Below are 50,644 nucleotides of genomic sequence, written 5' to 3' on the forward strand. Positions count from 1 at the left end.
GTACATTTGTATTGTACAAAGAGGATATCAGCCACCCATCATAACAACATCCTCCCCTTTACTTCCTTGTAGTACTAAACTGAATTTTTCACAACGTGTCAAAAATCTGACGTGTTCGGCTGATTCACAAAAACATTATTATATGCCGATGGTCCACACTATTTTACACGGAATAAATTAGGGAAAATATGGGAGCCATGTAAACAAGGAAAACTGCATGCATCAATCTCAGGCACATTTAAAGCCCAGACATTGGGACGACTTTACACAGTACATCCAAAACAATGTGAATGCCCCCCCCCCCCCCCCCCCCCCCATTTTTTTTGCATTTGTTGTTGATGAATATTCCTGGACCAACATCTTTCGAATTTTTGCGAACAGTTAATGGTCGAGTGTTCAATACATATCAAGATGCATGTCATGAGTCACAATTACTGGAAGAAGACAATCATTGGGACTCGACACTTGTTGATGCAGCGCTGACATCCACACAGAATAGTATTTGTCATCTGTTTGCAATTATTTTGATGACATGTTATCCAACACAATCATAGACTTTATGGGAAAAATATAAAAACTATATGACTAAAGACGTATTGCATCGAGTTAAACAAAAAAAACCAATGTCCAAATCTAGATTACGCACCAGAAATGTATAATGAAGCATCAGAGTTGATCAAAGATTATGTATTTTAATTTCAAATTTGCCACTTAGTCATTATGGTATGCCATAACCTGAACGCCCAACGACCGATTTAGATTTAGTTAACAGTGATTTGCAATGATAAAAACAGTATAATGATGTTGACTTAACTACAATTATTGTGAATAATGAGCCATTACTGACAGCTGAAGAAAAAAATATTTATAACGGATTATGCTGACCATTGATGCTGAACAAGGTAGTTTTTTTTTTTTAATTTTTTTTATGTATACCACGTGGAAATGGTGGGCCATTTTTAATATCATTAATCCTTGCGAAGATATGGTCGCAACAGAAAACTGCATTGGCAATTGCATCATCAGGCACTACTGCCACTTTGTTAGATGGTGGACAAACGGCACATTCAGCATTTATGTTGCCATTAGACATGGCCATATTTAAAAAAAAAAAAAAAAGAGCGGAATTGTTGCAGTGTTGCAAAAGAGTTCAATTATAATTTGGGATAAGTGTACTATGAATCATAAACATCCACTCGAAGCATTTCATAAAGGCAACAATAAATTTTTAGGTAGTACTGTCTTACTACTATCTGGTGGCTTCTGGCACACATTACCAGTCATTCCTCGCTCTACTTTTGCCAATGAGATCACCGCATGTTTAAAACAATTGTTTTTATGCCAAAGTGTTGAAGACACTTCGACTAATCATGAACATGTAAGTACGATTGCAAAATGATCCATCGGCACAAGTATTTCCTAACCAATTACTGGATATTGGAAACGGCGAAATTGAAATGCAGCAAAATACAAAATACACAAGAGTGCAAGACAATTTCTGTACTGTTGTTGAGACAAAAAGTGAACTAACTGAGTTTGTCTTCCCAGGTATATGGAATAATTACTTAGATCATAACTGGCTCAGTAATCGTGTTATTTTGGTAGCAAGAAATGTTGATGTTGACGAAATTAATTTCCAGATACAACAGTTGATGCCCAGTGATTTGATATCTTTTAAATCAATCGACACAATAGTTGATGAGAACGAAGCCATAAATTATCCAACTGAATTTTTAAATTCTCTGGATATACCAGGAATGCCACCACACAATCTTCAGTTGAAGACTGTTTCACCAATTACTGTTCTCCGCAATTGAAACCCACCTACAATATGCAACGGTACACATTTGGTCATTAAAAGGATTACCAGAAATGTTCTCAAAGCAACCATTTTGACAGGAAAGTTTAAAGCAGAAATCGTCCTGTTGACCGTATTCCAATAATACTGTCAGAATCTCCAATACCATTTAGAGGGCTTCAATTTCTGATCCGTTTGGCTTTTGCAGTGACCACCAATAAGTCTCAAGGCCAAACAATGTTTACTTGTTGTTTAGACTTGGAAAGTACGTTTACCTCCATGGGCAATTTTGTCACCAGCTCACGTGTGTTAGCGAAAGAAAGGTTAACCAAAGATACTGTGCACCAATTAGTACTTAAATAATTGAAAATTTTAAATTGTGATAACTTAAAATAATGGAAATAATAGTTAAAATCAATGTTATCTACCTCATTTATAAAATACAATTTTTATATGTTATTACTTTATTAAGTATTTTGTAAATACATCATTGATTACAAACTGTGGTTGAATATGAGATGAATAAAATGTAAAATTAAAAGCTGTATGTTGGTTTGTGGTTAATTTCAACATTCCAATACTTTACCAATCACTTTTAGATTTTGGCATACCATTTCATTCTAAATCCCGTACATTTTAAAAACTATTTTCAGTTTTATTAGTGAATATTAGCTTCATTGTATTATAAAGATGAGTGGAAAATCAGTTTGACCTACTGTTAACTACTGAGCCACAGCAACACATGGCCAGGTCAGCTAATGTGTGTGTGATATGTCTCCCCCCTTCTTTTCTGCTTTCCTCTTAATTCCTCATTGCACTTATCATACTCTCAACCCGTCTTTAGTTATCGCTCTGTCCTCCAATTATCTCTGGAAAGCACCTGGCATGGTGCTTACTAAAATATGTCCTTTGATCTCCTCTCTCATTCTTCTTGGCCGCACACCAGAAGGGGCCTCTCATCCTGCAGTCTGGAGTGTCCTACCTCCCTTCCGGAAGCTATGAATACATACGCACAGAGTGAATGAGTGAGTGAGAGAGAGAGAGAGAGAGAGAGAGAGAGAGAGAGAGAGAGAGAGAGAGGGGGGGGGGGGGTGTTCTGGTTCTGTCAGAAGTATAGAAGTAGGGATGGGGTGGGGGAAGTTTCCGTCAGAAGGATTCAACGTAGTGTCTGCAAACAACATTTTTTTAATGCACATTTGTGCTTTAGAATGGTTAGAAGTATAAATATGTTTTGTTTATTTCTATATTTTAAAGTCATTTTAATAGAACCTCCAAATACATAATACTGAAATTTACAAAATACATTGTGTAAGACACTGACACGACCACAAATGTGTGGTAATGTTTACTGTCCAATTACAAATGAAATAATAATATCAGATAAAGCACTTGTGCAAGAAGAATTTACAAATTGCTGTATACATCAACATACCTGCTCTTCTGTATGACACAAAGTATACCTGCACAATATGAGTCATCAAATGACCACTCATTCATTTACTATTTGTCTTTTATGGCAACATTGTAAATAAACTGACTCAGAAACTCCAATTTGTTACCTGCATTTGCTGATGAGCTATCTGCAATGAAATGACAGCCTCCTCCAGCCCTAATCAGCTTTGATTGGCACTTCCTACAATATAACATTGGGTAGATCTGGAGGGAATGCATTAGTATAAACTATGATTTATTCAACATTTAACCAGCTTTGTTGATCAAACATAATTACAGTTGAATGCTAGGCCTCTTTCTAACTCAGTATTACAGAAAAAGTAAGCAACTCCTTTTTTATTATTTTTATTATAAAATGAAAACAATACTTTTCCCATACAAAAGTTTGGAATGTCAACACCAAAATTACTACGTTACTAAAGTTTGTCCTTTATTTAATAAATATTCATTCACCCATGCTAAAAAATACTCAACTTTCTTTTTTAAAAGAAAGAGTTGTTCCTTTGTTATGTCATGGCCATCATACAGAGATTCCTTAAAGCATTTGCTAAATTCACCAGTTTTTCTCTTTGAACCTGAAATCAAATAAATAAAGTAAAGCATGTACAACAATTAGCTAAATGGAATTACAAGAATGGCCATACCAACCTGATTCTTTTATTTTATAAGCAAGAGTAAACAGATGATGGATATCACTCAAGCCAGCCTGTACATAGAAATAAGGTCTGCTTTCCTCAGGTCCACGAAGCACTTTCATTACATCATCATAAATAGTTTCTTCAGTATGTCCAAAGCACTGTAATGCACACATGAAATAATACAGTAACAGCATAATCCACTGTAGAAAATATGAATTAATGACAACTATTAAGGTTCTCCTTGAAGATCCTATAACATCAATGACATCGGAGATAGAGTGCTGGCTAATTTGAACACGCTTGTGGAAAGAAATCAGCTGTGACTATGCTGAATGATCTGTCATGCAAACTGAATCCCATTCCTCACAAATACAAAGCCTATGTCTTAAATTGTTGCACTGCATCACCTGGAGGATACCATATACTTGTCATTTCTGCTGCCCCTTTACTATGATATACAAGGTTTTTCACTCAGCAGGCCTGGAGTGACACAGCTAACTCCAAACACCTGAAACTTACCTGATGAACTCAAATTCTGCAGCTTCCAATACGTCTAAATTTTTAAGAATATATAGTTCAAAATGTAAACCACACAAGGCACAGGCAAGATATGGTCAAAGAACAGAAGTGGAAGCTATGAAAGTGGCATGTGGAACACAGTAAGGTAGGAGGGCAGATTAGAGGGAGAGCACTGGGAAAATAATGTGAGGAGGTAAGGATAGGAAGATGAGGAGGAAAAGGAGGGGAGGAGGTTGGGAGAAGAGTCTGCAATAGCTACAATGCTTATTATATACAAATTTTTAAGAGCTTTTTGAATATGTACATAATTTCAAGTGAAAATACCATAAAACAAAGAAACAGAACTGCGATGAAGTAGTCAGTTCCATAATTAACCATGGCAGTGGTTGTGCTTGGTATGCTAGACATGGCAACAGCAAGAGTGATAGTACTTTTTTTAATTATAATAAAAAGATGTTATCTTTTACTTAGCTTAAATGTGACACACAAAAGGGAACACAGCAATAATAAAAAATAGTCTGCTTTGAAACCATGATAAGAATCCTTCAGAATTGTAAATAAACTAAGAAACATCTACTGCTGTTTTATGTCATCCACTGTACCCTCTTTGGATTCAGCAAATCATGAGCCGAAACAGATCAATTTGTCTTTTGACCGGTATCATAAAAGCTTTACTCCATAACTGAGTTACTTGCTCCAATATTTTAAAATGCAAAAGTAATCTACCCGGAACTCAAACCTAACTGTTACATTCAGTACAACATTCATCGACTTTTAAGCACTTTGATACTCTCACTTGACACAGAGTTTTCAATGATTCCTTTCTCTTTCCACAGTTTTTCCCTCTTTTTGTTTAGCTCTTCACCATCTGCCTAATTCCCCACAGTTTCTCTCTCTTTCTGTTTAACTCTTCACCATTTTTTCTTATCTTTCATTTGTAATGAAGAACTGGTTCTCTCAAACACTTACATAACTTTTCTCCTCCTTTCTGACTGCGCCTTCTTTGAGCATCACAAATGGATTAAGCACATAGAGGTCACCCACACCATTATTCCTTCCTCATCTGCATTGACTTAAAAACTAATTTCACATTTTGTCTTATGTTGTTTACAGGAATCTGATTATTTTTAAATTGTCAGTACACACCCTCTTCCGTAATACCATAACTGAACAGTAAAAAAGAAACCACCAGACAAAATACAAACAAATCTCAATTAAATGTAGCATAAGACTGAAGAGTGTGTTCTGGAATGAATATGTTAACAAAGAACAGTACCATATAACACTATGTGGTACAAACAACTGGACATGGTTTTAGTTATGGAAGCCTGTCCACTATACTCTACAATTGAAGGCACACGAACTGGCACTTATTTACATATCCGTACACTTCTTTAAAGACCACAGCACTTATATGGATCTCTTTACTTACAGAAAGAATATCCTGAACTACAGAGTCAACTGCTATTTCTGTCGACTTGTAACTAAAGTTTGCACGTAGAACACCAGAGAGCCCTTCCAGTAGACAAGCAGCTTGGAGAGGTTGTTCTTTATGATCTCCATTGAAATACCTTGCTACATAACAATATGCTGCCAGAACATTTATAATGTTCCATTTCACATCAGGAGCTGGAGGATGTTTCTGGAAAAAAAAATGTAAATATAAAACACCTGGAGCTATAGGCAAATCGAAGAGTTTTTATCTATTAGTGTTATAAAATAAAACAAACTTATGAAACAATAACCTAAGTCCTACAATTAGCTTGCTGCCAATGTGAGGCCCAGTGTTTAATAGCCAGAGAGGATGACTATCAAATAACCATCAGTGTGAGGTCGTAGTCATGCAGTTTTGATAGTCAGATGCACTCATGGCAGTGTGTAGGAAATGAGTCTGTTACTCAAAGTAAACTTGCACATGTCAATCCAACACAAGGCGCTGATGATTGTATTATCCATTAGATGCAGTAAACAACAGATTGTATCTAAGCTTTTAATATGTTAGCATAGGAAGATTGCTGAACTGTAAGAAGACTAATTTGGGGATGTCACAGAATGAAGAAGCATTGACTCTGGCATCACTTACTTACCTGGAAAACATCACACAAATGTTGTACCCCACCAACACTATTGTCACAACATAAAATTCTTCTTATTCTTGATATTTAAAAGTAAACTGAAAGAATGTCATTTTCAAAGCATTGATGAGATCCAAAAAATTGCATGTGATAATTTAATGCCTTTAATGGAATGCACTTCAGTATGCATCCTCTGAAAGAAAACATCTTTCAGACCAATTTGTCAAAATAGTAAGGGACTACTTTGAAGGGCACAGTACTAAAATACTGTACAATAAACAATAAAAGGAAGGTTAGGGTCTAATGTCCCACTGATGAAAACATCATTTGTAATGGAGTAAAAGTATGGCAAAGGAAATTGGCTGTGCCCGTTTCAAAGTAAGTGGTTTTGGAAAACTATATAAAATATAAAATTGGGTGGCCAGATGGGGATTCAAACTGCTGTCTTCCTGAAATAAGTCCAGTGTTCAGACAATAAAATGTTTATGGCATAATTTCAGTCCTTTTAAACATCCCTTTACCTACAGCTTATTGGCAGACTAAAACTAAATGCCAGACCAGAATCTGAACCCAGAACAACAACAAGGCTCTGGCTAAGGTGCTTCTCTGTAGTATTCTTTCTTCCCTGAGTAAGGTATGAAGGAGTGCTTTTGTAAGGTTTGGAGAGCAGGAGAGAGATTTCCTGCAAAAGGCAAGGTTCTGTATTCAAGTTCCTGACCAAAATACAGTTTTACCTGGCAGGAAGTTTCAAAAAAAGCACACAATCCTCTGCAGAGTAAAAGGTTCATTGCAGGTTCCTTCTATTTATCTGTTCATAAATACGTTTCTTTATATATTTATTTTCCAAGGTAGGAAATGAGGTACTGGCGGAATTAAAGCTGCGAGGACGGGGCGCGAGTCATGCTTGGGTAGCTCAGTTGGTACAGCACTTGCCCGCGAAAGGCAAAGGTCCCAAGTTCGAGTCTCGGTCTGACACACAGTTTTAATCTGCCAGGAAGTATCATATCAGCGCACACTCCGCTGTAGAGTGAAAATTTCATTCTAGAAACATCCCCCAGGCTGTGGCTAAGCCACGTTTCCGCAATATCCTTTCTTCCAGGAGTGCTAGTTCTGCAAAGTTCGCAGGAGAGCTTCTGTGAAGTTTGGAAGGTAGGAGACAAGTACTGGCGGAATTAAAGCTGTGAGGACGGGGTGTGAGTCGTGCTTGGGTAGCTCAGTTGGTAGAGCACTTGCCCGCAAAAGGCAAAGGTCCAGAGTTCGAGCCTCGGTCTGGCACACAGTTTTAATCTGCCAGGAAGTTTCATATCAGCGCGCACTCCGCTGTAGAGTGAAAATTTCATTCTATTTCATTTTTATTCTGTCAAAGAAAGAAAGGAAAGGCATATAATGTATTCTATACATTCTGCAAGAGGAAAGACACAATCACTATATATTGTTGATCACCAAAATTAAATGAGGTATTACCTAAACTTTCAACAGGTGTGGCAGCATATTATTCCCATCAACTAAAGCTGAACCATTTCACAAGTGTTACAGGCAGTTGAAAGAGTACTAGGCCCAGGTGAAAAGTATAAGTGCATATCTGAGCAGAGAAGCAAAGACTAAAAATAACATTAAATGATATCTGCTACGTATTATGACCCAGTAACACTAAGTCTACATGGGTAAATTTAATAAAAATCTTTCTTAATTAATACTCTGGCCAATATAAAAATTTTGCCCTGCAGACAAAATGACTCTGTAGCGCTCCTTCTCACAAATATCAAGTTTTGCTGTCCTGTGACTTGCCACTCATTTGGCACACTGACAAAAGTTTTGATGATCAGAAGGAGCTGAAAAGAATGGATACTGTTGTTCAACCGGCTGACATTTACAATGTGTTCTCCAGTTGTGGAAATGTGAAGAACTGGATCACACATAATAGTAAAGCAGAAAGGAACAGTGGGCCTATTCTGAAACCAACATATTCACATATCTTTGGGATTTGAAATTGTAAAAGGCTGCTCTTCAGTAAGATAAGCAAATACAGTATTTTCGTTAGGAGAGAACTATTCCACAGTAATGATGTGGGAATAAAGGACACAACTGTGAAGAAAGCAAAGAAATATTCTGTGTAAGCAATTGCTGACTGCTGTAAGGTAGCCTAAGAATTTCATTACATGTATAACAGCTGCACATGCTCTCCCCCCCCCCTCCCCCCCCTGCCACACACACACACACACACACACACACACACACACACACACACACACACAACTCATCACTGAGTGGCATTTTCAAGTGTATAGTTCAGTACTAAGCTATCATTGGCATATAGGTATTTTGGCTTCACTACTGTGTTGCAGTGCTTTATTTTAAGATTTTTAGATAAGCACTCTTTGTTGTAGGATTTCTTAGATATAATGTAAGCTTTGTCCACCTCGTGTGCTCTTTCCTCCATAAACAATATTTCTAAACCATTTTCCTGGACTGTTTCCACGAAATATTGTAACTTTCCCCCCATGAACCATGGACCTTGCCGTTGGTGGGGAGGCTTGTGTGTCTCAATGATACAGATAGCCGTACCATAGGTGCAACCACAACGGAGGGGTATCTGTTGAGAGGCCAGACAAACATGTGGTTCCTGAAGAGGGGCAGCTGCCGTTTCAGTAGTTGCAGGGGCAACAGTCTGGATGATTGACTGATCTGGCCTTGTAACATTAACCAAAACAGCCTTGCTGTTGTGGTACTGCGAACGGCTGAAAGCAAGGGGAAACTACAGCCGTAATTTTTCCCGAGGGCATGCAGCTCTACTGTACGGTTAAATGATGATGGCATCCTCTTGGGAAAATATTCCAGAGGTAAAATAGTCCCCCATTCAGATCTCCAGGCGGGCACTACTCAAGAGGACATCATTATCAGAAGAAAGAAAACTGGCATTCTACGGATCGGAGCGTGGAATGTCAGATCCCTTAATCGGGCAGGTAGGTTAGAAAATTTAAAAAGGGAAATACATAGGTTAAAGTTAGATATAGTGGGAATTAGTGAAGTTCGGTGGCAGCAGGAACAAGACTTCTGGTCAGGTGAATACAGGATTATAAATACAAAATTAAATAGGGGTAATGCAGGAGTAGGTTTAATAATGAATAAAAAAAATAGGAGTATGGGTAAGCTACTACAAACAGCATAGTGGACGTATTATTGTGGCCAAGATAGACATGAAGCCCATGCCTACTACAGTAGTACAAGTTTATATGCCAACTAGCTCTGCAGATGACGAAGAAATTGATGAAATGTATGATGAGATAAAAGAAATTCTTCAGGTAGTGAAGGGAGACGAAAATTTAATAGTCATGGGTGACTGGAATTTGACAGCAGGAAAAGGGAGAGAAGGAAACATAGTAGGTGAATATGGACTGGGGCTAAGAAATTAAAGAGGAAGCCGTCTGTTAGAATTTTGCACAGAGCATAACTTAATCATAGCTAACACTTGGTTCAAGAATCATAAAAGAAGGTTGTATACATGGAAGAATCCTGGAGATACTAAAAGGTATCAGATAGATTATATAATGGTAAGACAGAGATTTAGGAACCAGGTTTTAAATTGTAGGACATTTCCAGGGGCAGATGTGGTCTCTGACCACAATCTATTGGTTATGAACTGTACATTAAAACTGAAGAAATTGCAAAAAGGTGGGAATTTAAGGAGATGGGACCTGGATAAACTGACTAAACCAGAGGTTGTACAGAGTTTCAGGGACAGCATAAGGGAACAATTGACAGGAATGGGGGAAAGAAATACAGTAGAAGACGAATGGGTAGCTCTGAGGGATGAAGTAGTGAAGGCAGCAGAGGATCAAGTAGGTAAAAAGACGAGGGCTAGTAGAAATCCTTGCGTAACAGAAGATATATTGAATTTAATTCATGAAAGGAGAAAATATAAAAATGCAGTAAATGAAGCAGGCAAAAATGAATATAAACATCTCAAAAATGAGATTGACAGGAAGTGCAAAATGGCTAAGCAGGCATGGCTAGAGGACAAATGTAAGGATGTAGAGACTTATCTCACGAGGGGTAAGATAGATATTGCCTACAGGAAAATTAAAGATACCTTTGGAGAAAAGAGAGCCACTTGTATGAATATCAAGAGCTCAGATGGAAACCCAGTTCTAAGCAAAGAGGGGAAAGCAGAAAGGTGGAAGGAGTATATAGAGGGTCTATACAAGGCCGATGTACTTGAGGACAATATTCTGGAAATGGAAGAGGATGTAGATGAAGACGAAATGGGAGATAGGATACTGCGTGAAGAGTTTGACAGAGCACTGAAAGACCTGAGTCAAAACAAGGCCCTGGGAATAGACAACATTCCATTGTAACTACTGACAGCCTTGGGAGAGCCAGTCCTGACAAAACTCTACCATTATAACTACTGACAGCCTTGGGAGAGCCAGTCCTGACAAAACTCTACCATCTGGTGAGCAAGATGTACGAGACAGGCGAAATACCCTCAGACTTCAAGAAGAATATAATAATTCCAATCCCAAAGAAAGCAGGTGTTGACAGATGTGAAAATTACCGAACTATCAGTTTAATAAGTCACAGCTGCAAAATACTAACGCGAATTATTTACAGACGAATGGAAAAACTGGTAGAAGCCAACCTCGGGGAAGATCAGTTTGGATTCCGTAGAAATGTTGGAACATGTGAGGCCATACTGACCTTAAGACTTATCTTAGAGGAAAGATTAAGGAAAGGCAAACCTACGTTTCTAGCATTTGTAGACTTAGAGAAAGCTTTTGACAATGTTGACTGGAATACTCGCTTTCAAATTCTAAAGGTGGCAAGGGTAAAATACAGGGAGCGAAAGGATATTTACAATTTGTACAGAAACCAGATGGCAGTTATAAGAGTCGAGTGGCATGAAAGGGAAGCAGTAGTTGGGAAGGGAGTGAGACAGGGTTGTAGCCTCTCCCCGATGTTACTCAATCTGTATATTGAGCAAGCAGTAAAGGAAACAAAAGAAAAGTTTGGAGTAGGTATTAAAATCCAGGGAGAAGAAATAAAAACTTTAGAGGTTTGCCGATGACATTGTAATTCTGTCAGAGACAGCAAAGGACCTGGAAGAGCAGCTGAGCGGAATGGACAGTGTCTTGAAAGGAGGATATAAGATGAACATCAACAAAAGCAAAACGAGGATAATGGAATGTAGTCGAATTAAGTCGGGTGATGCTGAGGGAATTAGATTAGGAAATGAGACACTTAAAGTAGTAACGGAGTTTTGCTATTTGGGGAGCAAAATAACTGACGATGGTCGAAGTAGAGAGGATATAAAATGTAGACTGGCAATGCCAAGGAAATCGTTTCTGAAGAAGAGAAATTTGTTAACATCGAGGATAGATGTAAGTGTCAGGAAGTCGTTTCTGAAAGTATTTGTATGGAGTGTAGCCGTGTATGGAAGTGAAACATGGACAATAAATAGTTTGGACAAGAAGAGAATAGAAGCTTTTGAAATGTGGTGCTACAGAAGAATGTTGAAGATTAGGTGGATAGATCACATAACTAATGAGGAGGTATTGAATAGGATTGGGGAGAAGAGAAGTTTGTGGCACAACCTGACTAGAAGAAGGGATCGGTTGGTAGGGCATGTCCTGAGGCATCAAGGGATCACAAATTTAGCATTGGAGGGCAGTGTGGAGGGTAAAAATCGTAGAGGGAGACCAAGAGATGAATACACTAAGCAGATTCAGAAGGATGTAGGTTGCAGTAGGTACTGGGAGATGAAGGAGCTTGCACAGGATAGATTAGCATGGAAAGCTGCATCAAACCAGTCTCAGGACTGAAGACCACAACAACAACAACAACAACAACAACATTGAAACTTTTTCACATGTTTTATTGGATGAACATCAGTTCTAAAAAACTTTGGATGTTAGATAAAGGCTAGTGGAAGTTAGGGAAGTTACCGAATAGTGGTAGAAAGCAAAACACAATTTGTGACCAGGTAAGTGCAGAAATATCAATATAAATTAAATAGGGTAATGAAGGAGTATGTTTAATAATGAACCAGACAATGTTATGGCAGATGAACTACAATGAATAGCACAGTAAATAAAATAGCGCTGAGATAGAGGCAAAGCAACAACTTACTATGGTAATAAAAGTATATGCCCACTAGCTGTGTAATGACAAAGAGAGTGAAAAAGTGTATAATGAGATAAAATGAGTTATTCAGTACATTAAGGGAGAGAGAGGGGGGGAGAGGTGGGGTGAGAGAGGGGGGGGGGGGAGAGAGGAAGGGGTGAGAGGGAGGGGAGAGAGGGGGAGGGAGGAGAGGGAGGGGGAGAGAGAGAGAGAGAGAGAGAGAGAGAGAGAGAGAGAGAGAGACTGAATTTTGATAGTGAGAAAAAAAAGAGAAGAAGAAAAGCAGTAAGAAAATGTGAACTAGGTGAAAAGAAATGTAACAATCATGAAAAAAGTTTGTATTTTGGAAAAGACATGGGGGAATCAGAAGATTTCAAATGGGTTATATAGTGGTAAGACAGATTTAGAAAGAAGGTTTTAAACTGCAAAACATTTCCATGAGCAGATGTGGACTCTACTGTAATTTACTGGTTATGAGGTGCAGACTAAAGTTGAATAAATTTCATAAAGGTAAGAAATTAATGAGATGGCACCTGGGCATGTTGAGACAACCAGAAATTGCTGAGAGTTTCAAAGAGAGCATAAGGCAACAACTAGGCAATAACTAACTGAAAGGGTGGAAAGGAATTAAATAGGTGGTGAAGCCAGCAGACAGAAAAAACAAAGCCCAGTAAAAAACCTTGAATAACATAGGAAATATAAAATTTTATTGATATTACCAGAAAGTATAAAAATGCAGCAAGTGGAAGAGGCAAAAGAGACAGTTAATGAAGGAACTGACAGGAAGCGCAAATTGGCAAAGTAAGAATGGCTAGTGGATAAATGCAAAGCTGTAGATGCATGCATGATTATAGCAAAGGCAAATGTCTCTTATTTAAAAAAAAAAAAAAAAAAAAAAAAAAAAACTTTTGGAAAAAGAATTCCAGCTTTGTAAACATAAGAAGCCTGTACTAAGCAAAAGAGAAATGACTGAAAGGACTACATAAAGAGGTAGAAAAAGCTTGGTAAAACATTGTGGAAAGAGAAGAGGAAATGTATAAAGATAGTTGAGTGATGCAACACTGAATTCGACGAAACACTTATAGACTTAAAACAAACATGGCACCTGGAATAGACACCATTTCCTCAGTATTATTAAGATCCTTGGAAGAACTGGCACAACCAAACAGTTCCACCTGGTAAGCTGGTTATCTGAGACAGTTGAAATACCTTCAGGTTTCAAGAAAAATGTAATAATCCCACTACCAAAGAGGGTGAGTGCTGACACGTGCGAGTATTTCTGAACTATCAGTTTAATTAGTCACACTCATAAAAAACCCTAATAATAATTATCTATAAAAGGATGAAATGACTGACAGAATACAACCTGGGGGAAAGAGCTTTTTGACAGAACTTGACTAAGACTGTCGGTTGATAGAACACTCCTGAGGCATCAAAGAATAGTTCATTTGAAAATAGAGAGAGATGTGGAGGTTAAAACTGTTGAGAGAGATCAAGATTTGAATAATGTGAACAGATTCAAAAGGACATAGGATGCAATAGTTATGTGGATATAAAAAAAGTTACGCAATGTAGACTAGCACACACAGCAATATCAAATTGTTTTTGGACTGACGACAGCGAAAATAATTAGTGTTCAGACTTTTATTTTATAAATTATTCTTGCTGCTCATATAACTAAATTATTGTGTAGCTTAGCTATATTTTAAGTAACATAGTAATTAATGGATTCAGCCTTTGTATTAAGCAAATATGCACTTCAGAACCTACAGCACCAGAACTGATTTATAATGGGCAAAAGAGATTGCATTTGCAAAATATATTGTTGCAATAAAATCATGGTGTAATGGTACTCAAAACCTTTGTTACAAATTGAAGTTAAAAAGAAATGACCAGTAAAAAGTATAAACTGAATTACCACAAAATATTCAGAAAGAGAAGTATCTATAATTCACCGATAAATGTGAAAAATGAGGGATGCCAGTCTTTAGCGGAGGGCAAGTTTTTATGTACGACTCCTCTTCAGTACAACATGCTTCATCTAGTTCCTGCACAAGAGCTTTCTCTTTTCTGTAACAAACAAACAGATTACCTGGAGTTTCCATTGTTTGATTTCGACAGACAAATAGATTAGGTATATAAACATGTATATCACATTTGAAAATCAGGAAACATTCAAAAGTTAAAAAAAGGTAATGTTAGAGTCATAAGAAGTTTTGTAAAAATATGAAGAGTAAATAGAATAACAATCATGCCATCTATATTTTAATTATGTTTATCATGATACATGACACAAATAATTGAAGTAGCAATTGAGGAAAAATGGCTACTAAAGTTAACAATGGACATATTTTATTTAAAAAGAACATGACAGGGAGGAAATTCAGATGTAGGCTTTATTGTAAACAAGAAAATTAAAAACAACATTACAGTACAGAATATAGGACTCGTTTGAGGAAAAAAATCATTCAAACCTGCTCATCAATGTGATCACATTCTGATACGGAGGCAGAAACTCCTACAGAGACTGAAAAAAACTGATAAATGACAAAGAAACTCACTTCAAGATGAAAACAGAATATTTTAATTCAAGAATTCAGTAAAAACAAGAATGGTTCTTCAGAGGGAAACTGTGTATGACTACACAGAACCTAACAATTATGTAAGCATTATAGGAACAAATTCAATGCTTAGTGTAGTTAAAGAGAACAATCACATACACACTGTTAATAATGAAAATAAAATTTCAAAAGTCTACATTCCTAGTGGAGTCACCCAAGAGTCAGTCTTCCTACATATAGCTCACAAGAAAGCCCATGAAAGTAAAATTAGAGAGATTTAAACTCATAAAGACACTTACAAACAATTGTGCTTCCTGTGTATGATTCGTGACTGGAAAAGGAAAATGGGAGGGGTGGGTGGGGGAGAGTGACAATGGTACACAAAGTTACTCTCTGCCCTGCACCATAAGGTGACTTGGGCATCACAGATGTAGATGTAGCTGTAGAAATTAAATTCCAGAAGTAGTGCCACATGAAATGTTTACAGCCATTCAAGGTTTGAGCAACGGAAAGGCACCAGGAGGTCACAGTGTTTCAACAGAAAAGATTAATGCTAGATGCAAAGCAATACAAAAGTAACTGACAAAACTAACATACAGAACTTCTGTAGAGGAAGAGAACAATATGCAAAACATTGGTTTTTAATCAATGAAAGGAACAAGCTGGTTTTGGAACTGGGTACAGACAAAAGTCATGGACAAAATTGGAAAACAGAGCAATATGTGTGAATTAATATTTTTTTACATCAGTTCAAATATTTTGAGAAAGCTTTTGAATCAATTTCTATAATAACTGAAGTAAAAGCCCTTCAAAAACTATGCATTCACTCAACCTATATTATTATTGAATGCTGAAACATGTTTTGATCACCAAAATAATTTTATTTATCAACACATAATGCATTTTGGGAGAATCCTTCAGATCTGAGGCATGAAACATCATGCAATGCATGACAATACATTTGCAAGAACACAGAGAAGCTGGGAAACTGCCTTTTAAAATAAATATTTCCGTAACACTAACAGAACCCAAGTGACATCTGGACAGTTCAAAATGGTACAAGATAAGAATTTTAACAGGAGGAGGAATTAGTGACAGTGATGCCTCTGATAACAGGCATAATTGTTATACAAAATACACTTATTAAAAACACACACACACACACACACACACACACACACACACACACACACACGAAACTAGCTCAATAATAGCTGAAGTATTGACCGGTGTTATGTCTCCTGTCTAAATTCTGAAGACAAACTAATCATCACTGTATTAATGGAGTCAAAAAATGTGGAAAGATCACATCTTCTATGTGTTGGGTTCATTATTTGAAATTTGTCACTAAATCAAGTTGTAGCAGGAAGCCATACAACAAAGAGAAGCAGCAATACTACTGAGGTAAAATCTAGGTCAGTACCTTGCAATTGGTGCCTGTCAGTTGAGAATGGGTTTCCACCTTGGCACCACAAAAAGAACTCATGACTGAAGGACTACATGGACTGAATGTGGCAGTGAAAAATGTATTGACAGTGATATTAAGCTTTTACAAAGATTCAACGGCAGATGCTGAAGTGAGGAGCAATTACTTATGGTTGTATCACACAATCAGTGGAAACAAGTCAAGAGTTTGAAGCTATGCAAGTGTTCAATATACAAAGTGGGTATATTTGTGATAAGACTGAACAGTGCACTGACAAATATAACAGAGGAAACAAGCGTAAATTTGATGCCTCACAGATAAGCTGTACAAAGATTTTCAACTGACAAGCAGAAGGAATTTACCAACCAAAGGAAAGCCACCATATTGTAAGGGGCTCCAGCCAACAGCAAGACAAGGAGATCATCACCATATCTACAGAGCAGCAACTAACAGAGAGATGATTTGATGTCAAAAATAAGCTTGGCAGGAGGGGAAAATACATTGTATCAACAACCAACACAGAGAAAAGTATAAAGCAAAAGTGTTTGATTTTTTGTTAAGCGTACATTAGCTATTCCCAAAATGAGTGACAAAGTTCAGAATAATGCAACAATTTGAATCATATTGGCGGGATACATCCAGTTGATTGTCATGCTGTCCAGACAGTTGCCGTAGTTGCTGGTGGCATGCTCCCCTGTGTTTGTTTGAAATGGGCTTGACTGCCACACATTTATGTTCCCACAATCATTTGCTCACACCCGACAACGAAGCTTTACGTTTCACAACTGGTCGTGGAATAAATTAACAAAATTACTAGCAACTGAAGTGGATTTTTATTCTATAAATAGAAAGGCAAATAGTTAGGACTGATGCAAGTAAAGCTGAGATAAAATGTAAGCCATTAGGGAATGAAAACGTTGAAGTAGTATTATGTGACAAAGTAAATGCAGTGGTGATGAAATTACCAGCAGTATATGTATTCAGAATTTCTGACTGTACAGAAGGCAACTTTCAATGCATATGTGATGTTTAATGGAATGGTATTTGTGAAATCTGAAATATTTGAAGACTTCTATGTGTTCGTATTACACTTAGATGTAGATTATTAATAAATGTAGAGCTCACTCATTGCTTTAAAACTAGGCTGGGGAGCAGGGGCTGATGAATTTTGAGCAAATGAATAGTATGAGGTTCGCTGATCTTTAGTGAATAAACTACTTGGTAAATAGTGCCTTCCGAGCTGGATGAAGTCATTCTTCCTTTTTTGGTTCACTCTCTTCTTCTATTATTCGTCAGCTGATCATAAGAGAATGTACTGTAATAATATTTTCAATCAGTACTAGAATGTAAATGTAATTTTTGTGTGTTGATAAGCAATGAAAGTTTCCAACAGATAGAAGTAAAAAATATTTAAATGTAATGTCAGTTAAATTTTGTGAAAAATGTTTTATTTTATTTTGTCTTTGGGTCCAATAACAATGAAATAATGAGTCTCTTTCAGCCAAAAAGTACATTAAATATGATGTAAGTCACAATATGAAAGAATGAGAAATTTAACAAAATATAATATGGGAAAATTGAACAGAATCTTGAGTGTACAAAATTGTCTGAAAGTATCATTAGAAAATTAAAGAAATTGGTAAATATGAAAAAGTGACAAGGAATTTGCACTAGTTATAGGCAAAAGGATATTATCTTCTGTTTGGATTGGTGTGGTGATTTTATGTGGGAGATATTCTTGGAGCACTGGACAGCTGCACGTGGTGTCAGAGTGGGCAGGGGCTCAGAGTCTGCAGAGCAGGGCAGTATGCCATGGACCTCCATCCATGGAGAAGTTCCACGATCATGGGACTTGGTAATTGTGGAGTCGTATAACACAGAACTAAATCTGACTCAGGATCATAAGGAGAGTTTGTTCTTGTTATTAGCTAGTTGTATAAAGTTACTATCAATCGACTGGAATAACAAACCCTATTTATGAGCCTACCAGTCCCTCTTACTATGTAATAGTAGTCAGTTCACAGGAAAAGTCTAATGGAAGGTGGGGTCCATCCAAAATGAGTAAGAAGATCACTCCAAGAAGAAGAGAACCCTCACAAGCAGCAGTAGAGGGAAAGATTTCATATATTGAATTAAGTTCTATTTGTGTCAGCATTTGAGAGTAATGTTACAGCCATGTGTTCTTCAGTTTAAAGCGAAATTAATTTCAGTTGCCTATATGACAATGCATTTTGAGTAACATGCCCTTCAGGCAAGAGTGAAGAAAAATATATTGTTTAAAGTGAAATAATGGTTAGATTACATTCTATTTTGTCTGTTACGTAAATAAATGTGAAGTTTGTCAGTAATATTCTTTTTTGTTGCTGTGCAGTCATTTTTGTGAGCAAAGCAAAGCAGCAATTTGAAGTTCAATGATGAAGTAAATGATGTAGTAAAGTAGCTTCTGAAATAGTAAAGTACATAAAGCAACAAGATATAATTGAGTATCTGAAGTAACAAGGCATATGAAGTATACAGAGTAATGATGTGTTGTGCCATGGCCTTGTCTGGAGAACTGAACTGCCTGGCACCAATGCAGCAAAATGACACCACAGTGGGTGAGGTGCTAACATTATGGTGACCGTGTACTGTGAAGTAAAAAGAGATACTCAGAGTATGAGGATACTTATTCAGTACACCAACGCTGCAAAATACGGCCACCACAACCACTGAAAAGCAAAGCTGAACCACCTTTCAGCTACAACAGGGCACCTGGCAAAGCTGACCGGCCAAGAAAAGCAGACCAAGTGAAGTCACTATTGATTCATGGTGGCAAGCGACTGTTCTAACTTGTAACGTTTTCCTGGCTAAAGCATCAGCAAGAGGAAAGCACTAGTCAGTCTGGTTTGCATAAATAGTACTTGAATCAGACCCTCCCTCTCTCTGACTGTTCTCAAAGGTTCTCAGATAGTATACAGGTATGTATGTGATGCTGACCTATGCTGCTAGCATCAGCCTCTAACTTTGAGACGAAGACTGCTCACAAAACACAGTGCTGCAGCCACTCACAAACTACGGACTTACACTTTGGAAGTTGCCGGCACTCACCTGAACAAAAGAGTGTACACTAGCTGCTTGTCATCTTTTCACTGCCAAGTCACCTACTGGATGACTACCTCCTGAGGACACCCACCACACCTGTGAGACGTGTGTTCAAGTCCGAATTGGTAGCTGCCTTGCTAACTTGTCATTGCACTCCAGTCCATGAGGACCACCCCACTGATGACCGCCACCCAGAGCAGGCACACGTCTTCGATGTCGATCATGCTGGGGCGATGGTTTGAATACCTATGCTGTAGTCCACGGTTTGAGCTGGGCAAGCAGTCTATCGGCTGCAGTGCACACTGACTGTCACTTCTTCTGACATCAGTGGGTGATGCCTATGCACATCATTACCCAGGTAGACCTGCAGATGGTGGCTCGCCGAGCTTCTGTGTCTCACTACATTATCCCCAGAGTAAACGCCTCTGAACTTAACACGTGTAAAGTGTACCAGCAGAAGACACAACCAATGTCTTCCCTGCATGATAAAAATGGTGATGTCACTGATGTCAATGATGAAGTAAATGATGTAGTAAAGTAGCTTCTGAAATAGCCACTAAAGCAGAGTAACTAAATACAGTTTTCCAAAAGAAGGCGAAGCAAATGTTCCAAAATTAGAGTCTAGATTAACGACCAACATGAGTAATTTAGCAACAGATATCCTCAGCGTAGTGAAGCTGCTTAAATCACTTAATAAAGGCAAGGCCTCCAGTGTGCACTGTATACCAGTCAGGTGCCTTTCAAAGTATGCTGATACAACAGCTCGATACTTAGCAATCATATACAATTGCTCGCTCATCGAAAGTTCTGTACCTAAAGATTGGAAAGCTGCAAGTCACACCAATGCCCAAGGAAGAAAATAGGTAATCCACAGAATTACAGAACCACATGACTAACACTGATTTGCAGTACGATTTTGAACGAATACTGTGTTCACACATTATGAATTATCTCGAAGATAACAATTTATTGACAAACAGCCAGCACAGAGTCAGAAAATATTCTTGTGAGACACAAGCAGCTCTTTATTCTCATGAAGTAATGAGTGCTATTGATGGGGGATGTCAAATTGAGTCCATATTTTTAGATTTTGAACCCATTACTCACAAACATCTTCTAATAAAATTGCATGTGTATGGAGCATGGCCTCAGTTGTGCAACTGGATTTATAAGTTTCTGTCAGAAAGGTCACAGTTTGGAGTAATTGATGGAAAGTCATCAAATGAAACAAAAGTAATATACAGCATTCCCCTTGGAAGTGTTATAAGCCCTCAGCTGTTCCTGATCCTTATAAATGACATAGGAGACAATCTGAGCAGCCATGATGCTGTCATTTACCATCCTGTAAAGTCATCAGATGATCAAAACCAGTTGCAAAAGGATTTAGACAAGATATCTGTATGATGTGGAAACTGCAATTGACTCTAAATAATGAAAAGTGTGAAGTTGTCCGCATGAGTACTAAAAGAAATCCACTAAATTTATGTTACACAATAACTATAAAGGCTGTAAATTCAATTAAGAACTTACAGATTACAATTACAAATAACTTAAATTGGAAAAATCACATTATGTTGTGTGTAAAGCAAACCAAAGACTGTGATTTATTGGCAGAACACTTAGAAAGCTTAAATGTATTAATTTGAGGTAAGGGATCCTGGTTTGGAAATGTACAGGTACTGTTGTTGCTAAGACTGTAGGGTAAGTAACTTTTAGAGGTAGCTCTTAAGGTATGCATTTAGAATACATATTTACTGGACTTTTTTCTTATTTTGGTCCATACTACCTCCTCCAAAAATATGAGTATAGAAACCAAAGATCTTGTTCATTATTTAAAAAACATATCACAAAATCAAATTACAGCAGGAAGTGAAACAAGAAAGAGAAGCTGCACTACTACCAAGGTAAAACCTTACAAATCCATGCTGAAAAGCTGGTACACTGGAAGAGAGCATATTTTTATCTATTTCCTTGTTCCTTCTTTCACTAATGAATTTGATCTCATTTATCATATCACTATCAATGTTTCTCACTCTTTAAAAATATCTGTTTACTCACAGTCATCTCTTCTCTTCTCTTTTCTTTTTGTGTAGCCTTTTCCTATTTCGTTCAAAACATTGATTTCATTTCACAATAATTTGCAGCACTGACTTCTTACCTCATCTTGTACATATAAGTGGTTTCTTTGTTTCATTATTTTATTCACTTATTTGTTATCCTACTTGTGATTTTTAAGATGTCTCTCTCTCTCTCTTTGTATCAGTAATCATTTCATTTCAATGACTGCAGATCTTCTCATCTTTGGTGAAATTAATAATTATTTTCGAGAGAGAGTAATGCGTTCAAAAATATAACTTTATTTTTGCATCTCGTTGAACACAGGAACAATACTAAAGCCAAGATATATATAAAGAGATGGCATAGTGCTACCCAGATGACTGAGTCCGTGTATGCTGTTGAAAACCTCTTTCCGTAGTTGCCTTGGGATGAAAGGCCTGGGTTTGTTCATAGCTATGTCACACTGTATCTTCACATTTGTGCCAGCCGGCTGGATTAATTTTAACTAAAGTCCAGTTGTGCGTCATTAGCTTGTGCTGCGGCTAATTTATCATAGTCTGTGGTTTGTGAAACAGCAGAGACCCGCGATAGGAAATTGGCGACTATGTTTTCAGCTCCCTTGATATGCTTGATGTCTGTAGTAAATTAATTGATGTATTCCAAGTGGCAAAATTGACGTGGAGAACAGTTATCCTGCGACTTACTGAATGCAAAGTTTATTGGTTTATGGTCGGTGTATGCCATAAATGTTCTTGCCTCTGCATAGGGGCGAAAGTACCAGATAGCTTCATATATCGCAAATAGTTCTCTGTCGTATGCGCTCCATTTCCTTTGTGGGTCTGTAAGTTTTTGTGAGAAAACACTCAAAGGCTGCCATTTGTCATTTACTTTCTGGTGCAGTGTGGCTCCCAATGAGTCTTGGCTGGCATCGACTACTATTGACAGAGGTGCTTTTGGTACTGGATGAGTAATAAGTACTGCTTTTCGTAAGTCGGCCTCTATGCATTGAAATGCTCTCTCCATGTCCACGTTCCATTACAATGGTCGTTTGCCATTTGCATTTTTACCTGCGAGAGCGTCTGTCGAGGGCACTTGTACTAGTGCATCTCGCGGCAAATGCTGTCTATAGAAATTTACCATGCCTAAAAATTTTCTGAGTTGTTGGTAAGTCTCGGGGCGGTTTATGTTGTCGATTACTGCTACCTTGTCCTTTCGCGGGCATATGACCTCCGCCAAAACTTCATATCCTAGAACTGTCATTTGCCATTTTCGCAGTTTGCTTTGTTGACTATTATTCTGTACTGATTTATGCAGGCGAACACTGTGGATAGTTGCTTCTCGTGTGCTTCTGCCATCGTTAATGAGATTAATGTGTCATCAAGATACGCGAAGCATCCTTTCAACCCGTGCAACACTTCATCAATCTTCTGCCATCGTTAATGAGATTAATATGTCATCAAGATACGCGAAGCATCCTTTCAACCCGTGCAACACTTCATCAATAAATCGTTCCCATGTTTGAGCTGTGTTCTTTAACCCGAAAGGCATTTGGACATATTTGAAAAAACCGAAAGGTGTTGTAACTGCTGTTTTCGGTATGTCTTCTTCTGCGACCAGTATCTGATGATAAGCTTTTTTACAATCAATAATGATAAAGATTGCTGCCCCAGCTAATTGAGTTGTGAAATCGCGAGTATTAGGCACTGGGTAATGATCTGGTATAATACATGTATTTAACTTCCTGTAATCACCACATGGGCTCCATGACCCATATTTTTTCTTTACCAAATGTATGGGTGATGCCCACAGGCTGTCTGATCTACATATGACACTTGATGCCAGTAATGCCTCGAATTCTGCTTTCACTGCCACGAATTGATCGGGTGCTAAGCTGCACGGTCATTGATGTATTGGCTGACCGGGCGTGATGTAAATGCAGTGTACAGTTTTGTGAGTTACTGTGGATTTTTCTGTGACCATGTTATCATTTATGGCTTGTGACACTGCGTCACAGTTATGCTTGCCAGCACAATAAGTGTCACGTGCCGTGATGCCTTCTATTGTCTCTTGATTTCGTTTAATCTGTGCATTAGCAAGATCTGTGGTAATGTGCATGTCACAAAGAAAGTCTGCACCCAATATTGCGTCTGACACTTCTGCTAGAATGAAGGTCCACTGACTGTTTTGTGAGAAACCTAAAGCGACTTCAATTTTAAGTGTGCCATGAGCAACAATGGGCAACTTATCTGCTGCAGTTAATTGCATCAATAGAGTGCCATCCATTCCCTGATAGCCAGTAAAGGGGAGCACACTCGCATCAGATCCTAAGTCTATTAGGTAGCAACGGTTCGACTTGACTTCTCTGACATAAAGGTGTTTGAAGGTGGTAAGACGTTACTCACCCGTCTGTAGTTTGCGTCTATCTCACCTCGTTGTTCAGGCACACTTCTGTGCTAACGCGGCCCGCTGAGCCTACTGCCGGCTGCCGCTCACGTTTGGGTATGTACATGGCTGCGAAAACTTTGTTGCTCTATCCGCGAAGCGTTGATGGTACCAACACACCCGTTCCTGTTGAATTTCGCTATTGGCCTTGCTGTTTTCATTCTGTAACAATTGTGAGACCTGTTGCTGCAATAATGTCATCTGTCTTGTTAGTTCTTGTATTTGTTTGTTGATGTTCGTATGCTGAGTCTTCTGTATTGCTGCTATCACTTCTGACGCTTCTTCCCCGTTAAAGATTGCCATGCAAGCCATCTGTGGATTGCCTATGGTTGCATGGACTTTGTCTGCTATCTCCAAGAGGTTCTGCATGTTGTCCTTTTCATGAGTTACTAGTGCGGCTTTTACCATGCTTGATAATTGATCTAGCCAGATGTGTTTGAGCGTTGCATCTGAAAATTCTTCTGCATTGACAATACCGCGCAAATGCTTCCAAAATTCCGACGGTGTCCTGTCATCTACAGCTTCTTCTTTAAGTACTGGCCATATGCGTTGATTTAACGTTTTACGCATTTTGGTGAGTAAAACTTTTTTCAACGCCCCGTATGGTCGTTCTGCTGGAGGTCAGAGTATCACATCTCCTGCTGCGGTTGCTGCTCTAACATCCAGTGCAAACACTGCTATCACAAAGTTCGTCTGCTCATCATGGATCTTGCTTTGGGCGAACGTGAGTTCAACCACGACAAACCATAACTGCAGTTTGTCCGGCAGGAACAGCAGTGTTTGAATTTTTATGTGCTGCATGTTTTCTGTTGTGCTGTCGGTTTGTACGGCCGCACGCATGTTTAATGTTGGAGTAATAGGCATCTCCAATACTAACTTCAGTGCTTCAAGTTGTTCATGTATCTGTTCTTGAAGGTTCAAGAGGTGCACCTCCTCATTCCTCTGTGAACTTTCTAAAGTCGCTGAATTCTCTTGTTTGTACATCATAATTTTCTTTATGTTCACTGTTTGGGGTCGCCACTAAGGCCACTGAGGCTAATTAATAATTATTTTTGAGAGAGAGTAATGTGTTCAAGAATATAACTATTTTTGCACATCACTGAACATAGGAACAATACCAAAGCCAAGATATATATATATATATATAAAGAGATGGCATAGTACTAGAACAAAACCAAAGAACAAATACGTCGTAAATAACAATATATATATAAAGAGATGGCATAGTACTAGAACAAAACCAAAGAACAAATACGTCGTAAATAACATTCTTCACAGAATAAATGCCAAGTCCACTGTGCGATTTCATTGTGTCACCAGGCAGTTCCTACAAACTCTCATGCTGAGCATCATTTTATGCTGTTGCTCAATCTGCTGGTTGCAGTCCTTGAGAACTTCAAATTTTCACCACTGCACATTTAATTGATCAGTGCTTTTTCTTTCTGTGCCATATATTATATTTAGTCTTTTACATTAAATATACCTCCAAATGACTAGTAGATTATATTCTGATTCCATATCTGAATGTGAACATCTCTGGAAGTGTGGTGTGATCATGTCACAGCTTAGATTATTATTACATCTTTAGTCTGTATTTTCTTTATTAACTAAGGCGGGCGTGGGGGGGGGGGGGGGGGGCAAAAATTGCCTGCAGTATTTCTTTTATTTTTGTAATATACCTATTTGTTGGCGTGAAGAAGCAAGTATTTAGGCAGTTGTAGAAAAATATCTAGGGTATGTGCTGTCATGGTTTTATAATTTTTGTGAATTATTTAAATCTACCTATTATATTTAATTTAAGTGTGGGCAGTTTTTGCCCCAAAATGCAGTTTCTGACTGTTGGTACTGCTGTATTGTGTTGGCATTGTTGTTTTGAAATAAATCTCCTTTGTTGTTCAAGCAGTTGTACATTACTCGCAGTTCTAATAAAATGTCTTGTCATTATCAGAGGTTTCTCACAGATATAGAGATGCCAACTATAATAAATGAAGCAAGTGAAGGTATGAAAATGATCCAGAAGATGATTGTTCAGTTGTGACATATGATAGTGACACAGCAATTGAAAATGAGTCAAGTTCACAGAGTTCATCCCCTGATGAACAGCATGCAGCTACTTCCAGCATCACTGTTACAGCAAAAAGCGGTAGGGAATATATTACTGTGCCTCCAAGGCAAGTACGCAGGTCAGTACAAAATATAGTGAATTTTCGTGAAGGTTTGACTCATGAATGCCTGACCTCTAGTGTGTCAGAATCTTTCAAAAAGTTTATAACGCCCGAAACAATGAAGATTATCTCGGACTATACCAACCAAGAAGCTCGTAATAAGAACTTAAAACTTACACCCATAGAAGAAATGTAGGCCTTCATTTGCATTTTGAAACTCATGGCCACAAATAATGACACTAGACTGCCTCTTGAGGACTTATGGGGGAAAGTACTGGGAAAGAATATCTACATAGCTACAATGAGTCGTATTCCATGTGGAGAACTTCTGTCCATGATAAGATTTGATGATAAAGAAACAAGAACCGCAAGACGAAAGCAAGATAATTTTTCCCCCTTCATGAAGTTTTTGACAAAATTGATGAAATGTTTGTGAAATACTACATACCAAGTGCATATCTAACGATCGATGAAATGCTCTCCCTATTTCGAGGAAGATGTCCCTTTAAGATCTTTATGAGAGACAAGCCTGGGAAGTATAGCATATTGATTAGGATGTTATCAGATCCACACAACCAGTATGTTCTAAAAATGGAAGTCTATGCAGGGACGGATGAAAGACCTGCCGAGGAACAGAGTTCAAAGGCATTTGTTAGACGCCTAGTGAATCCACTGGCAGGAATGGGAAGAAATATAACAACAGATCATTATTATACATCCATAGACTTAGCCGAGGAGCTTTACAATGATGACAAGTTAACTTTGGCGGGTGGGTGGGGGGGGGGGGGGGGGGGCGGGACATTGAAGAGTAACAGAAAACACATACCAGAACAGCTAAAGATGATGCAGGGTCGAGAGCTATATTCCTCTAAGTTCTTATTCACAGATCCGAAAACAGGCAATGCACCGGTTACCTCAGTTTCATACATCTCCAAACTGAAGCCTACTAAGAACCTACTTCTTTCCATACAACACAATAATAACAAGGTGGATGAATCGACAGAGAAAAAAAAGACAAACATCAATCTCTACTACAATGAAACCAAAGGGAGCATAGACAGCATTGATCAAATGATGCGACATCATTCAGTAAAACGAGGGATGAGAAGGTGGCCATTGTCTCTCTTTTTCACCTTGATAGATATGGCCTGTCGCAATGCTGGAACAATTTTCGTGATAAACAACCCAAACTGGAATAAGAAGAAGCATAACGTAAGAAGGCTGTATCTGCTAGAATTGGGTCAACAATGCGTTAGGTCAACTGTGGAAGAGAGAGCAAAGAATATCATCGGTTTACAAAAGCCTATAATCTCTGTAATGGAAAGTGTTCTAGGGAAAATGTTGCCCAGCATTACTGCAACTGTTCAATCTATTGAATTTTATTCAAGAGGAAGATGTCACATCTGTTTGAAGAGTAAAAACTCTAAAGAGGAAAAAGACAAGATGACAAAAGTGCCTATAGTTTGTTGCAGGTGTTCCTGTGTTCCACTCATTCTGCAAAAACAATCATATGCAAAGGTTGTGAAATTGAAAGTGAAAGTGAGTAGGAAGGAAAACTCAACTGTAATTTCTGACTTTGATTTTCTGTTTTCTTATTTGTGGTTTGATATTGTATGTTCTCTTATGATTTCTTAATATAAGTCTGATTTATGTGAAAGTGTTAGTTTCATGATAAAAATATAATAATATTTCTCACATTCATTACTTTATTTATGGAATTTTTATGTTATATTGTTCCTGAAAACTATGGAAAGTGTATTGCAACCTAGTAAAGAAATTCCTAGTTCATTAAATAATCAAAACAAAACAAACCAAAAGTTAAAAAATGAAAAGAATGTGAGGGCAGTTTTTGCCCCCCTTAGACATCCATGTGACAGATCCGAGATTAGTGGTGCTAGAGTTAATAACAGTATTTGTGACAACCTTTGCACAAAATTTCAGGTTTGTAACTGATTTCATTTTTCTGCCCTCCTTAGGCGGCTTGCCTCGATAATCCAGCTTTCATTTCCCTTCTCCACTACAGTATTGCAGTCTCTCATAATACAACATTCCTCCCTTTCACATAAATTGCTGACTATGCACATCACTTCTGCCTGTGAGTTAACCCATAAACTTGTAAAATAGATATTAATGTATCTTCAGTTTCAATTTTGAGAAAAATAGCCTTTCATAATTGACTCTGCTTATATAACATTATATTACTCACTTCTTATTACTGTTAAAGATTAGCACCTTTTATATATTTAATAAAAAATATTTCTCCTCCTTTCATTTACCTGTGCTATGCTCAGTCTTAAAATCTGTCACACCAGATTTTCTGACAACATCACAGGACAGAAGTTATGCTTTTACTTGCATGTTTTACAGAGTAACATTTGTAAAGGTTGTCACAAGGTATGACAGGAATGCCACAACATGCATCAAATGCTGGTTGCACCCATCCAACAAAAGAGCAACAGCCAGAAAATGTATTTCATAGCAAACAGTTGAAGTAATTGTGAAAAATCCTAATGTGAATATGACCAAAAGAACAGCAACTGTAATTGCAAATAGTCATAAGAGTTCTGCCATAACAATAAAAACAATATTATGAGCACATGATATGTAGCCAAAATCAATATTTCAGCTGTTCTGTAACTGTGGCTGATTGTCTGCTATAGACAGAATCTGTAGCTGAGCTGCTTCTTCTGGCATCAGCAACTGTAGCAGAGTTTTTCTCATGAAATCAGTAACTGTAACCAAGCTCTTTATTATGAGATCACATTCTTTGGCTCTGCCAATGAGCAACCGAACTAACATCTTCCAACCTAAAGTATACATTAAGATACACACTACAGATTAGGCTGTCACCACAACTTTCATTTAAAAAAAGTAGAAGAAAATATGAAATTTGTGGGAGCAGCAATTTAAGGCAATATTTTATGGCCAAATGCAGCCACAAATAATCTGCAAAAAATACTGAATGGTTTCAGTTTTGTGACTCAACATCTGCTGTCTTTGTTTTCCCTTTATCCAGCATCAGGCTGAATTGGGACAGTTATGGTACTTGTCCACTTTCCCCTATCTTTCCATCAGTCTTCTTCTTAAACTTGTCTTTACTGAATCAATCCAACTTCACCTCTGTCATTCATTTTGGTATTCTTCCATTCTCTTTACACATCCAAACCATTATAACCTGTTGTTCTCAATTCTCTCATTCAGCTTTTTGTTACAACTTTAAGTTGAACAAATATATTTCAAGGAAGACGCAATACATGAAAGTCACAGATCAAGTAAACAGACTAAGACGTGTGTACATTTTGACAGCCAAATCATAACTGAGTCCGAGTCTAGCGGCCGCTGGCTGGCTGGCCGCTTAGGTGGCGCGGCTGCTGCATGGCTGGCAAACAGCGCCGCATGTAGAGGACACGCGTAACTGCGCGGGGGCACTTCGAAAGATCGGCAAGTCTCAACACTTTTCCCCCCTTTGAAGTTTTTGCACAGGTCTTGATGGAGGTGGCCTGTAGATTGCTAACATCCATAGGTATTGTTTGACTGGCCGTAAAGTCTCGAGGAGGAGGCTTCCCATACGGACGGAAGTGTCCCCGATGATAACGGATCGAGATGACAGGAGGCGTGGGGGTCGAATCTGCTGGGGCCCCGTGAACCAATCTGCCCGTTGTGGCAAGTCTGGTTGTTATAACAGGAGACATGGGCGATGTGTCCGCATCCGTAGGAGAAGGAGGCAAGTAGAGTTGCTCCGACAGATGATGGTCATCTGGTTCCTGCATGGGCACGTCTCCTAGTGGCATCAGTTCTTGTGCTGGCACCGATATGATGGTGAGAGGACTGTATTGTGAGTAATGAGAGATTCCAGTATCCCAAGTGTTAGGTAGAGCCGAAGGTGGTGTAGCGGCATCCGGAACAGGCGTTGCTGGCGCACGAGGCCGAAACTGGTCCGAATGATGCACTGCAACACTGTGTCCTTCTTGATTTCATACAGGCGTTGGCCACGGTGTCGTAAGATGCAGCCAGGACTCCATTTTGGCCACCTGCCATATCCCCGTACCCATACAAGGTTGTCGGCAGTGTACCGGCCAAGCGAAGGCACCTGCGGCCGTGAGGTTGAAGGTTGCAGAAGATGAAGTAGCGTGCGGGGCTGTTGGCCAGCCGGGCTGTGGTCGCCCATGGGGGTGAAACGGTAGGAAGCCAGAAATTGGAGAAGCGCATCATCAGCAGCCGATGAAGTCAGAAGTTTCCTCCTCTGAGCCTTAAATGTGTGGACCAGTCGTTCAGCCTCACCGTTTGACTGTGGATGGAAGGGAGGGGCCGTGACATGCATGACGTCATGATGGGCACAAAAATCCGCAAAATCAGAAGAGGCAAATTGCGGACCATTATCAGTAACAAGAGTAGAGGGAAGGCCTTCCAAAGAGAAAATGCGAGCGAGAGCATTGGTGGTTGCCGCGGTGGTAGGCGACGTGCAACGGACAATGAAAGGAAAGTTAGAGTAGGTGTCAATAACGAGAAGCCAATAAGTACCTAAAAAGGTCCCGCGAAGTCAGCATGAATACGCTCCCAAGGTTTCTCAGGCAAAGGCCACGGTGACAAAGATGACTTCGGGGCAGCGGTCTGTGACGCACAAGGGCCGCAGGCAGCGACCATGTGTGCAATTTCAGAGTTGATGCAGGGCCAGTACACATGGCGGCGCGCCAGAGATTTTGTGCGAGACACACCCCAGTGCCCTTGGTGAAGGTGGCGCGAGGCCGAAGCACGCAAAGACGCAGGTACCACAACACGCGACGAAGCATTTTTGGTGGAAAGGAGGATAACACCATCCCTAGCCGTGAGGCAGTAACGCAAAGCGTAGTAGTTCCGCAACGGATCAGAAGTCTTAGCGCACGGACGATCTGGCCAACCCTTCTGAATACAGCGTAATACCCGAGAGAGAGTAGGGTCAGAACCCGTAGCAGCTGCCAGCCAGTCCCCGGTGATGGGGAACCCGACCTGCTGCTCGGCAACATCCAGATGAAAACACTAAAGTTTGTCCCTATCGAATGCCAGATCAGGACCCATGGGAAGGCGAGACGGTGCATCAGCATTTGCATGTTGAGCTGTTGGCCAGAAATGAATCTCATAATTGAAACGAGACAAGAAAAGAGCCCAATGCTGGAGGCAGTGTGCAGCCTTGTCGGGAAGTGACGTTGATGGATGAAACAAGGAAACAAGTAATTTGTGATCCGTAACAAGATGAAATTTGGATCCATAGAGAAAAACGCCAAACTTATGAAGAGCATAAATAATGGCCAAAGCTTATTTTTCAATTTGGGAATACTTTTGTTGGGCATCCGTGAGCGTTTTGGAGGCATAAGCAATGGGTTGTTCAGAACCGTCAGAAAAACGGTGCGCAAGGACTGCACCGACCCCGTATTGAGAGGCGTCTGTGGCAAGAACAAGATATTGGCCAGGTCGATAAGTAGTCAGGCACGGGACCTGTTTCAGCATAGTCTTCAATTTCTGGAAAGCCGCATCGCATGTCGCGGACCAGTGAAAAGGCACGTTTTTATGCAACAGGCGATGCAATGGCTGAGCCACTGAAGCAGCAAACAGTAAAAACTTGTGATAGTATGCTATTTTCCCCAAGAAGGCCTGCAGTTCCTTAACAGATGTAGGGCGAGGAAGGACATCGATCGCAGCGACAGTTTGCTGAAGTGGACGAATACCATCCCGAGAGAGTTGAAACCCCAAGTACGAGATAGGTGCCTGAAAAAATTTTGATTTCTGAAGATTACACTTAAGACCGGCAGTCTGTAAGACATGAAAAAGCGTGCGGAGATTTTGAAGATGTTTGTCAGTGGTGGAGCCAGTGACAACAATGTCGTCCTGGTAATTTATACACCCAGGAACAGTGAGCAATAATTGCTCCAAGAATCGCTGAAAGAGAGCAGGGGCGCTGGCAACCCCGAATGGCAATCGTTGGTATTGATAGAGGCCAAAAGGCGTGTTAAGGACCAGAAACTGCCGGGAAGCAGCGTCGAGAGGAAGTTGATGATAAGCTTCTGACAGGTCAAGTTTAGAAAAATACTGGCCTGCAGCAAGTTTAGTGAACAATTCTTCAGGTCGAGGCATAGGGTAAGTGTCGATAAGGCATTGAGCATTTACAGTGGCTTTGAAATCGCAGTGAGATGATCCAGCTCCTGTTTGACCTGATCACGAAGGGCCACAGGAATGTGCCTAGCCCAAAAAAACTTAGGCCGAGCAGTGGGTTTGAGCATGATATGAGCTTTAAAGTCGTTTGCACGGCCTAACCCACGAGAAAAAAGGGACAAAAATGTCGTCGACAAGGAATCCAATTGAGCATAAGGAATAGCATCAGAGACGATATTGACAGAGTCATCTATGGAGAACCCAAAACGTGAAAGGCATCGAAACAAAAAAGATTCTCCGTGTTACTATGGTCGACCACAAATATGGGAACAGTGGGAACGACAGATTTGTAAGATACCTCAGCATCAAATTGTCCCAAGAGAGAAATCTTCTGTTTATTGTAAGTCTGTAATTGCCTAGTGACAGGTGACAGGATTGGAGAACCCAACTGAAGATACGTCTGAGAACTGATGATAGTGGCAGCAGAACCAGTATCCACCTGCATACAAACATCTCAACCAAGTATTTGGACAGTGAGGAATAACTTCCCTGAAAGGGAAGAAGTACAATTGACAGACAACACAGAATCAGAATCAGCGTCATGTTCATGAATATCATGTATGCGGTCGGATTTGCAAACGGATGACACATGACCCCTTTTTTTTTTTTTGTGACACACGGCCCAACATTGTGGACAATCTTCTCGTGAATGTTTCGTAAAACACCGTGGACATGAAGGAAGTTGCCGTGGGTTTTGCTGCAGTTTCTTAGAGGTTTGTTTACAGTTAGGCTGAGGCTGCGCATGGGAGCGTACTGCGGCCACGTCGGCCGGCGGGGACACGCCACATGCTTCGTCAACATCGCACAGAGGTTGTATTTCCCCGACGTCACCGCATGCCTCTATTTGCACTCCAGCGGCGTGAGAAATTTCAATATACTGAGTGACGGATAGGACTTCATCTAGAGTCGGATTTGCCAACTGAGGGGCACGTTGCCTAACTTCCTTGTCGGGCGCCAATCGGATAATAGCATCCTGTACCATGGAATTGGCATAGGATTCTTTGTGAACTTCAGTAACAAATTGACACTTTCTACTGAGGCCGTGAAGTTCAGCAGCCCAAGCGTGATAGGATTGATTCGGTTGTTTTTGACAACGATAAAAGGCAACACGAGAGGCTACTATATGCATTTGCTTTTGAAAATAGATGGACATAAGTGAGCACATTTCTGCAAAGAACAAAGACACAGGATCTTTCAAAAGAACCAATTGCGACAACAACCGATACATTTGAGGTGAAATCCATGAAAGGAACAGAGACTTACATGTTTGTTCGTCTGCGACATGAAATGCCAAGAAGTGCTGTCGAAGGCATTTTTCGTAATCAGACCAGTCTTCCGCCATCTCGTCATAAGGAGGAAAAGGACGTAGAGACAACAACGAGAGACGCCCCACATTTGATACCGCACCGAAATCACGAATCGCTTTTGTGAGAAGCGATTACTGTTCTATGAGACCTTGCAATAGTTGCTCTAAAGTAGCCATGGAAACATGTGGTTCAACGATGGAAAAGAAAAATCACTACCTAGTCGCCAATTGTTATAACTTCAAGTTGAACAAATATATTTCAAGGAAGACGCAATACATGAAAGTCATAGATCAAGTAAACAGAGTAAGACGTGTGTACACTTTAACAGTCAAAGCATAACTGAGTTCGAGTCTAGCGGCCGCTGGCTGGCTGGCCGCTTAGGTGGTGCTGCTGCTGCATGGCTGGCAAACAGCGCCGCATGTAGAGGACACGCGTAACTGCGTGGCAGCACTTTGAAAGATCGGCGAGTCACAGCACTTTTCTACCCAAATTTCATTCGTAACATCTTCATTTCTCACTCTGTCTCTCCTTGTATTCCATAGCAAATTTCTTAGGAATTTCATTTCACCTGCTTGGTTTCTACTGTCCTCTCTTCTTGTCACTGTTCAGGTCTCCGATGAATATGTCAGCATGGGTATAAAGTGTGTCTTGTACAGATATTCCTTACACTTCAATGGCATCTCCCTTCACCAGACTAAGCCCCTAACACATTGGCAAAATGGATTGCTCCGCTGTAGCCTTTTCCTAACTTCTGCTGCTGTTCTTGCAGTCTCCATTATCACATTTCTCATCCACAATTTCAGTATCCTATCCTTAAATATTAATTCACCCTTTGCCTTCTTTCTCTCCTGTGGTTACCACCACCTTGTTTTTTTCCACTGTATTTAATTCCCAGCTTCTTGATTGTTTTTCATTTAAGATGTCTATTTGCTCTTTTACATCATTACTGTTGGTTCTCCACACCATAATGACATCAGCAAATAGCAATAACTTAATCTGCCTTCCTCTATGTGCTTCATTTGTCCCTCTCATGATTTCATCCATCACCATTATACATAATAAAGGTGACACCGTACTTCCTTGTCTCAACCCCATAACATTCCTAAACCAATTAGTTCTCTGAACTTTATCTGGGTACAGCTGAAGCTTTTGTCATACACTGATTCAAGAATTTCAATCGTTTGTTTTCCAGCTCAAGGTTCCCCAGATCTTTTCTCTTGAGACATAGTGGTATGCCTTCACCAAGTCAGGAAATGTTATCACCAGGTCTTTTCTATACCCCCTATGACTTTTCATCAACTGTCTCATACCAAAACTTGGGTCCACTGTTTATCTTTGTTGAAAGTCACACTGCTCCTCTACTAACTGCTCTTCAACTTCTTCTATCTATCTTTTTTTCTGCTGCTTGTGATATGAGTACGATCACTCAGTAATTATCACATACTTTTCTGTCTCCATTCTTGAACACTGGAATTATTATTCCCATTCCACATTCTTCAGGCACACATTTGTGAATCCGTATGCATCTTAGCAGTCTTCTTAACCATTTTAGCCTGGTAGGTACAACTGCCTTTATCATCTCTGCACCCATTTCATCTATCCCAGGTGTTTTCCCATTTTCATTCTTCTCCGTGCCAGTTCTATTTCTAACACTGTAATATCATATTTTTCTCTTCTTCCAGCCCCAGGTCTCACTGCCATATTCTATTCCAATTCTCTGCTGTTTCTCACATTTAGTAATTTGTCAAAGTGCTTTCCATCTTTTCCTTATCACCTCCAGTTGCATTATTAGCTGTTCATCTAGTAACATACTTTTTCAATTTACATGTGAATTCCTCCCAGCATTTCCTCTTTTCTTCCAATACCACTTTCTTACACTTCTTTTTACTTTCCTGGTATTTTGATTTTCTTTCTTCCTTTTTATCCCTGTTCCATTTATACTATGCTTTCCCCTTGTCTTTTATTGTTTCCTTCACCTACTCATTCTATCAATGTGTCTCCTTGCCCTGCCAGACATTCTGCCACTACTGTTCTCCGCAGAGCTTTCAAATACATCTTTGAACCTACCACACTCTTCTCCTACTTTCAGTGCTTTGGATTTTAAGCTTAATTAACCCTTGAGCTTTTCTTGTACCTCCCTATATTTTAGTTTCCACACTTTTATTTTCTTCTGCCTTCCTGCTTTTATTCCTTCTATTCTCCCCACCCTCATCTTTGAACCATTACCTGATGGTCTCCATCTAAAGCTTCTCCCAGAAGTACAGTTACATCTATCAGCTGTCTACAATTTTGATTTTCCGTCAGGAAGTAGTCAATGAGCATCTTCATGCTTCTCTCTTCCCACCAATACCCTGTTATCTTTTAGCTGTTTTTCTGCCTGAATCACATGCTGCCCTCAATCAAACCTGGTTTTTCACAAAAATCAACCAGTTTCTCTCCTTCCTCATTTTCCCTTGTCTTTCCTTTCCCAACTGGGCATTTACGCCATTCGTCACTATTGTTTCCACGTTTGTAATTTCAGTCTTTAATTTTTTTAGGAATTTCTCGACGGTCTCCACTTTATTTCCTTTCCATGGTGCACATACTTGGGTGAAGTCCTTCGCCTCACTACTTGTGCTCATCTGCATCATCATCATCCTACCACTTGTATATTCCACATCTTCCACGTATTCTTCTACGGATGGTATTTCTATTAAACTCATTCCATTTTTGGCCTCTCATCTGCCACATCAAGAAAGTGTGTATCCTTTCCTCATTTTCCTCCTTCCTCTTCCTCTTCCCTTCCATTTGACTTCACTAAGTCACAAATTTCTACACTCCCCAAAGTTGATCTGCTCCTCTGCTTTCCCATGCAGCATCATAACATTAATGATGCCAACCTTCAATTTATTGGTGACTAGTCGCCCACTTCTCACAGGTCTCTCAAAATCCCAAAAACTGTGTGTCGCCTGCAGAGAACACCCTGACTGGAATGGTACTCAACTCAAAATCCATCACCTTTATTTTCATCTCTATTTAAAACTACATCTCCATTACCTACGCAAAACTGATGAGATGCCAATCCATGTACTGTAGAGGAAAAGACCCTAGCTGGCACAACCCTTTACTCCACTTTCTGACTTGAACCCATAATAAACACATGTGAAAATTTGTCACATTAAGTTCGTAATACTTTAGCTTTATGTGTCTTTCTTTTCATATTGAATTCTCAAAAAGCCACTGATCTGCAACTGAAAACTAGTTTATAAGTGGACTCCATTTGTGGAGAGAAATCACCATGTCCCACTAATTCTAGTCCCATTTTGTGTCTTTAGGTGTACTAATTAGATTTGATTCTGTGTTTTCAATGAAGCAGTTCCATTGGGAAAAGAAATGAAGATAATGGCTTCATGACCAATCAACTACAAGTTCATTAGAGATGAAGCACAATCTCAGATAGGGCAAAGATGGGAAGGATATCAGCTATCTCCGCCTCAAAATAGCCACCCTGAATGAACATTCATTAATTCAGCCAACAATGTTTATTGTGAATATGATCTATGAAACATTAGCTAATGAACTATATAATCTGATCCATGGTACAAGCATAGGTAATTGCAGAGCATCCTCACCTTCCTAGCCACACAAAATCATAAACCTGTCATCTGGTTCAGATTAACGATAATATATTCCTGGTTTGGACCAAGAGCCTAGACACACTAACCTCATTTTACAATGTCAAGATTATCTCTTGTACCTGTTTCACCTGGTTCTATGTGGTGGCCTCCTTCATTCTGGTGTTTTCGTAACAGCCATGTCATATATCAACTTCTGTAATTACTGCATACATTTTTACACGAATATGACCATGATACACTAACCACCTGTCTACTCTCATGAATCGCCACTACAAAACTGTGGTCAGGAGCAATGTGATATACCCAGTCACAGCTTACTACTCAATACAAACGGGCTGATTTCAATAGCTGTTTTGCAATCCAAGCTGCCTGGGTCATACTACCCATCAGCTTTTCTGAAACACTCACAGGACAGACAGAAAACTTCACATCTCTCTCTCGCTGTTTTCTAAGAAAAAAAGATGAGGTACAGCGTTCAACTACATTTTATATGTGACTAGCCACTACTCATCACCTCTTCTATATCACAGGTATTTGGCTTTACTCAAGATTTTACATTAGAGACTTAAGAATTTCTTTTATACACAGAGGTTACCATTTTTCCCAACTGTAAAAGACATACCTGTAAGTCCACCAAGGTTCCCAGAGTGGCAAGACATCTGTAATATCGCCTTCTCTTACAAGAGCTTCAAATTCTTGTCGCTCGCATTCTGTGAGACACTTCCACACAGAATCAGCATCATCTAAGTCCACACCTTCAAGTCGTTCACTGAGATCACGTTCATCATCTGAGTCTGTACACACACCCAAAACAGATGATGAGAAATGCATAGCCTCACTCAATAAAGTAAATTAGCTGTTATGTACAAGATGTAAATAAAATATAAACTTTATTAGCCCGCCAGCAAGTTTCCATGCAGTAAAATTCTATTTAACAATATGACAAAAAATCCCAGTAAGTTTTGGTCCTATGTTAAATCACTAAACAGGTCAAAGCTAACTATCCACACACGTGGAGACCATAATGATATAAAAAAAGGATGTAAGAGAGATGGATGTAACACGAAATTCCAATTTCCAAAATTCCTAGAGTACTTGCCCGCAAAAGGCAAAGGTCCCGAGTTCGAGTCTTGGTCCGGCTCACAGTTTCAATCTGCCAGGAAGTTTCATATCAGTGCACACTCCACTGCAGAGTGAAAATCTCATTCTGGAAACATGCCCCAGGCTGTGGCTAAGCCATGTCTCCACAATACCCTTTCTTTCAGGAGTGCAGTTCTGCAAGGTTTTCAGGAGAGTTTCTGTAAAGTTTGGAAGGTAGGAGACAAGGTACTGGCAGAAGTAAAGCTTTGAGGACGGGGCGTGAGTCGTGCTTGGGTAGCTCAGTTGGTAGAGCACTTGCCAGCGAAAGGAAAAGGTCCCGAGTTCGAGTCTCAGTCCAGCTCACAGTTTTAATCTGCCAGGAAGTTTCATATCAGTGCACATTCCGTTGCAGAATGAAAATCTCATTCTGGAAACATCCCCCATGTCTCCGCAATATCCTTTCTTTCAGGAGTGCTAGTTCTGCAAGGTTTGCAGGAGAGCTTCTGTAAAGTTTGGAAGGTAGGAGACGAGGTACTGGCAGAAGTAAATTTGTGAGGACAGGGCGTGAGTCGTGCTTGGGTAGCTCAGATGGTAGAGTACTTGCCCGCGAAAGGCAAAGTTCCCGAGTTCGAGTCTCGGTCCGGCATACAGTTTTAATCTGCCAGGAAGTTTCAACAAAAAGACTGTCACAAATGGTAGCTTTTGGCCGGTAAGGCCTTTGTCAGAAGTAGACAGCAAACACACACATACACACTCAAGCAAACGCAAGTCACATACACATGACCAGTTGCCTGAGACTACGGTCATGTATGTGTGAGTTGCATTTGTGTGTGTGTGTGTGTGTGTGTGTGTGTGTGTGTGTGTGTGTGTGTGTGTGTGTGCGCGTGCGTGGGTGTGTGCGCGCATGCGCGTGTGTGTTTGTCGTCTAATTCTGACGGAGACTTACTGGCGAAAGCTATTATTTGTGACAGTCTTTTTGTTGTGCCTATCTGTGACTCAGCATCTCTGCTATATGGCGATTCCGTCCTGGACTTTCCATTGTTTCATTTCTCCTTCCGGTATTGTAATTATGTACATCACTGTTCTTTTTGAACTGTATTGGATTGTTTACAACAAACTTCTTGGCGGATATAAGTATAGTGTGAAGCAGTAGTCAGAATGCCAAACTCCTTGAACACATGTCTACAAGATGATCACTGGTGAGCACCATATAATTTTCTAACAGAACATTTTTGCACAATGAAAACTTTCTTTCTTTAAGATGAGTTACCCAAGAAAATTACTTCACACGGCATTACTGAATGAAATATATGTCAACTTACTCTCCAAGATTTGCAATGATTCTAAGTGCAAATGTGGCTGAACTAAGTTGTTTTAGAAGTTCCAAAATGTGCATTTTCCAATTTAAGTTCTCATCAATATGGACACTAAAGGATTTTGAATTTTCCATCCTATTTATTATTTCCTCAGTATTCGTTAAACTTATCACTGGTGGAGCACCCCTAGAAGTGCATAACTGAATACATTGTGTCTTTTTAAAATTAAAGATGAGGTCATTTGCTGAAAACAAGTCAGTGATACTTTTGAGGACTCTGTTTACTATTTCTTCTTTTTCTGTATTTATGCTTGGATTGGTAACAGTACTAGATATAGGAAGCCCTGCATAGGATCAACGTTTGGTGCAGAGATCAGAAATTGACCTTAAACATAGACAAATGTAATATACTGCACATAAACAGATAAAAAGACCCATTTCTGTATGACTATAAAGTATTTAGTGAAAAAAATGTAACATGAGGCTGTGGTAGTATTAACGACGACTTAAACAGATATCTACAAGATGCAAGGTGTGTGAACCCTATACATCATTCCAGCATTCATTTTGAACAGTGAAAGCTTTTTGTCTAAGGGAGGAGTTACCTCAAAATACACTGGTGTGCAAAACTTAAGGACAAAAACAACGTTTGCATGATGTGTCACTGCTAAGTAATGCAGCTCAATGAAACTACGACCATGCGTAGAAAGAATTACTACAATGTAGTACAGAAGGTAAATGACAGAAATATGTAATGAGACAAACAGAAATGACACTTTTATTCAGAGACAATAATCACACTGAAGTAAATGTGATTCATGACGGTTCCCTGCATACTGCAAAGAGAGGACATCATTCTTAATAGTGTGTGTGATCACCATGGACAACAATACACGCTCTGCAACCTGCTTTCATGCTGGCCACAAGGTTGACAACTGCTGGATAGTTGTTGGGGCATGTGTATGTGCTGTATTACATCCCCTCAATGCATCCCTCATGTGTTTGATACGATTTAAGTCGGCGGAATTATAAGGCCAGATCATTCAAAGGATATCATCTCGTTCCAATAGCTGCTCCACCTGCACTGTTTCATGCAGTTGCACATTGTTATTCATTAAAATGAAGTCAGGGCCGAATGCACATCTGCAAAGAAGCACATGGGGAATTACTACAGTGTCGCAATATTAATATCACTGATGGGTGAATGTACCACATTCAGAGATCTTGAGGTCATTATGCCCATGCAGCATTATGCCTCCCCATTTGTCACCGGGGCCAAAAAGTGATTGTGCTCCTGGGTGCATTACATTATCCCACCTCTTACCATATGAGGGTATATAATGTACCCAGGAACATCGTCAAGCATAACTGTTTTGGTGATCCAGGTGTTCCGGTGTGCAGACACATAATGCTGCACGGGCATACTGACCTCCAAATCTTTGAACACAATATGCTCACCAGTCAACATTATTGTGACGCTGTAGTCCTTCCCCATGTACATCTTTTCAGGGATACATTCGGTCCTGACTTCATTTTAATGGATCACAATGTGCAAATACATCCAACAGTGCAGGTGGAAAAGTTCTTGGAACAAGAGGATATTCAGCAATTGGACTGGACTGCTGCCCACTCCCCCAGCTTATATCCCATCAAGCACAATTTGGATGCATTGGGGAGATGTACTGCAGCATGTCCTCATGCAACAACAACAACAACAACGCAGAAGTTGTCAATCGTGCTGATCAACGAATGGAAAACCCTGTCACCAAAACCCCTTACCAAACATGTGGCCAGCATGAAAACATGACATAGAGAATTCATTGGCATCCTTGGTGGTTACACACCTTATTAAGAATGATGTCCTGCCTTTTGTTATGTCTAAGGGACCACCTGAATTACACTGACTTCAGTGTAATTACTGCCTTTGAATAAAAATGTCATTTCTGTTCCTCTCACTCCACATTTCTTTCAGTTACCTTCTCATACCATACTTTAGCAGTATGTATAATAGAGATGCCAAGTTCATTATTCCATCCTGGATCTTCAATTGTTTAAAGATGGCCATAACTCAGATCTAGTGAACAATGCGTGCTACTGGTATATTCTTAGAAGTTTATGTCATATGTTATGTACGGGGTTATTACAAATGATTGAAGTGATTTCACAGCTCTACAATAACTTTATTATTTGAGATATTTTCACAATGCTTTGCACACACATACAAAAACTCAAAAAGTTTTTTTAGGCATTCACAAATGTTCGATATGTGCCCCTTTAGTGATTCGGCAGACATCAAGCCGATAATCAAGTTCCTCCCACACTCGGCGCAGCATGTCCCCATCAATGAGTTCGAAAGCATCGTTGATGCGGGCTCGCAGTTCTGGCACGTTTCTTGGTAGAGGAGGTTTAAACACTGAATCTTTCACATAACCCCACAGAAAGAAATCGCATGGGGTTAAGTCGGGGGAGCGTGGAGGCCATGACATGAATTGCTGATCATGATCTCCACCACAACCGATCCATCAGTTTTCCAATCTCCTGTTTAAGAAATGCCGAACATCATGATGGAAGTGCGGTGGAGCACCATCCTGTTGAAAGATGAAGTCAGCGCTGTCGGTCTCCAGTTGTGGCATGAGCCAATTTTCCAGCATGTCCAGATACACGTGTCCTGTAACGTTTTTTTCGCAGAAGAAAAAGGGGCCGTAAACTTTAAACCGTGAGATTGCACAAAACACGTAAACTTTTGGTGAATTGCGAATTTGCTGCATGAATGCGTGAGGATTCTCTAACGCCCAGATTCGCACATTGTGTCTGTTCACTTCACCATTAAGAAAAAATGTTGCTTCATCACTGAAAACAAGTTTCGCACTGAATGCATCCTCTTCCATGAGCTGTTGCAACCGCGCCGAAAATTCAAAGCGTTTGACTTTGTCATCAGGTGTCAGGGCTTGTAGCAATTGTAAGCGGTAAGGTTTCTGCTTTAGCCTTTTCCGTAAGATTTTCCAAACCGTCGGCTGTGGTACGTTTAGCTCCCTACTTGCTTTATTCGTCGACTTCCGCGGGCTACGCGTGTAACTTGCCCGCACGCGTTCAACTGTTTCTTTGCTCACTGCAGGCCGACCCGTTGATTTCCCCTTACAGAGGCATCCAGAAGCTTTAAACTGCGCATACCATTGCCGAATGGAGTTAGCAGTTGGTGGATCTTTGTTGAACTTCGTCCTGAAGTGTCGTTGCACTGTTATGACTGACTGATGTGAGTGCATTTCAAGCACGACATACGCTTTCTCGGCTCCTGTCGCCATTTTGTCTCACTGCGCTCTCGAGCGCTCTGGCGGGCAGAAACCTGAAGTGCAGCTTCAGCCGAACAAAACTTTATGAGTTTTTCTACGTATCTGTAGTGCGTTGTGACCATATGTCAACGAATGGAGCTACAGTGAATTTATGAAATCACTTCAATCATTTGTAATAGCCCTGTACATGAAGTCTGAGATGTTTTTATTTATATGTTTCAATAGTGAATGCCTCTATACATTTTGTTTGTAACGTGTCATCTATTTCTTGTGGATGGTGGCTTAGACCATGTTGTTAGCTAGAATTACTAGTGGAGATGGTGATCCATTGAGGAGAACAGTGTTTTGAATTGTGTTGTACACAAGACCTAGAGGTAGATTTTTTATGTGACTGCAGTCACGCAAATGATCTGTAGCATAACCTGAGAACTAGGTTACAACGGAACGTGACAGTTGGATGAGAGATAATGATGCTAACATGTATCACAACAATGATAGGAAGATATTTTTGTTATTTAATATTGTGGTGAGTGATCTTTAGTGTGTAGCCCAAGGCCTGAGTTATGCTGGAAGATGACAATTTGGTTCTTAGTTGGCGAAGCTAACAAATGTGTCATGAAAATTTTTTATTTGCGCTACTATGATCAAACCCATATTATCCTAATAATAAGTAAAAAGTGCTAGTTTGCTTTTGTTCTACAATATTTCTTTTATTGTGTGAACTTGCTTTTGGCTTACAAGACCATCTTCAGACATTTACTGCCTATTGTCACTAAAGAAGTTAAAATGACATAGAAAAAGAAGTTACACATCTAGATTGGAGCAGAAATGTACAGTAAATAACATCTAGCAGCGTGGTGGCAATGCAATGTAACTGATTTAGGTTTTCTGTGATTTCCCTAAATCACTCCAGGCAAATGCCGAGATGGTTCCTTTGAAAGGGCACGGCCAACATCCTTCCCTAATCTGATGAGATCACTGACCTCACTGTCTGGTCTCCTCCCCCAAACAACCCAACTCCATTTACAATTATTTATTGCACAAGAACCAAACATTGTACAGATATCATACATATGTCATTTTAAAGAGAAACTCTGAAAGCTATTTTTCATTTATACTGCCACAGCGTAGTTTGGTGATATGCCGACAGTCAGAAAACATGGCGAATTCAGGTGCAGAGCGAGCTTTCTTTCATGAAATGGCCTCCCCAATCACCAGATCTGGTGTATGTACCACCTCTACCACGTGATGTAGCAGAACTCCGGGAGAGAATACGGGAAGCTACTGCCACAGTCGACGATGCCGTGCTGGGATGGCTATGGCAAGAATTCGATTACCACGCTGACGCTTGCCGGGTCACCCATGGTTAGCATATCGAATCTTTGTATAAAAAGCTTTCAGAGTTTCTCTTCAAAATGCGATATGTATGACATCTGTACAATGTTTAGTTCTTGTGCAATAAATAATTGAAAGTATTCCAGGACTTTATGTACACCCTGTATTAATAAGCATAACCAATAAAATAATATAAAATTAATACCTGTTAAGGCTACTTCAAGAGGTATAAAATACGAAGAGTGATACAAAAACCAATTAAAAGAAAGAAATATCAATGTAACTACAGATTATATCAGGAACTTATGCAATATCAATAAGATAAGACAGAAATGAATAAATGCAGGAAAATGGAGCAGTGTGAAGGAAGATACAGTAAAGGCATCTTTGAGAGTGTGGTGATACTGCATTTTAAAAAGTAAAATGATGAACAATAAACAAATTAAAACAGAGCAAGCAGGAAAAACGTTAAAACTAAACTCGAAATTGTGTCTTCATAACAGTTTGGATTAAATAAATGAAACAAGTAAAATAAAAATAGTACTTGGTAAGACAACTTCAAGAGGTATTAAACATAGAAAGTTATATAAGTACCAGTTAAAGGAAGACTTAACGACAGTCTATATGTATTACATACAGCACTTCCATAAAATAAAAGAACTCGATGAATAAATGAAAATGGGGGAATATGTAGCAACAGACAGTGTGGGAAATAATGAAACATTAAGAGGATTATGTGAAGTTTAGGATAGAGGAAGTGTTAAGCTGTGTCTGGTTATTCAAGATTAGATTGGACTGTGAGCTAGATGACTTCCAGGGCTTCCAGCAGACTTGAGTTTTTGGCCTTTGTTTGGTAAGTGAAGGGCTTGGGACTCTGGCTGGTAGTTGTCACCATCACTCAGTATATCCTCAGCAAATGCGGAGTCAGAATTCTGCAACCTCTAGCTGTGTTCATGTTCAGGCAGCATAGATGCTATGTCTGTGCCAGACTGGCCAATGTAAAACTTGTCACAATCCGAACATGTAATTTTGTATACCCCACTGTTGGCTAATAACAGGATCTTATCTTCACTACTGAAAATATACTGGGCACCAGTGCTCTTAACGTTGTGGGAAAGCCTATCCTACTATGGTTTGCTATTTTCAAGTTTTTAACATGTTTGAAACTGTTAAAAACACAAACATTCCTGAAACTTCCTAGCAGATTAAAACTGTGTGCCAGACCGAGACTAGAACTCGGGACCTTTGCCTTTCGTGGGCAAGTGCTCTGCCAACTGAGCTACCCAAGTATGACTCACGCCCCGTCCTCGCAGCTTTACATCTGCCAGTACCTCATCTCCTACCTTCCAAACTTTACAGAAGCCCTCCTGCGAACCTTGCAGAACTAGCACTCCTGAAAGAAAGGATATTGCAGAGACATGGCTTAGCCACAGCCTTGGGGATGTTCCCAGAATGAGATTTTCACTCTGCAGTGGAGTGTGCGCTGATATGAAGCTTCCTAGCAGATTAAAACTGTGAGCCGGACCAAGACTCGAACTCGGGACCTTTGCCTTTCGCGGGCAAGTGCTCTGCCAACTGAGCTACCCAAGCATGACTCACGCCCCGTCCTCACAGCTTTACATCTGCCAGTACCTCGTCTCCAACCTTCCAAACTTTACAGAAGCCCTCCTGCGAACCTTGCAGAACTAGCACTCCTGAAAGAAAGGATATTGCAGAGACATGGCTTAGCCACAGCCTTGGGGATGTTTCCAGAATGAGATATTCACTCTGCAGCGGAGTGTGCGCTGATATGAAACTTCCTAGTAGATTAAAACTGTGTGCCGGACCGAGACTCTAACTCGGGACCTTTTCCTTTCCCAGGCAAGTGCTCTGCCAACTGAGCTACCCAAGCACGACTCACGCCTTGTACTCACAAATTTTCTTCTGCCAGTACCTTGTCTTCTACCTCCCAAACTTTACAGAAGCTCTCCTGCGAACTAGCACTCCTGAAAGGAAGGATATTGCGGAGACATGGCTTAGCCACAGCCTGGGGGATGTTTCCAGATAAATACGTTCATAGATACGTTTCTTTATATATTTATTTTCCGAGGTAGGAGACGAGGTACTGGCAGATGTAAAGCTGTGAGGGCGGGGCGTGAGTCGTGCTTGGGTAGCTCAGTTGGCAGGGCACTTGCCCGCGAAAGGCAAAGGTCCCGAGTTCGAGTCTCGGTCCGGCACACAGTTTTAATGTGCTAGGAAGTTTCATATCAGCGCGCACTCCACTGCAGAGTGAAAATCTCATTCTGGAAACATCCCCAAGGCTGTGGCTAAGCCATATCTCCGCAATATCCTTTCTTTCAGGAGTGCTAGTTCTGCAAGGTTGGCAGGAGGGCTTCTGTAAAGTTTGGAAGGTAGGAGACGAGGTACTGGCAGATGTAAAGCTGTGAGGACAGAGTGTGAGTCGTGCTTGGGTAGCTCAGTTGGCAGAGCACTTGCCCGTGAAAGGCAAAGGTCCTGAGTTCGAGTCTCGGTCCAGCACACACTTTTAATCTGCTAGGAAGTTTCATATCAGCGCACATTCTGCTGCAGAACCTTGGAGGTCCCATTAGTTTGTCAGATTTTATTTTTCTAATGTTTTTGTGTTGATAGTGACATCCAATTGGTTGTTTTGTAAGGCTCATAACTCTGCCAAGTAAACAAAGCTATCATCTACTGAGGCAAAATCGCAGTAATTAACCCCTGTTATTCTTGCATAAAAAATAATGGAACCCAAACATTTTATCAGGGCTATATTTCTCTTTCATTTGAAGTTTCTGTCTTTCTATACTTTACATCAAAAATTATGTTCACTGATAATGCGGTACTTTCAAGGATATAAAAGTGGACAAGCTGTTTTCTTTAAAGATAACTCATTTGTACAAAACTAGTTAATTTCTTTCACAAATAATTTAATATTTAGTTCTGCTGTTGCTTTGTTACTTAGTTAGACAACAATAACTGCATCACCTGCAAAAAGCAGCACATATTACTGCATTATGACTCACATTGAACAGCAATAACTGACCATAAAGAAATGCCTGCATCACATTTTTCACATAATTTTAAAAAAGTAGGACTTGGTTATTGAAAATACTTGTTCCGCATTAAGTCTTTCACAAAGCTCTCATTACATCTGAAAGACATAGTTTTATCCTCTAAGGTCTATTGGGAGTGTCTATACAACACAAGGCACAAATATACTTTTGAAGCTTTTTTTACAGCTTTTCGCATTACTTTAACATGGTGACATTAATGATAAACATAACATCTGTGCTATGTTGTAATTTCAGTCTTGGACCAAATCACCAAAACTCTGAAAATGTAGTCAGAATATTGTCCACCTAGTCTTAAATTAGATACAGTGGTGTACTCATAACATGGTGTATTTGTTTCTAGCTGCAATGCAAGAACCAAGATTTACATTTTTACCAGTTTCCACAACGCAACGGACTTAAGAGTGGATTGACAATGCATGACATTGGTGTTTTCTTCGAAGTGTGATGGCATACATCACACACCTGGTGTCAGCAGTTTTATTTACTGTTTGTGTTCAACATCATTAGGTTCACTTGTGAGTGGTACCTTAAATTGTGTTATACACTAGAACAGTTTAGGTCTAGTGGACATCTTGAAGTGTACTGAAGATAGTGATATTGCCATTATGTTTCGCACACTTTTTTGTCTAGGTTAAAGTGGAAGGTAATATTTTGATTGAGAATTGGCAAAGCAAATTAATATTGGATGACAAACTTATGTTTTACATCATCTGTATCCTACAGTTACAATTACATCTCTGGTGGAAGTATCTATTTTTCCAAGCTCAATTGACATTTTCAAATTTTTAATATACTTCAAAGCATTAATAACAGGAACATCCCCTTTCAAAACCACTATTACCATTGAGGTCTCCTTAATTTTTTTTTTAAACTGATAGTAACAGTATCATCATTGGTTGTTCCTTGAAGCATGTATCCACACCACGTTAATGACATCATCAGTCAGTTGACACAGTTTGCTTTGTTTAACAATCCCATTAATCTTTATTTAATTCTTTTAGAGTATCTTTGCAAAAATTTTACTGAGAGCAGCAAAAATAGAAAGTTATTGGGTCAGTTCTCCGTATGTAAATAGAGAATAGGAAAAAATAGATCAGTGGCTCAGTTTGCATCCATTGCTAAGAAACATTATTTTGCAAGCTAGCATGCTATTACATATTGAATGACGTGTTCCCATGGTGGTGAATGTAACCTTACCCACAGTAATAACAGCACCTGAGGAAGCAGCACATTAAGGCAGAAATGGTAACACGTAAGTAGATAGTACAATAGCCAATATAACATAAACTAATGAACAATAATTTGGACATGGCACTGATTCAGTGTAATGAGATTAGATAATGGATAAGGGGTGGGAAAGGGCAATGAAGTAAAAAAGCAGCAAGTGTGTAAAGCACAAAGAAGAAACAACAGTGTGAGGTTGTTGGGTTTAAAAGACTGATTGAAAACAAGTATCCCTGAACTATTCATAACAATTATAGATTGACAATCAGAAAAGATAACTGTTACAAACATGGTAGGCCATAGGTGCAGTTCAGAACTTTAGGTTTGTGAGCAACTATATAAACTGGCAATTAATACACTTGATTTCGAAATAATTGAAGAATGATAAACATTCACTTCAAGATTCAATAAGCATCATACAACAAAAACTGTTCTTTACTTGGGCTTTTCAATAGCACAAGGAAACATGATCCTTAGATGCCAAGGCGCCGTAAGAGTTTATTTAAATAAATCGACGCTCTCCACAAACATTCAAAACACTTCGCTCTACACTTATTTCTGTCTTATTCGACTGCTATGACACCTTTTCTTCCATCTGATAATAAAAACATATTAACTGCGCAAAAACCTACCCAATTCATCCTGTTCTTCCGTTCGCATCCTAGAAAGTATTTCCAGCATTTTTCTTTGCCCTTCAGGATCATCGTTTTCCAGTTTTAGTTCACATAGAACACTTTCCTTATAAAATGTTTCAGAGCACCCACTATGTGTATCTGACTGATAACATTGGACAGAGCAAAACGAAATATTGCACCGCGGACACATGTACTTCCCTGCACAGCGATTACATCTAGAAATGGAAAGCTTTTTTAACATATGATATAATAATTAGTTACTATTTTAAAGACGAAGTTGGAAACTAATTTCACCAGTAACACTGATGTTCCGATCCATTTGTTTACTTTAAACGGGGCATTTCAGTAGTAATATTAATTTTCTAGACTTAACATGCTTACATCTGACATGAATTTTGATTGGTTTCCTCCATGACGAGCAATAATTAAATTACAGTTTCGAAGCAAACCCCGTTAACACTGCAGGACTACCTACAACTTGCTGCCCATAAACACTCAACAACGTAGTGTCGAACTGTACTCGTATTCAAGGACTTTCACAAATGACATTAAGGTTGAGGTGGCATTATATTGGGTGTCTGAACTTTTATTTACATCTCCAACGTACAACACAATTCGGATGGAACACAAAACTACATTGTGAAAATTACAATTCTACACATCTTTTCGGGAACAGTGTTGCCAAAGCAATTCAACCAAGTTTTCAATTCGTGTAGCCTCCACAAGCATTCCAAACTTGCACCAGCCTAGCTGCTAGTGATTTTGGTCACTGCCACGTTACGTCATCAACGTGTGCCCGCAAAGGTTGAGAGTCACTAAACTGTTTTGAAATCCAAGCGTATTTGTTGATATGGACTTTGACGACACGATCATTATTTACGAACGCGTTAAACGTAAAATCAAATATCGTAAGAAAGAATAGTAGCTTCATTCCACATGGAGCGACAAACTAATAAGTGGAAACTTTTACACTGTTTCATAAATTTAACAACATCCAAAGAATTTTTTTTAATGTTTTCATATTATTGTTGAACATTCAGACGAATTACTTTGCATTTTACCTGCCGTAACATACAAAAAAAACGAACTTTAAATTGCCTGTCTCAGCTTAACATAAGTTTTCCCTAGCACTTCAAAATATTATGCGACCTATTTCTGGTCCTCCTTTAATTTACATAGTTATGTCTGAAGAGTTCTTCAAATCATTGTCGAAAAATGCTGGCCTTTCTTCACTTCTTCTACATGA

The 50,644-nt window shown here is 39.5% G+C and overlaps 1 protein-coding gene and 1 non-coding gene across 2 annotated transcripts; one reads left to right on the forward strand and one right to left on the reverse strand.

Moving 5' to 3' along the window:
* Positions 1-3,064: 3,064 nt before the first annotated feature.
* LOC124795063 (zinc finger HIT domain-containing protein 2) lies at positions 3,065-50,270 on the reverse strand. Its single transcript, XM_047258866.1, has 7 exons — positions 49,780-50,270; positions 49,396-49,613; positions 38,068-38,239; positions 14,558-14,672; positions 5,840-6,049; positions 3,899-4,046; positions 3,065-3,825 (listed from the first exon to the last, which is right to left on the reverse strand). Exons 1-7 carry the CDS (start codon positions 49,809-49,811, stop codon positions 3,659-3,661), a joined length of 1,062 nt encoding a protein of 353 aa, XP_047114822.1. The 5' UTR covers positions 49,812-50,270; the 3' UTR covers positions 3,065-3,658.
* On the forward strand, positions 49,635-49,708 carry LOC124796979. The gene has a single exon (XR_007016865.1). It is a non-coding gene; the product is annotated as a small nucleolar RNA SNORD24 (small nucleolar RNA).
* Positions 50,271-50,644: the final 374 nt, after the last annotated feature.

This window comes from Schistocerca piceifrons, chromosome 4, assembly GCF_021461385.2.
Source record: "Schistocerca piceifrons isolate TAMUIC-IGC-003096 chromosome 4, iqSchPice1.1, whole genome shotgun sequence".
Taxonomy (NCBI): Eukaryota; Metazoa; Arthropoda; class Insecta; order Orthoptera; family Acrididae; genus Schistocerca; species Schistocerca piceifrons.

Bases quoted from the DNA above. Each gene is read 5' to 3' on its own strand.
- LOC124795063 (XM_047258866.1), bottom strand. From the start codon at position 49,811: ATGGAGGAAACCAATCAAAATTCATGTCAGAT. The intron at 49,614-49,779 runs GTAAGCATGTTA...TTCCATTTCTAG, and splicing joins AATCAAAATTCATGTCAGAT to ATGTAATCGCTGTGCAGGGA. The intron at 4,047-5,839 runs GTAAGTAAAGAG...TGTGCATTACAG, and splicing joins TAGTTCAGGATATTCTTTCT to TGCTTTGGACATACTGAAGA.